The 68,297-nt window shown below is 56.6% G+C and overlaps 3 protein-coding genes across 6 annotated transcripts in view; 1 reads left to right on the forward strand and 2 right to left on the reverse strand.

The window, feature by feature from the left end:
- Window positions 1-1,484, forward strand: part of WDR73 (WD repeat domain 73) — a 5,815-nt gene extending 4,331 nt beyond the window's left edge. For both annotated transcript variants that reach the window (XM_079299324.1, XM_079299325.1), the window contains exons 7-8: window positions 156-524; window positions 1,093-1,484. In XM_079299324.1, the coding sequence (XP_079155450.1) occupies window positions 156-524; window positions 1,093-1,331 (608 nt within the window). In that variant the 3' untranslated portion in view covers window positions 1,332-1,484. The remainder of the gene's footprint in view (window positions 1-155; window positions 525-1,092) is intronic.
- Window positions 1,485-4,933: 3,449 nt separating this feature from the next.
- On the reverse strand, window positions 4,934-17,928 carry ARRB1 (arrestin beta 1). Of its 2 annotated transcripts, XM_079333266.1 has the most exons (16): window positions 17,532-17,928; window positions 12,586-12,616; window positions 11,921-11,981; window positions 11,468-11,512; window positions 11,023-11,219; window positions 10,395-10,454; window positions 10,210-10,277; window positions 9,660-9,795; window positions 9,498-9,582; window positions 9,322-9,394; window positions 8,839-8,976; window positions 8,570-8,653; window positions 8,349-8,372; window positions 7,406-7,476; window positions 6,993-7,044; window positions 4,934-6,360 (listed from the first exon to the last, which is right to left on the reverse strand). In XM_079333266.1, the coding sequence occupies exons 1-16, from the start codon at window positions 17,549-17,551 to the stop codon at window positions 6,249-6,251; spliced, it is 1,257 nt and encodes a 418-aa protein (XP_079189392.1). In that variant the 5' UTR covers window positions 17,552-17,928; the 3' UTR covers window positions 4,934-6,248. The 2 variants fall into 2 exon arrangements, with proteins under 2 accessions (XP_079189392.1, XP_079189393.1); XM_079333267.1 differs by lacking the exon at window positions 8,349-8,372 and having other exon boundaries at window positions 17,532-17,919.
- Window positions 17,929-22,224: 4,296 nt separating this feature from the next.
- Window positions 22,225-58,925, reverse strand: PDE2A (phosphodiesterase 2A). 2 transcript variants are annotated; one of them, XM_079299143.1, is made up of 31 exons: window positions 58,618-58,925; window positions 41,064-41,115; window positions 31,010-31,099; window positions 30,587-30,675; window positions 30,174-30,283; window positions 29,878-29,933; window positions 29,743-29,802; window positions 29,487-29,646; window positions 29,355-29,407; window positions 28,826-28,900; window positions 28,684-28,725; window positions 28,539-28,607; window positions 28,298-28,428; window positions 28,061-28,172; window positions 27,937-27,976; window positions 27,431-27,494; window positions 27,247-27,325; window positions 26,986-27,163; window positions 26,028-26,140; window positions 25,693-25,770; window positions 25,399-25,521; window positions 25,116-25,186; window positions 24,663-24,785; window positions 24,472-24,559; window positions 24,314-24,361; window positions 24,132-24,206; window positions 23,884-23,983; window positions 23,591-23,703; window positions 23,303-23,341; window positions 23,051-23,157; window positions 22,225-22,816 (listed from the first exon to the last, which is right to left on the reverse strand). In XM_079299143.1, the coding sequence occupies exons 1-31, from the start codon at window positions 58,683-58,685 to the stop codon at window positions 22,591-22,593; spliced, it is 2,832 nt and encodes a 943-aa protein (XP_079155269.1). In that variant the 5' UTR covers window positions 58,686-58,925; the 3' UTR covers window positions 22,225-22,590. The 2 variants fall into 2 exon arrangements, with proteins under 2 accessions (XP_079155269.1, XP_079155270.1); XM_079299144.1 differs by lacking the exons at window positions 41,064-41,115; window positions 58,618-58,925 and adding an exon at window positions 40,239-40,421.
- Between the last annotated feature and the right edge of the window lie 9,372 nt (window positions 58,926-68,297).

A 68,297-nucleotide genomic window follows, 5' to 3' on the forward strand; every position in this document is an offset into this window, starting at 1 on the left:
ACTCACTCCAGCAGTTCCACGTCTTTCTGATGCTGGGGACCCTGGAGCTGGACACATTACTTCCGAGCATACATCCTGCTTTTTCTCAGGCAATGCTGCAGAACAGAAATCCTGAAGATGCTCCTAGCTGGACCTGAGACCTGCCTCTTTTCCAGCTTCCAGAGGCAGCGAGGAGCTCAGCACCCTGGCTTTCCTGGACTGCAACACGCTGCTGCTGTGCTGCGCCACAGGCCGGCTGTGCCTGGCCGACACCCGGCAGCCGCAGAGCCTCGAGGAGGCGGCGGCGGTGCCCTCAGCGCCCTGCAGCGAGCAGTGGTGCATGGGCACCAGGCATGCAGCTCAGGGCTTGGAGCCAAGCTCCCAGCCCGTGGCTCGCCTCTCGAGCAGGGGGCTCCTAACCCTGACAGACCTCAGGAAAACCTCGGAGCTCCTGGCCTTGGCAAAGGCCAGAGTCCCCTCTCCTGGCTCAGAGTTCCTGTGCGTCTCCTGGGCTCCTGCTCTGGAAGGCTACCTTGCCATTTCAGGTAGGTGCTTGGGGCAGAGATCTCCTTTTCTGGGTGCTTTTTTGATTTATATTTTTATCAGGGCCCTGTTCACTCCACGCAAAACCCCCCAGTGACACAGGGTGGTTTTCCAGAGCTGCCTCTGGAGCCAGCAGAGATGCCAGCTAATTGTCCTCTGCAGCTGCCACTCTCCGACAGCTCCGGAAGGGGCCTGGGTGGGTTCTGGAAGATGCCTGCTGCCCTTCTGTGAGATCAAAGGCCCCAAGCTGACCACAAGCACTGCCCTGATAGTGCCAGTGACAGCCTGGCTGCAAGCTACAGCATTGATAATGCCAGTGGGCAGCAAGGCTGCCTCTTGACCAGATCCCTGCATGTTCACACTCATGAATCCACAAACTTTGGGGATCTAGTCTGGGCTCTCCACAGCAGCTCTGTCCTTTAGACACTCTCCTTGGAGGCAGAGTTGCTCTCCTCACAGGTTTCTAGTCTGGGCCATTTTTCCTTGTTCCTGCTGGGAGGTGATCCTGAGCCCAGCTGGACTAGAGCAAAACAATTAATTTCTGCACTCTCTAATTCCCTTTTTTCCAAGGTTTTGATGGCACTGTGCATGTGTATGACACTCAGAGCTGGGACAGCTCTGGCAGGGAAGCAGAGCCCATCTTCGTTCACAAAGGCCACGCATTTGGCGAAGCAGGTGGCAGTGGGGACCCTCCCCTGGTCACTGTGCACACATGGCACCTGCAGAAACCCAGAACTTTATTGTCAGCAGCGAGCGATGGTTCCTTGCATGTCTGGGACTGGGTTCAGCCCTGTGGGAAGTGTGGGTAGGTGGTGTTTTGGTGAGATGGGGCATTTCCTGCCTCTGCTCTAGTTTGCGTGGGCTGCAGGGTGTGTGTTTGCCTGCAGATACTGTTTGGAGACTGTTGCAGTGAGCAGAACAACTGTAAAATTTCTATTTTAATAACAGTAAAAATTTTGGCTATGTTACTTGTTCTCCTGTGTACCAGCCTTCAGATGAGAGCTGTGCCTGTGGTTCTGATTGTGGCTGCTGGCAGAGAACATCTGCTGTTTGATCATAGGCTCATGTCATGTCTGCAGAAAGGGGGAGAACATAAAGGAGACACTTGACAAGGGCCTGGAGTGACAGGACAAGGAATGGCTTCACACTGCCACAGGGATGGGCAGATGGGATATTGGGAAAAAACTCTTGGCTGTGAGGGTGGGGAGGCCCAGGCACAGCTTGTTTAGAGAAGGTGCTGCTGCCTCATCTGTGGATGTCCAAGGCCAGGCTGGATGGATATTTCAGCAACATGGTCTAGTGGAAGGTGTCCTTGCCCATGGCAGGGAGTTGGAACTGGATGAGCTTTGAGGTGCCTTCCAAACCAAACCATTCTCTAATTTAATGAAAAAAACCAGGAATTTGAGGAAACAGGCTCTTCTGTGGGATATTTACCCACTGTATTCCAGGCATGGAGCACTAAGGGGAAACTGCACCCCCTGAAGGGTGTTGACATTTATCATGTGAACATATTTCAGAAGCAGTGACCTCCGCTCAGGAAGTTTCAGTGTGACCACTTGTGCTCCTGCTTGCAGTCTTCAAAAGGAACAGGAACAACCTTTCTAGCACCAGCCTACTCCAAACTCTGCCCCCCCCCCTCCTCTAGATCCTCCAGCACATGGTCTGAGACAAGGCATTAGTGTCCTTTGGCTCTTTTCCCACCAACTGCACGTTTAGATTTGATGGAACTGATGTGATTTCCTGGGCTGAGGAAGCAGGTGATGACTCCTGCAACACCCACGCTGTTAGAAAGGTGTTAATTGAGAAGTAACAACCTGCCTGCAAAAGTCTCCCTTCTGCTCTGGGTGTCAGCTGAGGTGAGGTGGGGTGAAGGCCTGTATTTCAAGAGCACCTGGGGAAACCTTACACTGGGAATGTGCTGTACTGACTCTGTGCCATGGCAACAGTTGTCTGCCTGGTGTCTGAGCCTGGAACCTTCTCCATTCTTTTCCCAGGACAAGCCATCTGGGCATATCCACTCATCCCAAAACTCTGTCTGGCAGCATGTAAAGCAAGGGCATCATGTTCTACCCAAGGCTGGGTATGTTGAGGTTTTGTCACTTGCTAAAAGCATGGATCTGTGTCACCACCATCAGCAAAGGGAAAAGCCTTTTTGAATCCTAGAGGAGCTGAGCTCTCCTGCAGGAGTGCCTGAGCATCCTTTCCACTACTGAGGGTCCACAGCAAAACCAATCCAGCTGAGCCAGAACTGAACTGGGGGAAATGGGCTCTGACCAAGAGGCTGGGAGCATTTCTGCCCCAGTGCAGGCAGCAGGGAGGGCTCCTGACTCTCTAGTCTCTCCATCTGCTCTTGAGTCAGTTCCTTCCGGCTGTGGTAGAGCCGAGTGTGCCCTTCACCTGCACCAAGACCTGCAGCATCCTGCATTTAAGAGCTGCCTTTCTGCCCCTGTCGGGGACCCACAGCAGCCCCACAGACATGAAGGGTTCTCAGTGGGTTTTCCTCAAGCACCCCTGGGAGCAGGTGATTTAGCAAACAGAAGGTGCAGACTCAGATTGTGCGGCTCCTCTTTCCTGAGGGAAACACCCACAGAGGGAGGGTCTCACCTTGGAGGAGGTGGGCTCTCAGGTGCAGAGAAGACCATTGGAGCCCTCTCAGTACCCCAGCCACCTCCTCCTCACTGCCTCCTTTGCCAGGACATGTGGTGGAGCTGATCCCCTCCCACATCACAGTGATGCAGATAGTGCAACAAGAACAGGGAACCAAATTTGCTTGGCTTTCAAAATGGGGCTTAAGCAATAGTTCAGTTTGAACCCATCTAAACTTCCTTTTTTTCCTAAAATAACTTAAGCCTTCTTGTCCAGCTTGAACCAGATTTGACAGGGGACTGGAGATGTGAAAAATATTAAGTACTCACAGATGCTGTGGGAAGGGATTATGCACACAGGAGGGATCTGAGAGTTGTGCTGGGCAATTACTCACAGGAATGCACCACATGGAGCCTCTGGCAACGCCCATGTGGGATCAGAGTGTGGTTGTGTGACTGTGGAGACTTTGGCTTTGGTGGAGCCAGGCTGGTCTTTGGTAGGAAACAAATGCTGACACCCATGAAGTGAACCAGCTTAAAGACAGTCTCTCCCTCCCCATAGCATCAGCATACCAAGGGAAGCTCAAGCTGCATGGGACATGAATGTGTCCAACCTCTGCTCTCCCTGGGACCACAGAAAGGTTCTCTAGAAGGCCTGTCTTCACTGAGACCACAGAGTTTTAGCCCCTGGGCAAGGGAACACAGCTGGGGATATTGAATCTTGGAATCATTCATGTTGGAAAAGCTCTTTAAGATCATAGAGTCTGATCTTTACCCACACACAGCTAAGCCCACCACTAAACCATGTATGTCCTCAATTGCCACATCTACACATCTGTTAAATCCCTTCAGGAATGGGGACTCCACCACTGCCCTGGGCAGTCTGTCCCAAGGCTGAACAATCCTTTTAGGGAAGGAATTTTCCCTAATAGCCAATTTAAATGTCCTCTGGCACAACTTGAGGCAGGATTTCTCCTTTTTTGACTGTGAGGGGACAAGTAGCAGCTCTTCCATTAGGGACTGTCTTTGAATTCAGGGCCATAAATGGAGGTACTGCTTGGCTCATTCCCCAGTCCTGGCTCCTGCTGCTCTCAAACAGGACGAGAAGCTCCCTGCAGCATTAACAGATGTTTGGATGTGGCTCTTGGAGACATGGTTTAGTGGCCTTGGCAGGACTAGGGGAACCACTGGACTCTATGATCTTAAGAGAGTTTTTTTCCAAGCTCCATGATTCTGTGATCCTTAAAACAATCAACTCTGAGCAGTTCCTCAGCAGGACACAGAGTAGACATGGCTTGTTTAACAAGCAGCTCATTAGTGCCCTGTGCTCATGAGGTACTGCATGGCCATGCATTTCATTTCCAAAATAATGCCCAGTCCCTGCTGCAGGATACAGAATCCTTCATCTCTTCCTTGGCTCCTCTCTGCATGTCTCTGCACAGCAGAGAGGCTGTCATCAGTGGAGGCATGGGGTGGCATGAGCAGGCCAGGTAGCTGCTGCTCCTGGCCCTTGTGCAGGAGGGAAAACGTTCCCCCGTGATGGTGGTGAGGGCCTGGCACAGGTTGCCCAGAGCAGCTGTGACTGCCCCATCCCTAGAAGTGTTCAAGGCCAGGTTGGATGGATCTTTCAGCAACCTGGTCTAGTGGAAGGTGTCCCTGCCCATGGCAAGGAGGATGGAACTGGATAAGCTTCAAGGCCCCTCCCAGCTCAAAGTATTCCATGGTTGCTGCCAGTTCCCCCATCCTTAGCCAACAGAAGTGTCCAGGCATTGGGACTGTATTTTGCTGTTGTTTCCTTTTTTTTCTTTTTTTTTTTTTTTTCTGAGTTTAATAAACTAGAATAATTTATTTGACAGAACACAGAAACATCACAGACAGGGTGGAGAAACCAAAGCAGCAGGTATCAATGATCAGTACAAAGGAACCACTTTACAAAAAGAAGTACCACGCTGCCCATCAGCTTTACCCAAAAATTACAGGGGATGGAGGGTGGGCTCAGCTCAGCACCCCACAAACCAGGTCAGGGGGATGGAGCTATCCCCACAAAATGCTCTCAGATGACAATGCTAACTGCAACAGCACAATAAATAGTGGGAATTGCCTCTCAGTGAGTGGTGAGACCAGAGACCCTTGGAGGGGGGAGGGGGTCCAGGCACCACCAATCTGGGAGGTACAAGCATCTGCTGAAACACCGATTAGGGTGGCAAACGCCCTGCTTCTCCCCTACCCTCAAATAGGTGCTAGATCCCATGCAGGCAGAGTGAAACATCATCCAGGAGGGTTTGGCAGGACAAATGTATCCCTGGCAACATCCCACTGGGGTCAAGGCTATTCCACCACAACACTGCCATGCCTGTGAAGAGGCATTTGAGGCCTCTCTCAGAGCAAGCAGTGCATGGCTGAGGGCACAGACCCACAGGGTCCCCTCTGCCACCTTCACCTGGGCCTAGCAGCTCCCAGCTCTGAGCTGGTTTGCTCCAGGGAGATTATTCTGGTGTGAAAATGCATGTAGCTGGGAGGACCACTGGGGTTGGCCACTTTGGGGGGACCTGGGGCAAGAGAAGGGCAGGTGCTGCCCACCCCCTTTGTTTGGAGCAGCTGGGGCAGGGGCCAAAGTCAAAGCCAGGCTCGTGCATCCCAGGGAGGGAACACATGCAGCAGGGCTGGACAGAGGGGGACTGGCCATGGGTGAAAGGAGGGGACACCGAGGTGCACAGGTGCCTTTTCCCATGAGAAGGCTGCCTAAAAAAAACCACCACCCCACCCTCCCCCCTCATTCTGCTGCAACCCCCCCTCTCCATAGCAAACTGGTGTTGAGACTGGGCTTATATAAAACTCATAAAAGAGGCAGCTCATAGGAAAGGGCTCTCTTAAATGGCAGGAGGCTGGACGGGGATGGGGTTATAGTGAGTCCCACTGCCTCCAGCACCCCCCTGGCCGTGCCCTGCACGGGAAACAGCAGCTCTGGCAGCTGGATGAAGAGACAACACGGCACAGCTGGACGGTTATAGGTCCTGTGGCCATCAGGCGATTCGTAGGCTCCCAGTACAGGTAGAAAACAAAATTAATTAATTATAGAAAAGAGAAGCAGCCTAATGTAGGGGTGTCCCTGGGGCAGGGTGGCGAGCAGGGGGGGCTCGCTTATCTGTCATTGAGCTGTGGGGAATTTGTCCTCTCCTCCTCATCCTCCTTGTCATCCTTCATGCCTTTCAGTCGCTGGCGGGCGAAGTCTTCAAACACAATGTCATCATCGCTAGGGGGGACACATGGGAGAGGGGTTTAGGTGAGGTGTAAGGTGAAACACCCCCTGCCCTGAAAAGCTGTCCCAGCTGCCCCAGTGAGCTCAACCTGCACCACCATAATCTAACAGCAGTTCAGGGGGCCCCAAAATCCCACATCCATAGCAAAGAGCCTCAGTTTTCAAAGTCTTATTAATACTTGCCCAATGCACCCAAAAAAGACCTCCCATGCTCTCCATGGTGTAGCTTTACCAGGACCATTGCCATTTTCCCCTCTCTGGGGCAACTGCAGACCAGCAGGGATTACGTGGGTGGGTTAAGTACCCTAAAACCTCCCAAACATATCACCAGCCCGGGGAATGCTGTGGCAACAACCTCCCGCACCCCCAACACGATCCCAGCGGCCTCTTACTGCAGTTTCTCCTGTTTTTTGGAAAGCCATGCAGGGAAGGGTGAAGGAAGAGAGAAGAGAGAGGGGAACAGCACGCGTCATGCATTACAGGTGACATGTGGGGTTAATCACACGTGCCAATCCCATGGCACAGCAGGTGTTAGAGGATTGGGGGGGAATGCCATGCAACCACCATATTTGACATTCCCACACGAAATGTGGGAAATGGGGGAGGGGTTTATTTTAGTCTCTTACTTTGTATCGAGCTCTATCAGATTTGTATCTATGGGCGCTTCATTTTCTGGAACTGAACAAAGGGATGACACAGGATTAGTCACAGGGTGGTGACTGCCATCCCACCGAGGTGGGTGACACCTTCCCCAGGATCATCTCTGCCCTCCTACCAGGGTGGGTGAGACCCCCGCTTGCAGTCATCACTGCCATCCCACTGGGGTGGCTGAGATTTCCCTGCAGTCACCACTGTTCCAGTGTGGATGCAACCCCCCCTGGAGTTTGGCTGCACTGGGGTGATGGGAGCACCCCCATGATTTTGATGCTGAGGCCCTGTGAACAGGGTCAACAGGAGCCTCCAGGCAGCCTCACTGGTCCCCTTTGCCCCCAGCCACCCCCAGGGATGCTGTCCCTGTCACCCAGGGACAGACACTCACTGTCCCGGTGTACTGGTTCCTCCCTGGGTTTGGGATGCATCAGCGTGAAGGGCAGCTCCACTGCAACGTCACTGCAAGAGACACCAGGGTAAAGCACAGGCCTGCCTGCACTTTACATGCAGAGCCAGGCAAATTTGCAAAGGGGGAACAGAACAGCACCCCCCATTACAGTTGCTGTATAGGCCACAAAGTTGGTCTATAGTTGACCAAAGTTGGGCAAACCCCTGTGTTATCCTCCATGGATCTCCTCAGCAGCTCTCATGACTCTTGGCTGAGCTTGGACCCCAGGGTAGGGAATCAGCACAGGCCCCCTGGGAAGTAGAGGGGCATGAGGAGGGAGAGCAGCACAGCAAAAATTTGTTTTTAGCAGCTATGGGGGGGGATCCAAATCCCTTGCACTTAGGCTGCAGCCAAGCAGTGCCATGGCAATGGCAGGAGGTGCACCAAGTTTTCCCAGTGCTCAGTGGGCATGGTGACATCAGGGCATGACAGCCTAAACTGCTCCAGGGGCAGGTAGGTCAGAGCTCAGACAGAGAAGTGTCCCAAAACAGGATGAGTAGTCCCATGGTCCCCCTAGGACCCTGTGGGAGGAAGTGATGTGAGGATGAAGATGTGGGAAGCCCCAGAGACTTGCCTCCCCACATCCAGAGATGCTCAGCCCTATGGAGCCACCTCTATGTGCTGCTCACTCTCCCCAGTAGCACCCACAGGTCTCTCACTCTGGTACAAGTAGGAGGATGCAGGATTCAAACCCTGCCAGCATTCCCAGCCTCACCACCTCATCCCCACCTCTACCAGGCTTTTTGCTTTAGGTGAGACAGCATCCCAACACAGTGGAATCCCAAGGACAGGCATGGGATCAGATAGCACCCTGAGGGGCTGGGGAGTGCAACGGGGGGGCTGCAGTGAGGATTGGGGGGCACTGGGGGGAGTGGGGTGTTACCTGGAGGCGAGGTCTCCCAGCAGGCTGGCATGAGTCAAAGGATACAACACATTAGTCACTGTCCCCTCCCAAGGACACATAACCCCCACACACCTTTTGTCCCGCCCTGTGCTGCTTAGTCCCAGGGGAGCTTTAAGGATGATGGGGCCCCACCTGCAGCTCAGACCAGTCCCAAGGTCAGAGAGGAGGTGCAGCACCATGAGGAGTTGCCCAACACTCACCCTCCTCGTGACACCACCAGCTTCACCTTCACCTTGTAGGAGACAATGATGCCCAGGATCTCCTTGTTGGCTCCATCTCTTAACCTGGAGGAAGGGGCAGGTGAGGAAATGGCCATTGGGAGCAGCCCCCTCTCCTCATAACGGTCCCCCCACAGGATGTCCTCCACCCCAAGCATCACCCCTGGAGCAGGGGCCGGATGCCCACCAGGGCCAGGTCCTGCCTCCATCCTGCAGGGGAGACAGGAGCCCTGGGGGGTAGAGGGGCTCACAGCGTGCTGGAGGCCAGGTTGGTGTCCTCGTGCTTGAGCTTCCCGTCCAGCGCCAGCCCCCGCTTCTCCCGGTTGTTGGCAAGGAAGGGGGTCAGGGTGTAGACTTTGCAGAACGTCGAGCTCGGGGCCACCATGTCACTGGAGATGATTGCCACCATCAGGCAGAGCCCCAGCCACCCACAGCTCCAACAGCCCCACAGGTCAGCCCAGACATCTCCATATTAGCCTGGTGAACTTTTACACATATTCCCATCCCTGCCCCAGTCTTATGAACATCTCTTTCCTGGAGGACACAGAGAGTGACATCCCCAGGATGCCGCTAGAAAAAGGGTCCCCATCTCCCTATTCCTCTCACTGGTCCCTGCTTGCCAAGTGCAACATCCCAGTGGGGCTGCACATGGGCAGGAAACCTCCAAGGTTCCTCCAAGACCCCCCTGAGGTCTCCAGGGCTCCTCGTGATGACCCCAAGGAGCCAGAACTCACTCAGCATCCTCCACAGCCACTGGGCACTTGTACTGGGCAGTGTTGAAGAGGCAGATGTCAGCATACTGGCGCACTGGGGTGAGACACAGCGAGATGGGGATCAGGGAAGGCTCCCATGGGGATGGGGACAGGGACAGGGACACTACTGCAGATGGGGACGCAGCCCTACTCCTCACCTGAGATCTTGATTTTCTTCACGGTCTTGTTGGTGTTGTTGGTGACATGCACGTTGACACTGATGGGCTCCCCGTGGTAGTAGATCTGTAGGGGAGCAGAGCAGAGGATGGTGAGATGCCCAGGGTCACCCCACCAGCGCACATTCCTCAGTGCTTGCCCACCTCCTTGTCCAGGGATGCCTCAAGGTGCAGCGGCTTGTCTGACATGAGGAACTGCCGGGTGGTCTCTGCCATGGGCTGGGGGCCGGGTCTCTCTGGTGCATACTGGACCTTACGGATCACCAAGCGCACAGAGTTCCTGGGGGATGACAGCGAGAGGAGAACTCAGGCTGCCCACAGGCTACCCTCTTTCTTGGCCCATTCTGGGTCAAACCCCTCTCCTCTTCTGTCTGCTGGGTCAGAAGGATGCCATGGAAGGTCTTGTCTGGATGCCCACAAGAGCTACTAGGGCAAAGCCCCATGGTCAGGCTAGGTTGCCCACAGCAAGTGTTGGGCTGCTTGCGGAGTGATGGACATCCCAGCTCCAAGATGTTCTCTGACCCATCTCAACCTGGGAAAACATTCCATCCAAGCACCATCCTGGAAGACAACTCCATCCCATCCTGGAAAACATCTCACCCAAGGTGGGGTAACAAGCTGCAGTGCCCCTTTCCTGCTGTCAGCACCAGAAGGATGCTACTCCCACCAGACTGGATGGATCCTCTCTGCTTACCTCTTGTGGATCTTCTCCTCCAGGTTCTCAGCACAGAAAGCTTTGACCTCATAGTCCACCCCACAGGCCTAAAAAAACAGGAAGGGGGGGAGGAGGCAGGGAAACCCCTTTGCAGTTCCCAAAGAGGTGACCCCAGCAGTGGCCACACCACAGCCTAGTGGCATAGGAACATGTGGGGACCTTACCTTCCCCGTGTCCTCTGGGCCTGGCTGCAGTGTGACGGAGCAAGGCAAGTTGGGGGGGATCTGGAAGGGAAAAGGGGGTGAGGAGCTTTTGGGGGGGCTACCAGTACTTCTCTTTCCTGTACAAAATGGAAAGAAAGAAATCCAGGAAGGATTTCCTCATTTTACTACTGCATTTCACAAATCCCAAAGTATTACACAAATACATTATTTTAGAGGGTTTTAATTAATCAGGGGATTTTGAGAAATCAGGGCATCAGGGCCAGTTTTGAGGCCATAGGACTGAGTGCCATAAAATGTCACTCCAGAGGGGGTGGCCATGATTGCCAAAGCTGTGCTGGGGAAATCAGAGGAGCAGGTGCATGAAGCAGGGGGTCTACCCCCACCCCATTCCCTGGCAGAGCTGCCCAGTGCTGGCGTGGATCCCCAGTGGTGGATCCCACAGTGCTGACACGGACTGAAAGGTTCTCTACTGGTGTCTACTTTCTGCTCACGAGTTTGAAGATCCACCACCAAAAGCTGCATCGTGATTACAGATAGCAGCACCTCACCCCCAACCACAACTCCAGAGGGACCCTGATGTCCCCACCACAGGGCTCACTGTCCCTTCAAGCACTTGCTGTAACCCTACCTCAAAGGTGAAGGGGTAGGCGTGCTCGCCCAGCTTCTTGATGAGCCTCTCCTGCAGCCGTGTCAGAGGCTTCTTGTCCTCGGGGACCGGGGGGAAAGCCTGGGAGTTGGCCACAAACAGGTCCTTGCGGAACGTCAGCCCCAGCACATCCAGGTCCTCACGGCCATAGCGGAAGGCGCAGGTCAGTGTCACAAAGACTGGAGAGGGTGACAAGGGCAGGTTGGCAGCAGGGTGTGGGTCATGGAGGAGACCATCAAGGTGTAGGGGCACCAAGGCCAGTCCCACTAGCACTGGGAAGGAGTGGTGGCTTGTGGCCATGGGGACAGGGGGCTGGAAAATATCACCAAAAGATGCCAAAGCCTGGGTAGGAATGCATGGGGATGCATCACTCTGTGGCAGTGCCATTTCTGTGTGTGGCCCCAGGGATCCCAAGGGTAGACATTACCTTTTCTCTCCTTCAGGTATTCAGGATCCACCAGTACTACTCCATCTGCAACAAACAGCCAGGTCAGAAATGTGTCACAGGAACAGAGGGGACACACAGGGGGGCAGGGTCAGGGAACGCAATGGCAGGGTTAGGGGACACACTGTCAGGGTCAGGGAATATGCTGGTAGAGTTAGAGGGGAATGTACAGGCAGGATTTGGGGGACACTAGCACAGTTAAGGGGGGACATGCCCCCCTTTTACACAGAGAGTCATCAGCTCCAAGCTGCCAGCCAGGGCTTGAGGGGAACACACTGCCAGCAGGGACAGTCTGCACCTGCCACACCCAGCAGGACATGAATATTATCCCAAATCAGCTGTTTCCTGCTCCCCCAAATCCTTCCTCCCAGACAGTCCAGCCCACCCTGGCATGCGTCATTCTGCAGCTGAGGTCCCCTTCCTGCCACCACATACCCACGGGGTCCACCACGTCGATGTGGTCCACGAAATCCCTCTTCCCAAGGTAGACAGTGAGCTGCAGGGGGGAACACAGTGTCAGGAATGCACAGAGCAGACCCAGCAGGGTCCCCCCACGTTGTCACCACCCACTGGGGTCCACATTCCTCATCATCCCCAGCGAAATCCTGTCTCTGTGGTACCCAAAAGCCAATCCCACCTCATTCCAGTCAAAGCCTGGAAACTTTCCAGATGTCCCCAAAGCTGCAGGCACTTTGCATCTGGGGACTCTTGGGTGGCATCCCAGGGGTTTGTACTCCTCTGTCAGGCAGGGATGAATCCCCCAGTGTCACCCTCTCACCTTTCTCCTGATGGGGAAACTGAGGCACAGGGCAGGCAGCTTCCAGGCAGAAGGTTTTCTGCATCAGCTCCTGCTGCCAGACTCAAAGCCCCCCCCGCCCCGGGGAAGGGTCACCTGCACCCCAGCACTCCAAAACCTGTCTGCTTGACCCCTGACCTTGGAAAAGCCCCCCTGCCAGCCTCACTGTGCCTCAGTTTCCCCTCCTGCTGCCCTGGAAGGATACTGAGTCAGGCAGCAGTGTGCAGGGTAGAATCCAGGGCTCAAGGACATGCCCAGCCCCCCCTCCCAGACCCCACAGTTCCCCCCGCCATGTCCCCCTTACCTTCCCGTTAGGACTGGCTTTCTTAAACACCCTGCAAAACAGCAAAGGGGGGATGAGTGATGGAGCAGGGGGTACCCTCCACTCCTGAACCCCCCCAGTCTGCTCCTGGCTTCTTCCCCATGGAGCTGTCCAGCTCTCCCCTTCAGGAAGGGTCCCTAGGGGAAGAAGCATCCACTGGCAAAGTCCCATTGGATGCCAGGTACATCCAACCGTCAGCACGCACTGCCAGGACCCAGCTTTGGATAATGGAGGCATCAGGACCTCAGCCCACCCCTTCACCTGAGGATGGTGCCCAGAGACCACTGTGAAGGGCAGCAGTATCCCAGCACCAACCTGGCCCTGGGACCAGAGTGTGGGACCATGAGGTCAAGGTACGCAGGATGGGAGCATCCCACAAGATGAAACCACCTCACCATGACCTCACATGGATGCATCCCAAAGCCACCGCACAAGCAAGGAAAGTCCGGGAGCTCTGTCCCCAGGGCTCTTTATTCCCATCCCAAACCATGGGACAAGCCCCCAGACATTCCTCTCAACTCCCAAAATCCTTCTGGAACACCCCACAGAGACACGGCAGCAAGGCTGTGGGTCCAACATGCCACTGCTGGAAAATGCCGGAGCATTCCCAGCCTGTCTGCTGCAGGCAGGGAGCGGGCACAGACAGGTAGGGTGCCTGGCACTGCCAGATTTTTCGGAGCCTGCCCTGGCACAAAGCCACTCATAATGGGTTCTCCTCAGATAATCCCTCCTCGCCTTTAAATTCCATTAAAACCATCCGGGAAGATTAGTAGCGGTTTTAGGCTGCAAAAAAACCCAACAATTTCCCAGGGCAGCTGCTTGGCTCTGCCAAAATGTCCCAGGCTGCTACTGGATGATGGACCCTCAGCCACCCCAGTGCCTGCAGGTGCCCACACCGAGCCAAGGGCCAGGCAGGGAAGGCAGCAGCTGGTGGGTGCCAGCTTGGGGGTGACTACCTGGTGATGGGGTAGGATGCATCAGGAGATGTGTGGGCACACCCCTCACTCCCATATTTCTGAAATCCTCTGTCCCCACTTCCCTGTGTCCCTGCACTCCTGCATGCCCAAGTCTCCACATCCCACTCTCTTGAGAGCCACAGGGACCAGCCCAGCTTGGCCCAGCTCTGCCCTGGAAGCAGGATCTAGTCTCGATAAGGGAGTGTGGGGGCTGGAGGTCCTCATTCCCTTGCCCCAGACAAGCCAAAGGAACGCTCTGCCAGACACATAAAATATTGGGGACATCCTTCTGGCTGCCCCAAGCCAGTGGGAATGTCAGGAACATCCTGCTGGCTCTTCCTGGATGACTTTTCCCTCTGGGGGTTGGGGGATTGACTTTTCCCAGCCAAAATGGGAAAGTACTTCCACAGTAGGATATTTGTCATGAGGGTTTGCTGGTGAAGGTGTGATCCTGTGCTGGTGCAAGGAAAGTGGAATGAATGGGAATGCCGCTCCAATTAAATAACTTGGAGAGATAAAAGCCTCAACTTGCCATGAAAGGTCATTAGCATCCCACAATTTTTGGGTTTGAAAGCCATGGGGGGATCAGTCTCCAGAGTCAGGGATGGAAAGGCAATGAATGCATCCTCCTGAGAGCCCAGAGCAACTAATAGCAAAATTTTCATGGGTAATTAATGAGGCATTACTTCACAGCAGAGTGAGGAGCACCTCCTGACAGCCTGTCACCCCCTTGTCACCCTGCACCCCACAGAGCAGCTCCCAAGGAAAACCCCAAAGAGGGTCCAGCATGCTGGATCACAACCTGAGGTGTGCTAGGAAGCCCCAGAAAAGGCAGCCAAGGCTGGAGGCTCAGTGGGTGCCACTGTCAGCCCCTGGGACACAGGTGATGCTCCCACCCAGCCCTGGAGACACTGCTGGAGCAGCTAATGAACCCAGTGCAAGCGAGATCGATGGCAGGTGCTGCAGGAAGCCATTCCTCTGCACTCTGCCTGGCACACACTAGTGCTGGCCCCACACAGAGCCTGAGAGCGGCAGCTGCACAGGCCCCACGGTACGGGTGCAGAAGCTGCACAGAACTGGAGACACGCAGCTCCACGCTGTGCGTGCAGCAGCCCAGGCTGGCCCCACACTCTGGGTACACCCCCTCATCCTGGGGGTGCAGCAGCCCTGCCTGGCCCCACACCACGAGTGCAGGAGCTCACAAGTCCCCTGCAGCAGCGCTGGCACAAGGGAAGGGGCACACTGGGACACGGTGGCCTGCTGCTGCCAGCGGGGTGACCCTCGCCCGCCGCCGGATCTAGAGGGAGGAAAGGAGGAAGTGTGAAGCCTTCCCTCCCCCTCCAGCCCTTCCTGGTGTCGAAACACTGGAGACACGAGGCAGGAAGTGGCCTCCCGCCGCTGCCCATCAGGGGCTCAGGGCCTCCCGCCGTGGGCTGGCAGCCCCAGTGCCCCTTGAGCCTGTCATGCTGCCACACAGCCAGATCACATCTTTCCTGCCCTCCCCCTGCCGTGGATCTCATCCCTTAATGAGCCTGTCAGGCACCCAGCCAGGGCTTAGGATGGCTTTATTGGGTGGCCAATAGTTGAGTGGGGTCTGTTGGATCTTGGTTGGGAAGATTTATGAGGATTTGATTCCCCTGGGCATTGGAACAGGATCCAATGGCAACACCATTGATTGCCTTTGAACCCAGGGCGGAGAATCCAGGGGTTTTGCCAGCTCTCATGCTAACAAGGTTGGCTGACAGATCTAATTAGCTAGAGCCACGTTAAAAGGGACCTCTAGGGATAATGGAACCACCAGCAACCACATCATATGCACCGGCACAACCCTGTGGTGGTGGCCAGAAGCTCCCTGCCAGCTGTGCCGGGATGAGCCTGGAGAACCACGCCAGCCAATCCCAAAGCAAGAGCATCCCACAGGCCCCATGCTGCATTTTGCATCCCTACTGCATCCATCCATCTATCCTCTGCCAGGCTCAGCAGCAGCATCCCCCAGCTGGGTCAGAGCTCCACCAACTTCCTTGGTGAGAAATCCTACTGTCATTATCAGAGTTTGCACTCCAAACAACATCCAGGAAGCAGGAATCTCCCGTCCTGCTCCACCTTCTAGGGCTCTTTCTCTTCCCAGTGGAGATCCCTGTCCTGCTCCCAGATCCTATGGCTTCATCCAGGGGGATGAATGGGATGACAGAGCAACTGACAAGCAGGTCTGGTGGCAGGCAAGAGTCACCCCCTGGCAGCAAGATGCTATGATGGAATGTTATGGAGGGGCTGGATGGGACTATGGGCCAGAAGAAAAGTGCAAGGGGTGCATAATGCCAACCATGGTGGGCTCTGGTCTACTAGAACCACTGCAGCACCTCCCAGCCATCAGGAAACCATGCACAAGCCACAGGCTAGTAGCTGGGCATCCTGTGTGGGGCTGCACCTGCCCTGGCTGGGTGCTGAGTAGGAAGAGCAGGAAAAGGTGATCAGTGATGCCAACAGCCACCAAATTAGCTGTTTCCTTCAGCTTTTCCTACTGCAGGGCTTTGTGACTCCCAAGAAGAGTGGGGTGCCACAGCAGGAATCAGTAGAAATGGGCTTTTGGGGAATCAAACAGTAAATCAGCTCCCACAGCTGAACCTCCTGATCACACCCAGTGGATTTGGGTTTGGAGATCCAAACTGGAAAGGAAGAGGGATTTGTCAGCCTAATTCTTGCCCCCCCACCCTTCCCCAGCTCCCTCCATACACGCTGCGTAGGCAGGGAGAAGATCAGCTTATGCCTCTCCTGCCGGCACGCCTGCTGATGGGAATGCCGCTCACCAAGCTCCCCCTGGCACCCGAAAAGCCCTGGAGGCCAAACCAGCTGCATCCTGGGCTTTGCACCCAGACACTGGGGGGAACCCAGAGGGTGCTCCAGACCCCCGATCTGTGGGGCTGTCCGCCTGCTCGAGTGCAACATGAATTCTCAGGAATTCAGGATACTGAGCAGGGAGGAAGCGGATGCTGTCAGCCAGGGCTGGGGCACCAACACCCGGCAGGCTGGCAGCAGCAACAGCCGCTTCCCAAAACGCCGGATGGGTTCAACAGGAACCCACAACTCCTATCCTGCCGCCCCAAAACGCTGCAATGTTTCCGGAAGGTTCCGCCCAGGCAGGGACAGGCTCCCTCATCCTCCTCTCTTGCCGTGGCCATGGCGGTGGCACGGTCTGCACCGAAGCACCCTGATCCTGATGCCAAGGGGACATGGGGACGAGCAAAGGGAGGGTGACGGTGTTGAGGGATGAGCAGGAGCACCCTGAAACCTCTGGTCCTCCATGATTAACGGGGACAGAAAGGGATTGTGGTGAAGAATGGGAGTGTCACCTCCTTGACCAGAGCCAGCCGGTGAGCGGATTTCACAGGAGATCCCCCTGGCCTCCCTGCAAGGGCTGGGTTCATCAGGCTCTCCCTCAAATCCCAACAGCCCCGGTCTGCACCCGGAGTCCTGGGGAGCACAGGGGGTGTCCCCATCCAGCTCTGCACAGGGGCCCCCAAAGGACAGCATCTCCACGGCAGCATTCCCATGGGATGGAGGCGTCGCAAGCCCTCGTGTCCCCGCGCTCCAGGGCTGGCACGTGCTCCCTGACACCCCCGGCTGTGCCGCATGCCGGGAGTGACATCAGGGCCCGGGTCCCCTGGCGTCACCGCGGTGACAACAGCCTCCCGCATCCCAAACCCATCCAGGCTCCAAATCCGATGGGCAGGGAGCAGCGACGCCCCCGATAACTCCACGGACACAAGGCGGGACCCCCCAGACAGCATTTCCCTACCACTCCCAGCCTCGGGGTCCTCGCTACCCCTCGGGGGGGCAGCGCATCCCGGCAGCGGGGCCGCCCCGGGGACCCCCGGCTCCAGCGCAGGGCACCGGCAGCGCCGGTCCCACCCTCCCCCGCCATGCCGGGCCATGCCCCCCGGGATGCTCCGCTCCGTCCCGCTCCGCACTCACCGGGTGCCTTTGTCTCCCATGGCCCCGCCGATCCTGCGGGCTCAGCCGGGAAGCGCCGGCTGGGCTTGGAAAATTACTGGCTGGATGGTGGAGGGAGCGGCGGCGGGGCGGGCGCGGGGCCCGGTGCGGCCCTGCTCGGGCCCGCTCGGAACCGCTCGAAACGCTCGAGCGGGCTCGGAAACACTCGGAACCGCTCGGCTCGGCCCGGGCGGACGCCACGCCGGCCGGTTCGGGGCCGCTCGGAACCGCTCGGGCAGGTTCGGAACCGCTCGGAGTCGCTCGGAACCGCTCGGAGGCACTCGGACAAGCTCGGAGGCGCTCGGCAGGGCTCGGCCCGTCCCGGTTCCGGTGCGGACGCTGCCGCCGCCGCCGCCGCCTCCGCCCGCCCCTGAGCGGCGCGGCCCCGGGGCCGGGGGCGGCGGCCGCGCAAGGCGGGGAGCAGACGCGGGGAGAGGATACGGGGAGCGCGGGGGGGGCCGGGGCTGACAGGAGGTGGGAGGGAAGGCGGCGAGGGGAAGGAGAGTGTGGGGCAGTGCGCGCGCACGCACACACACAGAGACAGGCGGGAGCGCGCGCGGCCCGGGGCGCCCTCCAGCGGCTGCACGGGGACATGGCGGGGCGGGAGAGCGACATGTGTGAGCACACGGGGACACGTGTGTGCACATGGACACGTGTGTAACGGAGACACGTGTGTGCACATGGACACGTGTGTGTGCACAGTGACGTGTGTAATATACACGTGTGTAACAGACGTGTGTGTGCGTAGTGACACGTGTGTGCACATGGACACGTGTGTAACGGAGACACGTGTGTGTGCACAGTGATGTGTGTGTGTAATATACACGTGTGTAACAGAGACGTGTGTGTGCGTAGTGACACGTGTGTGCACAATGACACGTGTGTGTGTGCAATGACACGTGTGTGTACACAGTGACACGTGTGTGTGTAACAGTGACACGTGTGTATGTAAAAGTGACACGTGTGTGCACAGTAACACGTGTGTGTGTAACAGGGACGCGTGTGTGTGAACAAAGACCTGTGTGCCACCGTAGACATGTCTGTGAACACACAGATGCATGCGTGAACACAGACAGGCGAGTTAGAATACAGAGCTCGATGTCTGTGAACACAGACATGACTTGCACATACATGCACACACATCTGCACACAACCGCCGTGCGCACAGGCGTGCACACACACACACATGTGCACACACAAACCATGCACACACACACACGTGCACACACACACACATGTGCACACACAAACCATGTACACACACACACACGTGCACACACACACACATGTGCACACACAAACCATGCACACACACATACGTGCACACACACACACATGTGCACACACAAACCATGCACACACACATACGTGCACACACACGCACGCCCCGGCGCGCACCCCGCCCCCGCGGTGTCCCTCCCCTCCTCCGATGGAATCCTGCAGGATCACGTCCATCCTTCCCTCGCCATTGGCCGCGCCCTCCCGCCCGCCTCCTGTCGCGGAGCATCCCACGGGGAACGGCTTCGGGTGATTCCAGAGGCATATCCATCCCCGGCTGGAGCACCCCCTCCCTATCCCCCCATGGCCACCGTGCTGTCTCCTCTGCCCCACCGTGGGGACACCCGCACCCCGCCCATGGGACAGCTCTCCCCATCCTCGGGGAAACCTGCACCCACCACGGCAGTCAGCCGGGACACAAGGAGGGAAGGCCGTGACTCCCTCAGGCATCCAGGAAGGGATGTCACCCAAGGGCATGGAGCCGTCTGTGGCAGAGGCAGAAGTGGGGCAGCTCCTGGCTGGGGACCATAAACCCTGCTCTGGGACTAATTCGAAGGATTAAAGGATTTAATCCCAGGATTTGAACCGGCGCTTGGAGCAGGATTTCGTAGTTTGGGCAGATTTTCACCCTAATTTTGGCAGCTCACAGAGCTCCAGACCATGCCAGCACCAAAGCTCTGGGAACTTTTCCCCTGGGTATCAAATGCCCAGAATAAAACTGTCAGATTGGTCTGGGATGCAAGTGCTGCATTGATCTTGGATAATAAATTGCTCCTTAGCTGGACGGCAGGAATGAAAACCACAGCCCTGATGCACAGATGATGGGCAGATTGGAGGGTCCCCTCTGGGGGTGTGCAGGGATGGATGCAGCAGCTACACGGTCCAAGCTGAATTCTACCCCTGAGGGTGATTTTGGGGTTCATAAGTCTTTAATTGGAGCTCCCCAGGCCCCAACAAGGCCACCCACCAACCTGTCACGGGGAGGTTGACATATGAAATTTATTTAGGAAAGCCAAAACCCACCAAAAAAAAGAGAAATAATAAAGAAGGAGGAGGAGAAACAGTAGGAAGGAGAGAAGGAAGAGAAAAAGGAGGAAGACAAGAAGGAGAATAAGAAAAGAAGGAGGAGAGGAAGAAAGAGAAGTAATCTCCTCCTTAGGCTCCATTGGAGTCCAGAACAACCAGTGCCGCAAGACAGGACAGAAAAGCTGGAGGAGATCTGCACACCACACACGCCTGTGCACACCCGTGGGTGAGCTGGGCTGGGCTGGGTGCAGGCTGCACTCCCCAGTATCCAGAGGGATATATACAGGGGCAGGAGCTGGGAAAGCATTGACTACCTACACACACCAGCAGCAGAGGCTGGAAAAGTGGGATACAGCTGGGAAACGGGCATCCCTGTGTGCCCCCACCATGGTGTGGTGCCCAGGATGCAGAACCCAAGTGCAGGATACTCCCATATCTACTGGACGGAGAGATCCATGAATCCTCAGGCATCCCTGGATCAGCACTGGGATGCAGGGACTGTCTTTGAATAGTTGTACCTGCTGGCACGTTGGTACCAGGGCTCTGCCAGCATCATGACAGGGATGGAGCTGCTGTCCTCTTGCAGCTTTGGGGTTTGCTGCCTTCTGGGACCATCCCCACCCCTGATGGCAGTGTGGGGAGGGGGAGAAGGGTTTAGGGGGGTTTTGGAGGCAAAGCCATAGGCCAGCAGACAGACTCAGTCACCAGGTGGGTCCCACCAGGGTTTGGGCAAAGCATCTCACTAAAGGCAGCTCCGAGTAGGTAAGGCAAAAGGAGTTCAGGTCACTTCATCCATGTGGAGCAGCTCAGCGTTGGGGTCTCCCACTGCTCCTGCAGACACACTCCAGGTATCCCGAGAACACAGGCAAGTCATCACTGACAGACAAGCCAAGGAGAGAAGCAGCCACTGTGCAGCCCAAATCCAGGAGAGACCTGCTGTGGCACCACTTGGGATGGTGCCATGGGATACTGCAGAGGAGTGGGGAGGGGCAGCAAATGGCCCCATGCCCACTCTTGATCCCAACACAACCAACGCCAATGGCAGCAGTGCCAGAATTTTACCATGCTGCTCCCATCGCCTTTCCCTGGTGTGGTGGTGAACTCATCCAGCTCCCACAAGCTGCATGATGCAGCCTGGGGGCTCAATGCACCCTGATCTCTCAAGGCTGAGCACCCCCTCAGCCCCAGCCCCCTCTCTACATCTGCCCCAGCAGGGCAAGCTCTCACTGCAGTCCCCCTGCTCATGGGTGTTTCAGGTGACTTTGGCTGGGGTGACAGAGCCCTGGGTCACATACAGCTGGTCAGACTTTGGAGGCTGGTGGAGCCCCTGGGACTGAGGGGGTCCATATGGATTGGGTTGTGGGACTGGAGACCACAGGAAGGTGAGCAGGGTCCATGCTCAGTGATCTGCAGGACAGGAGGAACCAGAGGAGAGCACTGGGGTCCATGCAAGGTGGTCTGCAGGACCAGAAAAACCACAGAAGGTTGGTGGGGTGCATGCATGGCAGTCAGGACAAGAGTCATGGGAAAACACCAGGGTAGGGTCCATGCATGACCAGATCAACCATGGTAGACCAAGAGAATCCATGCATGGTGCCAAGTAGGACTGCAGGGACCGCAGGAAAATGGCAGGGTCCATGCATGGTGGTCTGCAGGACCAGAGGGACCACAGGAGACCATTGAGGTTCATGCCCAGTGGTCTGCAAGACCAGAGGGATCCCAAAATGTCAGCAGGATCCGTGCACAGAGGTTGGCATGGCAGGAGTTGTGAAGCCACCGTGAGCTAGGGATGCTCACAGCACTGTCACCAGAGAAGCTGCTGCAGTGAGGAGGCTCCTGGGTGGACACCTCAGAGGAACACCTACGTAGTGGGGACACGGCAAGGACATGGATGGGACCAGATGGACCCCCTGTGGAGCACAGCCTCCCCTGTGCATGCAAACCAGCAGCAGGACCCCCCAGCCTTGGCAGGTGTGTAGCCCTTGTAGGGGACGTGGCTGTGTGGTTGCAGGGCTGTGTGAGAGATGTGAGCCCTTCCACGGGTGAGTGGGTTCAGGGGTCCTACAGGGGTGGGGCTTTCAGCCAACAGATGCTCAGCATCAGCATCAAGGGAGCTGTTAGGAAGAGGCTGGAGCTGGTTCTCTAGTGTGGAACCCAGCAGGGGATGCAGGCACATCCCCATGGCCGTGGCCATCCCACTATGGTGTCTCTTCCCTCCTCCAGCTGGAGCTTCTTCCATGGCCCATGGCAACACCCCCCATACACTCTACAGCCACCCCACAGCTCTCCCACTGCCCTCTGCCATCTCCACACCATCCCCCTCTGTCCTGCTAACCCGTGCACACCCATGTCATGGTGACTGACCCCTCTGTGGGTTCTTCCACCAAGGATATCATTCCTACTGTCATCCCATGGGGACAGGACCTGCAGTCTTAAGGCAGCTTAAAGCACATCCAGCCCCCAGCCCCCAGCCCCACTGTGTCCCTTGGTGCTCCCAGCCACCAAGGCAGTGTCCCAGGGACCACCGGGTGGACAGGACACCTGAACCTGCCCCAGAGGGAGGAGACAGTCACCCAGTGGTGGGGAAGGACTGCTGGTGGGTGCTGGCAGCACACAGCCCTTGCCGTGGTAGTTCAGAGTCACTGATATCCCCCCAAACCTCCTCCCCACAGGCTGGAGGATGAGGCTTGGGGATGCTCCTGGCCCAGCTATGGCTGTGGCCCCCCCAGCGCCAGCCTCACTCGGCCCCAGCCTCGGGGGGCTGCCCCGCCTCAGGTTCCAGGCAGCCGTTGAGCTGGGGGTCAGGGGCCTGGGGGTCATATTCCTCATCCAGGAAGTCCAGAGAGTTGTTACTGGGCAGCCCCCTGATGGTGAATTTGTGGGAGACCTTGGTCCACTGCTCCCGGTTGCTGGCCACCCGCTCGTAGAGCTCCGCTGCCTTGGGGAAGAGATCCTGCAGCAATCTGGGGAGGGGGGATGCACTCCATCAGCACAGGGCTGCACCCCCTTACTTCAGTGCAGCCCCCTTAGCTGAGTGCAACCCCATCCCACTGCTTGGCATGCCCCCCAACACCTGCAAGGCTCCCCACACAGCACCCCATCCCACCCTAGGAGAGGTGGGGGTGGCAGGGGGTCCTCCCCATCCCATATCCCATCCTATATCCCATCCCATATGCCATCCCAGGGCTGGGGCTCACTTGTAGATGGGCATGGCAATGTGCTCCATGAAGCTGATCTGCAGCTCAGGGATGTAGGCTTTCTCCCGGTCCATCATCTCCAGAGGGCTGTTCCCCATGGCTTTCTCCTGAAGGGATGGCAAGGGGGGGTCAGTGCCACTGGCACTTTTTCCCATTTCCAGGCAAGACCTCTCTGCTCACTGCCCACACCCCCATCCCATCGATGCTTTTTAGGAGCACAGGCCAAGCCCAGCTCTTCCAGGTGGTACCTACCAGGTCACCCTGGGAGAAGAACTCCTTGTAGATCAGCTCCTGCAAAAGACAGGTGTCAGCACAGGGGGTGCAGCCTGGGATGATCCCCTATCCCCCTGCCCTCCAGACCCCTCCCCAAGCTCTGAATCAAGCAGGTACACGGTCTTGGAGTGATTTCTGCACAGTCCAGAGTCCTGCATGGAGGAACCCATTTCATGGGGGGCAGGTGTGTGCCTGAGGACATGCAGGTGGCCTGGGTGGGTTGTGAGGTGGCATTCAGGGGATTTAGCTCCATGGTGTGGCACTCACTGCAATCTTCCTGGTGGTCTTCCAGCCCTTGGTCTGGTCAGAGAGGTCGCAGGAGGTCATGAGCAGGCAGAGCAGCAGGCTGCGGTGCTGCTTGTTCTTGGGGTCATATCCCACTGTGGGAAGAGTGTGGGGCAGGGGTTGGGATGGGGGGCTCAGGACAGAGCTCCATAGCCCCCATCACACCACACATGAAGACTTTAGGGACAGCCAGAACCTTCTGGGTCACGTCCCAGCCCTGATAGGACAAGTTCCTACCACCTCTCAAATCCCAATCCCCATCCCAGCAGCTTCACCTTCTGCCATCTTCTGGAGATCCTTGAAGATGCGGAGGTGGTGGGCCAGGTCAGTGGCCAAGATGATGTCCCGCATCAAGTCCAGCATGCGCTGGTAGTCCTGTGGGCAAGGCAGCTGCCATGACCAGCTCTGTGCCCCTGCCAGCTCCCACATCCCCTGGGATCCAGGGATGGGGAGCAGGAGGCCTGGAGAGGACACAGGGCTCAGCATGGGCAGGGGGTGGCCTGGTGTTAAGGTGGGGTCTCACCTTTCGGGAGAAGTGGTCAAAGATGTTGCAGCCTTGGCTATTGAGGATAGCAATGGCTTGGGCAAAGTGATGCCTCTGCGGGAGAAGCCAGGACCATGAAAGCAGGCAGGGAGCAGGCAGGGATGCTGCCACACAGCCAGAACCCAGGAGAGATGGGCAACGAGAGATTTGGGGGCTCTTACCTCCATGACAGAGCCCTCTGAACTGTAGAGCGCAGCCAGGACCGATTTCTGCAAGGTAGAGCAGCTGGAATGATGGAACTGTGGGGGTGAAGACCCCCACAGCTGTCCCCATAGCTCCACCTCCCCCCTTGCCCATCCCAGCTCTGGGCTCGGCTCACCGAGGCCACCTGGAAGGAGTTATTTGTGCCTCTGTGGTCCAGGTCATGGCACATGCAGGAGATGAAGAGGGCAAAGATCTCGATGTCTCTGGGGAGGGGGAGGAGGGAAACTGAGGCAGGCAGGAGAGCAGGGAGCACCCCAGCCAGGCCAGGGGATGGAGAAGAGGGACAGGGATAGCACCTGGCCTTACTCCAGGTAGTTAACGAGCTCCAGGTTCTTGTAGAGCAGGTAGCAGAAGTGGGAGACAGAGAATGCGTGCATCCAGTTATGGTAGGGAGGGTCACGGTACCCCTTCTTCACCATCAGGCAGAACCTGGACAGGGGCAAAGCCAGGGGGGTCTCATCTCAGAGGGACCTCCACCTGGCCAGGTGTCCCCAGGCAGGCACAGGCATGGGGATGAAGATGAGAATGGGATGGGGACAGGGAAGGTAGACAATTATCTCAATGGGAATGGGCATAGGGATAGGGATGAGGATACAGGCAGGGGACAGAGAAGGTAGACAGTGATGGGGATGCGGATGGGGACAGGGACATGGGTGTGGACAGGGATGGGGAAGGAGACAGAGGGGATGGGGAGGAGGAAGGGAATGAGGAAGGAAATGATGATGGAGACAGGGAAAGTGGGCAGGGATGGGGACCCACCTGGTGAGCGTCTGACGGTCCATCTTGTAGGTGTTGATGAAATTCATGTCCTGCAGCATGCTCAGGATGGCCTGCAGAGGGGATAGGGTGGGTGGCACGGAATGGGCCAGGCCAAGCAAAGTCCCCTGCAAGGCACCCCTGCCCCTGCTCAGCAAGATGATGCTCAGGGATGCAGCCACCTCCCTTCACCCCAACACCCCAGCACCCCAGGGTTGGGATATGTGACCTGACCGAGGCCAGGCAGGGGATGGTGGCAGTTGAGAGTTGTCCCCATGGTCCTCACCATGGAGGTGTCATCCTCAGGCAGTGAGCGTGGCGTGTAGGTGAAGCTGGCAAAGTTGGGGTCGATGGTGGACACAGGCTGGATGCCCTCGCTCAGCAGTTTGGTGTACTCATCATCAGACACCTGCAGGAGCCATGGCCAGTGGCCCACACTATGTCCCAAAGGCCACAGTGAGAGCAGAGAGCCCTGGGGTATCACCACCACCCAACTGTGTGACCACCCCGGGGTAAGGTGTGGGGCACCATGCTGGCAGCAGGGGCTCCCATCCCTGTCCCTGTCCTCGTGCTAACTCACCTTCATGTGGTACATCATCATCTCATTGGCCAGGTGGCTTCGGTACTGCGCCTCATTCACCTTCTTGTACAGCAGGGACTGTGGGGCAGGATCAGGGTACAGGAGTGCTGGGGTGGGCAAACACCCTCCAGCACCCCCCAAACCCACCCTGGCACTACAGCACATCTTTGTGCCTAAGAATTCCCTTCCCATTCCATGGCTACCATCACTTGTCTCCAAGGAATGGGGATGCACATACACACATATCCCCCCACCCCCATCCCTCTGAGCTGTGGCAGAGCTGGGACACACCCTGTGTGTGACCCCCTCCAAGTGGAGGACCCCCCAGCACCTACATGGGCAATGCTGATCCCACAGTAGATGGAGAAGGCAGTGGCCAGGTCCTCGTCGAACTTGCTGAACCAAGGGCCATTGATCTTGTTGACCAGCTCTGCCACACCAATGACCTCTGGAGCAGAGGGAGGACAGCAGAGGTGTCAGGCTTGTGCTGGGTACAGGGTCACATCTGTATGCTGGGGACAGCACTGTGTCCATGGGCTTAGGGAAGGGCTGTGCCCAAGTAGCACAGACAGTGCTGTGCCTGTGGGTTGGGGACAGCATGACACCCACATTCTGGGGACAGTGTGGTGCCCAAAGGCTGGCACAGGCTCATGCCCAGTGACTGTGCTCACGTGTTGGCAGACAGGATTGTGCCCACACACAGGGTACATGATCATGCCTATGTGTTCAAGGACAGTGCTATGCCCATGGGCTGGGACATAATCATGGCCATAGGCTGAGGGACAGTGCTGAGTGTCTGTAGGGGACAGGATCATGCCCAGGGACCATGCTGAGCCCATGGACTAGGACAAGATCATGTGCTGGGGTCAGTGCTGTGTTTGTCTGCAGAGGGACAGGATCACACCCAGGAACTTGTGCCAGGAGACTGCAATAAGCCCAAGGGTTGGGACAGGATCATGCTCACATTCATGGGACAGAATTGTGCCCTGATGCTGGGGACAGGACTGTGGCCATGGGATTGGGACAGGGTCATGCCCATGTGCTGGGGCAGTGCTCTACATATGGGCTGGGAACAGCATAGTGCCCATGGGCTGGGGATAGTGCTGAGCCAGGACTGTGCCCCTGTGCTTGAACAGGATTCGTGCCCGCAGGCTAGGGATGATGCTGTGCCTGCATGCTGGGGACAATGTCATGTCCACATGAACGGTGACCAAACCACCACATGCTGACTAAGGCACCTGCTGGGCCAGACCTGTGTCCCCCCCTTCCCAGTGTCCCCCATCCCTCCCTCACCCTGGCTCTCATTCTTGATGGGGAAGCAAAGGATGTTGCGGGTGCGGAAGCCGGTGCTGTCATCCACCCCACGGTAGAAGAGCGGGTGTGAGTAGGCATCCTTAATGTTCAGGATCTTGCCAGTGGTGGCCACGTGGCCAGCAATGCCCTGGTCTGCTGGGATGCGGATCTCATAGCTCTGTAGGCAGGGGAGGAGGATCACCAGCAAGGCCTGGGGGCAGGGACACAACCCCAGGCCCCCCAACTCCATCCTGTGCTCACCTCATCGTCCACCACTCCACCATCGAACACCTTGGCCACCAGCTCATGGCTGAGCCGGTCCAGCAGGAACACAGAGCATCTGCAAGACACACCATCCACACCCAGGGGAGCTCAGTGTCCCCCCGTGTCCCCTCAGTGTCCCGCCCATGTCCCCTGACCCGCGTGCCCTGCCACCACCACTCACATCTCAGCATTGCTGAGGTTCCGCGCCTCCGTAATGATCTCCTGCAGCAGGACAGAGACATCATCTGCAGGGGGAGCAGGGAAGGATCAGGGACCCCCAGCCAGGCAGCGCTGCCCCCTCATTCCCCACTCAGGCAATAAAACAGGGGCAGTGTTTAGCTCAGGGTCCCAGCAGGAAGTTGGGGGGCACAGGAGGATGGGGGCTGTGTGGGACACGTGCACGTGTGAGCAGCACATGCGTATGTGCAGCAGTGCAGACACACAGCTGCACATGTGCATACGTGATCCTGAGAGCATTATGGTCATGCAGCCATGCAGAATCAGTGCATGCCAGGTTCTGTGCCAGCTTATATTACCCTTCTGAAACCATTTCTCAACAAGGGGACAAGGTTCTCCCTGGCTGGGGACAGAAACCCCAGTGCCACCACCCTCCAGGACTGGGCGTGGGGGGTGGTCATCCATTCCCCATTCCACCCCCTCACCGTGGGTGCTCTCCAGTGCACCTACCCAAGTGGGTGAAGAGGTTCTTGGCCACCTGCAGCAGGGCCTGAGGGGACAGAGAGGATACCATCAGTGACTAGTGCAAGATAGGGCACACACACACACGTGGCACTGCCCTGCACACACTCACCTGGCACTCACACTTGAGCTTCTGCTCCTTCTGGAAGGCCAGGGTGCTCGTGAGCACTGTGGAGGTGTAGCAGAAGCAGTGCTGGATCTTGTGCTCATCCGTGTCTGTGTAGCTGGCGGGGGCACACCTCAGTTCTCTGTCCCCACTGTTCCCCCCTCTCCATGGCAGCAATGCTCCAGCACCCCAAAAGTGAGGGGGTGCAGCCCCACAGAGAGTCCCAGCCGAAATGCTGCTCACCTCTCCCCGCTCAGTTTGTTGAAGGCGCAGGCCAGTGCCACCACCTGGGAGGTGGCCCGGCTGATGACAGGGACACAGAGCATGGAGGTGACCTCGCAGCCCAGCATGCTGCTCAGCTGCTTGTGCTCCTCCTGCAGGGAGAGGCGAGATGGGGCTGGAACTAGCACCCTCCAGGAAGCCCCATGGGACATGGGGGTGACACGCTTGTGTCCAGGTGTGGAGGGACACAGCTGGTGCCCACCTCACTGATGTCCTTTAAGGTGATGGGCTTCTTGTCCTCCACCACCTGCCCCAGGCGCCCAAAGGTGAGCTGTGGGGAGAGGGAACCTGTTAGCCCATTGCCCACCCCCATGACCTCCCAACCCTCACCACATCCCCCTGCTCACTGAAAAGCTGATTTCCTCATCCAGGACACGGTCCCCCACCACCTGGAAGAGATGGGAAGAAGGGGGTGTCCATGAGGATGACACCATGTCAGTGGGTGTCATGTAATCCTCAGGGTTGGGGGGCTGGCCCAGTGGCACCCACCTGGCAGAAGAGCTGGTGGTTGTCCTCAGAGACGAGCAGGAGGCAGCAGCACAGAGACTGGGTCTCCTGCTTCAGCTGGGGAGTAAGGGGAGGGTCAGCACCCGAGCCTGCCCTGAGCACTCCCGGGGTGGAATCCAGCCCCTCCTCTAGCCAGGGCACCATGCCACAGAGAACCAGGTGCCCCTCCCCAGAACCTCCTCCCGTGACTGAGCAGGTTCACTCAGGAGACTACTGATGGCAAGGGGAAGGTTGCTCACTCCCTGGGGTACAGAATGGTAGAGAACAGGAGAGGAACCTGTAGGTTCTCTCAAGGAGTTTTTGGGGTGAGGGTGGCACTGTTAACTCTGGAGACTATCGATGGTTGTTACAAGGCTGCTCACTCTGGTCACTGCTGATGACTGCACAGCTGATGCTCGAGGCTTTTCTTGGCTTTGGGGGCTTTTGTTGTTTTGAAATAAAACAGGGCTCCCTGCTGTGTCCTGGGACTGGGGGCAGATGGGGACAGGGGGCTGGTGGATCAGCTACTCACGTAGTTGATGACCTTGAGCTGCAGCGAGGCGGCATCCAGGTCATACAGCTCACCTGCAGGAGGGTCACAGAGGGGCTGAGCGTGGTTTCACCCTGCCCACACACCCCACCCTTCCCAGAGTCCCCCACTCACCACAGAGCTGTAGGATCTTGCAGTCCAGGTCACTGTAGCTGCTGCCAGGCACCTTCTCGGGCTTGGCCAGCGAGGTCTGGGAAGAGCTGGTGGAGAGGCTGACCTGGGGCCAGGGCTGCAGCTTCTGCAGGGCTTGCAGGCGCCGGAACGCCACCAGGGCCTGCAGGGTTGGGCAGAAGGGACAAGGAGCAGCAGGGCTGGGGGAAAGGCTGCTGGGTCCCCAGGTGGCAGGTGCCACAGCTCAGGAGTCACTCACGTGTCTCTCCAGCGCCCGCAGGTTCTGCTCATCTGAGTCACTCAGCTGGCCACAGTGCACCTGGATCAGGAGTGATGTCAGCACCCTCATGGCCATGCCCTGTCCCCAGAGCCCTGCCCATGTTCCTGCACTCACCAGGATGACACAGACCACGGCCCCACTGTTCTTGTCCACCAGCGGGATGATGAGCACTGCAAGCAAGAGAGTGTGGGTCCCAGGGGCAGCGGGAGCTGTGGAGCTCAGCTCTTGGGGTGCACATCCCCATTACATCCTGGTGTGTCATGACCCATCCATCCATCCATCCATCCATCCATCCATCCATCCATCCATCCATCCACCCACCCCTCTCCATTGTCCCTCCATCTACCTACCTACCACCCAGCCCTATCCCCATACATGTCCACCAAGAGCACCCTTTCCCCAGCTCCCACCTTGTGTGCCAGGGGCCAGGGGGGCTGCCAGGGGTCCCAGGTGCCGGCCAGGGAGCTCAGCAGGGAGCAGCCCCGCACATTCCAGCCGCTTCTGCTTCTGCACAGCGTCCCTGGGGGGACAGGGATACTTTGAGCACTGCCTGGGAAGGTAAGCCCCCAGGAAGGGGGACAGAGACACCCATGGGATAGAGACAAGCTCAAGGACTGTGCCACACACGTGCATAGGTGTGTCCCTGCACATACACACAGCCCCTGTGCACATGTGTGCACATCCAGGATGAAGAAGAGGATGGAAGGCAAAGGGGATGGGCACGAGGACAGAGCTGGAATGAGGATAGAGATGGGGACAGAGATGGGAACCCTCCTGCCTTCCATGCAGATCAGCCCAGGGCTGGGGAGGCAGCTGAGCTCACCTGAGCTTCCCGTTGGGTGGCAGCTCGTGGGGGGGGTCATCGCAGAGCAGCCGTGCATCCCCATCCAGCAGGTAGATATAGACATGCTCCTGGGGCAGAGAGAGGCAGCACAGGCATGTGTGCATGTGTGTGCACAGCCACACGTGTGCATGGACACAGCTGTGCATGTGTGTGCACAGCCACACGTGTGCATGGACACAGCTGCACAGGCACACGTGCACAAATGTACCCCTGCACACACAGAGCCGTGCTCGGCAGTGGGCTGGAGATAAAGAGACCCCACCCAGGCTGAACCCCAGAATCAACCAGCAGATAACCCACTCTCTACTCCCTCCAGCGCTCCCCCTAGTCCAGGGGGTCTCAGCAATCCCCATCCAAGGAGGATGCTCTGCTCAGTCCCCCAGGGGATGCACCCCCACTTACCACAGCAGGCAGCAGGGTGACGAGGGCGTGGCGGAGGGCATCCCGCAGGGTGGTGGCATCAAGAGCAGCGCCCAGGCTCAGCAGAGCATCCTGCAGAGGGACCAGAGCAGAGCAGGGGTCACTGGCGGTTGATACCAGGGGGAAGGGCACTGCAGCACCCACCCCCTCTCAACCCTGCCATGACATGGGTCCTTCTGCCCCCAGACTCCCTGCAGTGGCCTCCAGTCTGCCTGGTGCCTTTTTTGGAGCCAAACCCTCCTGTGTTGCTCGATGTCCATCATGTGGGGAGGTGGGAGGTCCCCAAAAAGGGAGAGGAGGTTTTGGCACTGAGCCACACTGCCCTCAGTGCTAGCCATGCCATAAAGCACCAGTGGGAAGAGAAATGGGACAAGGAGATGGATTAAAGCTCATCTGGGGATTACAACCCCATAGAGGGACAGAGGTGTTGGGACCGACACATGGAAAAGCTGGGGGACACAGGGGGCTTGCGTTGTGACCCTCCCAGCTCTGCTCCTGCCTCCAGCCCTCGTCTGGGACACTGGGATAGGGATGATGTTATGATGGAAACAGCAGATGCTTCAAATCAGACACTGATAATGGTGCTGGGATTTGCTCTTCCTCTAGTCCCAGCTTTGCCAGGTGGCTCCAGGCTCCATTCCTTATCAGCAGACCTCAGGACTGTCATGCAGCCCATGACCCCATCCAGGCCAGCAGCCCCTTGCAGGGCCATGCCACCCACCCACCCAGGGAGCACACTCTGCCCTGGGGCCAGACCCAAGGGCACTGGGAGGTGGTGAGGGTGCTTCCAGCTGAAGACAGCGGCGCTGGATGTTATTCCAACAGGGCCGCATCTCCAGTCACTTACTCACACTGGAGACACATGCACTGTAGAATACAGCCAGGCCTCAGCAGGTGGCTGTCCTGCCATCCCTCTGTCCCACCTGATCCTCCACAGTGGCCCCCTGGGGCAGGGGAAGATGGGGCAGAGCCTGAGCGGGTCCCTTGGGTCTGCTTGGGGCATCAAATGCGGGTGGCATTCTTGGTGTGGGGATGGGCAGGTAGCAGCTGGACATGGGTAGTGGCTTTATTAGGGCTGGGAATACAGGTCCATCCCTGAAACAGTGAGGGGAAAGCTGCAGGAGCTAAAAGAAGATAATCCCAGGACAAGGAGACAGCAGCAGAGGCTGGCAGGAGGGTGTGCAGCCTGGCAAGAAGGTAGGGAGAGTGAGGGTGGGCAGGGAAGGACATCACACTCATTCCACTTATCCTACTCATCCTGCTAAACTGCTTCTCCCACTCATCCTGCTCTTTCCACTAAGCTTATTCACTATATTAATCCAGTTCATCAAACTCATCCCATTTGATGGCTCATCCCACTCAACTGCTTGTCCCACTCGTCCTGCCCATCCCACTCACCCCACTCACCCTGCTGTTCCATTCATCCAGCTCAACCCACTCATCCCACTCAATGGCTCATCCCACTCAATGGCTCATCCCATTCCTTCCACTTGTCCCACTCAGCCTGCATATCCCACTTGCTCATCCCACTAATTCAATTTGTCCCACTCAACCTACTCCCAGTCCACATCCTACAGCCCAGATTAATGCTTACCCAGATTGGTAATGCTTCCCAAGTGGGCACAGGGGGTTAATTAACTTCACTAAAACAGGAGAAAACACAGATGGATTGCAATTCCTAGTTGCTGGAGCAGTGTCCAACACCCTCATCCCAGGTGCTGCACACCCAGCAGCTCTGGAGGGAAACTGTCTGGAAATGGGCATGGAGAGATCCAAGGGGATCTTTGTGGGGACAGATCCAAGGACAAGGTGTGGGCAAGGGAGACAGCACAGCATCACTGACAGCCCCAGGAGCTGAGGATGCTGCTCCTGCAGAGCAGTGAGCAGCATCCTGTTCCTGTCCTGTCCCCATGGTGCACACATGTGGCCCTGTGGGGCCCCCACCCAGAGACTGCCATCACCTTTTCTCTGGCCTGAGGGGACAAGGATACTGGTCTCACCCTGCCAGACTGCTGAGCTGACAGGGTGACCCATGGCAGGAATTTTGCCAGCTCTCCTTGGCCAGCATCCCATGGCGTGGTGCAACACCAGAGCCGTATCTGCCTCAATATTCCCACTGGAGCTGGTGGAAGATTAATGACACCATTCATCTCCTTAGAGTAAGGATTTGTCTCTGCTCCAACATGGACGCCCCTGATCCAGCAAAGCCAAATCCTGCCACAGACCAGCCTCCAGAGAACTGCCTGCTCTCTTCCTCATGGAAAATAGCCATTCTTCCCCCTCTTTATCCCTTTGGATAGCTGCAGCAGCATCTTGTCCTCATGCATGTGTTGATGGGGACCCCCATTCCAGGCTCCCCAGCCCTCATCCACAGATCCTGCTGGGATTTAAGAGCAGCTTTTTTCAGGACAGGTAATTCACCAGCAGTGAAAACATGACTTTTTTTTCTAAAGGATCAGCCACATCTGTCCCCTTCCCCACCCCCACCAGCTGTGGAAGCTTGGTTTGTCCCCCCTGGCACACCCAGCTTCTCTGGATCTTTATGAAATAGAGAAATTCCAGGCTGGTCAGCTTCCTCTGCAGAAAGGTCCATTTCACACCTGCTGTGGAGGAGGAGGTTGGTGACCTCACAGGCTCTCAAGTCCCTGAGATGCACCCCTTCTCCTGGCCCTGCTCCTGGGAGGTGAATGGAGGCCCCCCAAGGGTGAGGGGGAGCAGGCAGAGGCTGGATCCAGTGCACTGAGGCACCACTGGGATGTTCAGCCCTGCTGAGGGTGCCTGGAATTTGGGGTCTCTCTCTGAGGGGGAGACACCTGAGCTCTCAGTGAGTACACTTTGCATGAGGCAGAGCTCAAAACCAGGACCTGCCACCCACTGGATTCCTCTTTAGCCATGGGAAAGCAGGCACAGTGAGCCAGGCAGCAATACTAGAACATCCTGCTGGTGGAGGAGTGCTGAGCAGGGCTGCAGTTCTGCCTTACTGTGCATCTCAAGGGATGCTGGGCTGGGGAGGCCCCAGATGGATCTGCCAGAGCACCCATGGGTGCTGATTCTACAGAGGGATGCTGGCAGCAGCCCAGGCTTCTGTGGCAGACTCCTGCCACAACCCTCCCCAAGGAACCTCGAGGAAATGAATCATCTCCCTGCCGAGCTTCCAGCCCAGCTTTGCTGTAAAAATTCCAAGTAAATGATCTGCCAGAGGTGACTGCTTGAGCTTGAGGCATCCATGACACCGTGAGCCCCCAGAGCTCACTCGGCTCCTGCCCTCCAATGGGACTTTATCCATCTGTGAACGCAAGGAAAATGAGCCCAATTAATTTCAGCAGTGGATTAGTCTATTAGCCCTTGCCTGAGCAATCACCTTGGGGATGGAGCTGGACATCGCTCTGTCTGGACAACTTCACCCCCAATTGTGGGCCCCAAATCAAATTAGAGCATCCAAGATGCTGAGTGTGCAGCTCTCAGTGCCTGTGGGCAGCACATCCCAGCACCCACATCCCATGCAGATGCCTCCCAATGGATTTTACAGGCTCAGGTTGCAAGGGATTGGGATGCTTGGGAGTGCAGAACACAGCAAGGAGAAGTCTGGGGCAGACCAAAGGGGGGCCCTGCAGCCTGTCTCACCAGCCCCAATGTCTCTCACAAGGGGTTTGCAGACTGCAAGGACAGAGGAGCTGCTCCCCAGGGAATTCCCTTCCCAGCAGAGCCCTGGATGAGGAGCATGACCATGTGGCCACCTCATTGCAAGGCTGAGAGCCACGGCTGGGGGCTTAGGGCTTCCTCCCACTGCAGTCTCTTCGGATAGGATGCATTTTTAGCCATCAGCCTCTGGATCTTGTTACATTTGACAGGTGAAAAGCAAAATCCCGTTTGGATTCCTGGGAGGCAGCCTGCCCTCCACTCGCACAGCCTCTCACCACTCCCTGTGTCCCACCCACGGGGTCCCTGTCCAAGGGTTCCCCACCCTCAACCCTTCAGGCACAGACACCCACCCTCTCTCCCATGCCCCAGCTCCAGGGAAAGCGATGGGGAAACTTTCTCCCCTCCTGCCTCCCCTTCAAGGAGGAAGCTGCTGCTCCAGGACCCCATTTTTACCCCCACCCATCACACCCAGAGCTGTTTCCAAGTGCAGGGGGGCAGATGTCGCTGCCTTTGTCACCTCCCCAATGCCTGGCTGCAGGATGACAGCACCACAGGGAGCAGCTGATCCCCCCTGGCCCCCCAAGCTGAGCCACAGCTGCCAGCAAACACCCAGCCCTGCCCAAGCATTCGCCGAGAAATCTGGCGGCATTAAAAACATCCCAAAATATCCCTGAGCCGTGATTCATCCTCCTCTCCCACCTCCAGCAATGCTGAGCTGCCCCAGCCCCACTCCAGTCCTGGGGGGCTGCCTTCCCCTGGCTGCTCAGCCTCGTGCCCTGGCCACAGTGGTTAAATATAGCCAAGCTCTGTCTGTGTGCTGGCAACGCTGGGCTGGCAACAGGCAGGGCAGGAGAACACCAGCTTCTGATATTGGGCTGTGACTGGGGAAACTGAGCTGAGGAGCAGGGAAGCAGCTCCTGAAGGCAGCAGTGCTGTCACCAGCTGTACTGTGGGCAGAGTGACACTGCTAAAACCCTGTCACCCTGCTCCTGTGCCCCGCACTCTCCTTCACCCAGCCCAAAGGCACCATTGCCCAGGGAACCCTCCCCACAGAGCTGGGGAAATAGAGGCAGCATCCCTGTTCCCACCTCCCCAGGAGCATCCCTGATACCCTTCAGCTCTGCCACAGGCTGAGTGTCACCCTGTCATCCACCACACTGTCAGCTTCCTTCCCTCTGCCCCACAGCCACAACTCCCCAGGAAATCCTCTCCGTATGGGTGAGAAAACAGAGGAAAAATCCCTAGTCTCCTAAAGCAGCACCCTGATAACCCTCCACCAGTGTCCCTGCATCAGAGGATGGAGGGATGGATGGAGGTAGAGCTGGCAGCTCTGCCCAACTCCAGCTGGGAAGCCATCCATCCATTTCCTCCCAGCACCGCTCTTAGTCCCAAATTACATTGCTTTAATCTAATCAGGCAGCAACAACCTGTAACACGGTAGCTCCTTAATTACCTCATCTTTTCCAGGGGGATAATGAGGGCAAACAGGAAGGAAACACTTCTGGGATATCTCTTGTCTCCTCATGGTCATTTGCCTGGGGTCCTGTTGCAATGTGTGGATGGGAAGCAAGGGCTGAGGTGCAGGACCCTGTCAGGGAGCCACCCTGGCACCCAGTGATCCAGGATAAGGCTGGAGGATGCAAATCTGTGGAATCAGCCATCCCAAAAAATCAAGCAAGTAGCCCTGCATGCCTGTGCCTACCTCAGTTTCCCTACCTGCAAAGGTCTTGGCCATGCAACAGCTGCTTAGGATGGCACTAGAGTTTGGTCCAGGTGGAATGAGCCATTCTGAGCCCAGTGTCTCCCCAGAGCCCAGGGCATCCCTCACCCCATCCTCCTCCTCCTCCTCCCCCACACATCAGCCTGGCTGGAGCCTGGCATGCTCACACTGCACAGGACATTTGCACAGATCGGAGTTTCTACAGCCTGGAACCAGGCAGACGCCATTCCCTGAGGGACCCAGCACGTTCCGACTGGGATGTTTGCTGAACCAAGCACATTTCCTAACCTCTGGCAGCTCACAAGCCCTTGGGGTGCTCCTAGTCAGTCCCCCCACATCCTGGCCTGGCCTCCCGGGGCCAAGAGAACAGGGCTGGAGTCAAGGTTGCTTCCTGTTGATGTCCCTTTGTCGGGCAGGACAAATCGGGACAGCAGCCACACTCCTCAAGGATTTCCGTCCCCAGAACATCGTGGCCTTCTTGGAACAGCCAGCTCGGCCACCAGCCTAATGATCTGTCACTCGTTTGTCACTAATTAGCTCACTGCTCTAAGAAAGAAGGTGGGGAGGGCTGGGGGTCTCTCTGTGACTTGTCAGAGCCCCGTGTCACTTATCCCTAACCCTCTCAGGGAGGGGCACATGGACCCTCCTACAGCAGCTGCAGGGACACTGCTCCACAGTCAGGAGAATCCCTGGTTTGTGGGTGCCCTCACCCCAAAGGACACAGACATCCATTCTGGCACCCAGCTGGCACCAAGCTTGGGGTGCTGGCAGTGGCAGTGCTGGGACAGAGCCGGCATGATGTGCATTTGTGGGACATGGTTGCTGGAAAAATTTCCCTGGCACACCCTTCCCATCCACACTGGATGGGTTTCCAGGACTTTCCTAGATCTTTCCTGGTGGATTAGCCATGCAGGGGTCTCCATGCTTGGCTCTACTTGGGACCATCACAGCAAAGCCCAGAGAGGGCTTGGGGAACATGTAGGTCCCTTGGGGGGACAGGAATCAGTGGGATGGGAAGGGGGATGCAGCATTCCCACATCCATCCATGCAGCCCCTGGCACGGCTGGCACTAATGGGATCCTGCACAGTGATTAGGGACCTCATTTATCAGCCTCTGATGGGATCTGGGAAAATTGAATTCCTGGCCATCTGCAGCTGGGGAGGAATTCGATTTGGGCAGTGCTCCGGAGCAGGGTGTGGGGGGCTGGGGGCTGGCAGAGCTGCCCCCCCCAGGGGGTTCTACTCCCTTGCAGGGACTGCTCTTATTTTCCATGCCTGAGAGGGTTGGTGGTGGGATGCAGCTCTTAATTGCTGTGAAGGGGTCTAGGTTTAGGGGGGCGGGGGTTCGGGGGGCGGAGGGGGTGTCTTGCTACTCAGATGGTGAAATTGAGGCACGGCCAGGAGAAGAGCAAAGCCCATGACATGGCAGAAAGGATCTCAGTGCTGGTGTTTAATGGGTCAGCACCCAGCCAGGGTCTATGGGGGGTGGGGGGAATGGTTCCAAAGCTGTGTCCAGGGCATCCAAAGGTGCCAGGCACCCTACACAGGAGCAGTGATCCCTCCTGCAGCAAGAGCAGGGAGACTCGGGAGCTAGCTCTACTCCCTGGCATTTTCCACCCCATGGCTCCCTCGGGCAGGTCCCCACCGTCCTCTCCCCACATCCATGGAGTGGCCAGGGTGGGTATGTAATGGAATTCAGCTGCAAAGGTCCCAGGCCAGTCCCCAAATCCATGGACTCTGCTCCCAGAGGGCCACCCTCCAAACCCAGACTTGCAGGGAATCCCAGCCCATCACCTCCCTGCCAAATGCCACAGCTCAACTCCAAAAAGCCAAGGACCCCCATGGGGCCTATCTCGTTCAGGGGGAAGATGACATAGTGGCATGTCATCCTGCAACAGGAACATCCTGATCCCAGCTTCTCACTGCCCAGGGTGCAGCAGGACTAATCCCCTCCAACTCCTTCTGCCTGGGGTGCAGCAGAACACCCCCATCCCAGCTCCCCTGCCTGGGGTGCAGTAGGGCACTCCCACCTCAGAACTCCCTTCTTAATGCCATGGGGCATGAGAGCACTGGAACCTGTATCCCAAACCCCACTGCCCCTCCAAAACCAGCACCAGGTCACTGCAGTGCCAGCACAGGCTGACTCCACACTTCCGAGCAGCCACTCCTTGAGACCCCCACACCTCTGGGTGTAGGGACCACCTGGCTGGGGAACACTGGGGTGCACCCACCCATCCCAGCTTGGGGATCTAGCTCTGCCCCCCAGCCCTGCTGAGTGTGGAGGAAGCCAGCCCTGCTGCATGTAATGGAAAGAAGCTGCCACGGCCCTTTCCTCCCCTTTATTGCCCTGCTGATGTGTTTGTGTCTGCCAGAGGAAACGCAAGGACAAACGCCCGCACACGCATGTCCCCTCACTGCCCTCAGCAGCACCTCAGCCCACTGAACTGGTCCCACACGGGGGGAAACTGAGGCAGGAGGAGCCCCACGATGCTGGCTGAGGCCACCCAATCCCTGGCAGGTCGGTAAAGGTGCCTGAGTGCAATCCCCCACTGCCCCCTCCCAATGCCTGGAAACAGCGGGGGGGGCCTAGCCCATCCTGCTTCTCCAGGCTGTGAACATGTATCAATTAGGGTTTGATTCATGCTGCAGTCTGCAGGTAATTGCATTGGAGCTGGTGGCGGGGAAGCAGAGGAGGAACAGACATTCTCAGCCTCACCCTACTGCAGGGTGTTGGGGGGCAATAATGCCCTAAACCCTCTGTAGCCCCTATAGATCCCCCAGGGTTGGGGATGGGATGCAGCCAGTACCCAGGACATCAATGGGGACAGGGGTCCTGCAGTGTTTTCTGGGGGATGAGCTGTTCCTCACCCACCCTGAGCTGGGATATGCCGGGGAAGGAGCAGGATCAATCTCCACCACTCACTCCTCATACATCCTGGGTCACACACCATTGCTACTGTGGCCCCACACACCAGGGACAGCTGGGGCCCCAGATCCCCTGGGGGGGCTGTGGGGTTCAGCGCCTGTCCAGCTGCCAGCACCCTCCCAGGTCAGGCCCAGGTGTGTTCTGGAGGGCTGGGATCACAGGGATCACAGGGACCCCATGTCACTGCACTGGCAGTGAGGAGTGTCACATCCCACCCCCCCGTGACAGCTCCGATGTCCTGAAGCCGCCACCTTCCCATCCGGAGGGGGAGGGGGGCTCATTTCCCCCCCGCCCGGGGCACACTGTCCCTGCTCAGCTTCTTTCTCTCCGTCAGCAGCTTTCGGCAATTTCCCAGAGAGCGTTTCCTTCCCTTCGTTTCCCAGCTCGAATCTCCGGGTCCTCGCTCCTGTCTTGAACCCCTCTGGAGCCCCCCAAGTAGCTGCACCCCCAGGGGGACCAAGGCCATGGTTCTCACACCCAAAACCATGGGCACACGGGTCAGGGATCCATCCAGCCGCAAGAGGGGAAGAATCCGTCTCAAGTTACCCCTCCCCAAATTTGGGTGTGCTCGAAGGAACGGGAGCAGGCAAGACCAAGTGTTTTCCCACCCACACACTGGGATGCAGCCTTCATCTCCCCAAAATGTGCAGCTGGTGCAAGGACGGTGGGGGACTCGGTCCTGCCGAGGGTGCAGAAATGGGGGTGCAGAAGGGGCTCCCTCCTTCCAAGCGCACCCACCCCGAGGTCCGGCCGCAGCATGGAACACGCAGCGGGGCCAGGGGACACAGGGAAGGGGCGACTCCAACCCCCCCAGACACCCCCAAGCACAGCGCACCCCCAAACGCCCCAGGACAGAATCGACCCCCAGCCCTGCCACAGACCCCCCGGGACCCCCGGGTGACCCTCTCCCCAGGGTTGCTCACAGTGTCCTGCAGAGTCCCCATGGTGCGGCCCGGCTCCTGGCGTGGCTGCGGGAGGGCGTGGGGGTCCCCCCGGGACCGAGCCGCCCCCCCCTCCCCTCCCAGTCCAGCCCATTTCCTCCCGGGATCCCGCCGGGATCCGCACCCCCCCAACCCGCTGCCTCCTTCCTACGCGAAGCCCAGCGTGTCCCCAAGCCTCGGGTGGGGGGGGTGGACACAAAATGGGGGGCACCCACTCGTGCCTCAGTTTCCCTGTCGAGCTCTCTCAGTGGGGTTTAGAGCTCCCCACCGAAAAGGGGGGGGGGAGACAAGCGAGTGCGAACGTGCTCGGGAAGGGATGGGTGGCCCAGCAAACCCCGCTCCCATCGCCCCCTACCCCTCAGGGCGAGTGGGGAGCCCCGCCCCACAGCATCAACACGGGGACCCCCACCAACCCCGGGACCGAGCGGGAGGGGAGGGAATGAAGTGGGAATGGGGGTCCCGGCTGGGAGAGGTGGGTCGCGTATCGTGGTTTGGGAGGGGAGGAGGGTCGAGGGTCCCGGGTGGGAGAAGAGGTGCTTGGGGTGGGGGTCCCCAGTAGAAGGGCAGGTGAATGGGGTGTCCCAGGTGTCAGGGGACGTGGGTCCGGGTCCCGGGTGGTTGCGGAGGCGAGTCTGAGTTCCCGGTTTGGGGAGGGGGGGCGGGTTTGAGGGTCCCAGGTGGAACGGGAGATAGTTGGGATTGGGGTCCCGAATGGGAGGGGATGGAAACGCGGGTTTAGAAGAGAAGGGTCCCGAATGGGAGGGAGGTGCGGGGGACCCCTGGGGGTGCAGGTCCCCACGTCCCTACCTGTAGCGCCTCGGGGCCGGGAGCGGCGTCCCCCGCCCGCAGGAACCCGCGGCTGAAAAAGCGAAGGAGCGCGATGAGGAGCCGCGGCACCATCCCGGCACCATCCCGGCACCATCCCGATCCCCCCGCACCGCCCGCGGGCTGCGGGCACGCCCCCGCCGCGACACGCCTCGTCACGACACGTCCTATCGCGACACGCCCCGCACCTGCGGCGCGGGGCTCTGAGCAGCGAGGGTGGGCGGGGGGCTCGGACATCACTCTGCAATGCGTGGTGGGGGTCCCCGGTGTGGGGCGGGGGGCCAGAAGGTGGCACCGATGTGGACAGTGGGTCCCCGGTATTGGGAGGGGGTCAGCGGTGGGAGTCAGTGTGGGGTGGTGAAAGGGGGAACCCATGTGGGGAGTGATTAGGGCATATCGCTCCCCAGTTTGGGTGGCTCCGCTCTAGAGCTGGGGCTGGCAGTGCTTTTTTGTGGGGCAGGTACCTGAGAGGGTACCTGAGAGGGCAACAATCCCCCTCCTTGTTAAACCCTCCTCTGGGGATCGGGCCAGGATTTTCTCCCTTGCCCCTTCCCCTTTCTGGGGCATGTTTCACCTCCCAGTAACGCGATCCCTGTTCCCTTAAAGGATGTGCCTTGCTTTTGGGTTGGGGCCGTCTTCCCCTCATCGTCTCTGATGGAGGGACCGAAATCTCATCCCATCCCTTTCCCTGGCGTAACTCTGATGCAGGGCTCAGTACTGCATCAGAAAGCCTTCCCTGCCCCGCATCCCATGGGACACTGAAGGGGTCCTACCCAGCATCCCTCCCTTGGATAGGGAGGGACCCTCATCTTGGGGACTCCTCATAAGGTCTGTTCGCCCCCACCCTCCTACAGAACCCCCCATTCCTTCAGCGACGAGTGACACCTCCTCTGTGACACCTCTCCCTTCCCACCCGCCCCCGAGACAAGTACCAGGATTTCGGGATGCTGCCCCTACCCCAGTGACCCCAGGGAATCTGCAGGGAGGGTCGACTGCTCAGCCGTCACACGGCGGCCACACGCCACACGGTGAGAGGGGCACGGGCAGCGCGACAATCTCCATCCCTCCCTCTCATCCTTCTCCTCCAGGGCAGGATGCCCTCCTCTTCTCCGCACCCCGGGAGTCCCCTCCTCAGTCCCCTCCGTGTCCCTGCACCCCTGTATCCTTGCCCTCCACGTCCCTGTGTCCCCGCAGTCCCGTGTTCCTGCACCTGTGTCCCCGTCCCCAGGGTGCTCTCCAGGGACAGGGTGGTTTCGCTGCTGGCTCCTAAAGGACTCGACCTTCTCGCTTCGTCTGTCACCCCTCGTTAGGACAGGTGACAAGGAAATGCCACCTCGAGGCACGGGCCAGGCAGGGGAGGGTTTAGGGACACCGGGGGTCCCGGAGGAGGCTCGGGGTGGCCAGTGGAGCCGCGGGGCCATCTAGTGGCCAGCGCCACCGGGAGCTGCCGGGCTGATCAGCCTCCCGCAGCACACCCGGCCTCCAGGCGTCCTGCCCCTGCGGGTGACACAGGGCGACTGGTGTGTCTCCCCGGGGGTGGCACAGGATCATGAATACCTAAACCCGAACCAGCCCCCAGAGCAGAGTCTCACAGTGCCCATCCTTCTGTCTAGGACATCAGCAGAGCCGGCAGATCCCCAAGATCAGGGTGTGGAATCCCTGCTATGGGTTCACCCTGTGCAGGTACCAAGCATCACTCCAGCCTCACATGTCCTGCTGGCACGGATGCAGGACTGAGAATCTATGAATAAAGCAGACTCCCGGTGGGAATAGCAGATTCCTTGTGGGGCCAGTAGTGGGAACACCCCAAGGAGCTGGAGCTGGCAGGATCTATGCCAAACCTGGCACAACCGTGTCACCAGAGCCAGCCACGGAGCAGCTCACAGCCAGCACAGCTGCCCAAGGAGCACAAAGCCAGTGCTGGGAACAAGGACACAGCACAGAGCTGTCCCCAGGGCTCACCCAGAGGTGCCTGGGGGCAGAGGATGGGACACTGGGGTGCAGGGACACAGGAGCTGCAGGGACATGGGCGAGGACTGGGGGGCAGGTGATGGGACACAGGGATATAGACACCAAGACCTGGGGACAGAGAGTGAGCCACAGGTACAGGAACACAGGGAAATGGGACACAGGAGCAGGGACACAGGGACATGGCAGTGTAGGGACACAGGGGCACCTGGGGACAGGGGTATGGGACACAGATTCAGGGATGCAAGGGCGCAGGGACTTGTGCTGCAGTACCACCGTTGCATCCATCATCATTGTTCACCTCCCAGTGAGTCCCAGGCTAATTATGAGCTTCTCCCTGGCTCTTCTGTGTGCCCCAGGAATGGCATCCCTTGGATGGGAACATCAGAGCAGTCAGATGGGCACACACAGCCTCAGAACCCAGCCCTGGAGCTGCTGGGTAGTAACTGTGGGTGCTGAGGAGAGGCAGCAGTGCGGGCTTCCCATATTTCCATCCATCCTGTAGTTTTCCCTTGTTCCCAGCCTAAAGTGGATCAATCAGCGCTGTGCCTCCTGACTCTTCCTGGGAACTTGGGGAGCAGTCACCCCGCATCCCATCTGGAGGGTGTCTGATGGCATCAGTGGGAATAAAGTTCATGCAGGCAAGTAAATATTAACCTTTATTCCATGACAATGGAATATTCCACACCAAAGACACTGAAATAAACCCAGCACCAGCTTTTCCCTGGGAGGTGCTGGCAGCAAGAAGTTAAAGATTTGGGGGTTAATACACCAAGATAAGTCTTCACACCCTGTGTAACCCTGAAATCCCATTTGTCCCCATCCCTAGCAAATGAAGCAGCCTGCCCTCAGAGAAGTATCTGTGGGCATGCTGGATATACTGGGAGCACTGGGATGGGAGGAGAGCAGGAGGGCAGCATGGCTGGCTGTTCCCAGCTGGGCCAGGACTGCTGTGAGTCATGTAGGACCAGCAGTGCTCCACTAAACTGTGGCACTGGCAGCCAGATGCTGGCTCTGGGGAGGCACAGGACTGTGCAGCCCTCTGGAGCATCCCTGTCCTCTGGGAAAGGAGGGGACACAGTGGCCAATGCAGATGGCACGTAGGGCTGGGGTCCTGCCCACAGAACAGAGAGGACTGAGACTCAGCTGAGCTTGGGGGATCTGCTGAATCCATGAATGAATTGGGGTGGTTTTGCTCTGGAGCTGCTAATGCAAGGTACACTGACAGCCCTAAATCCCATCAGAAATCAATCCATCTGCTCTTCCGCTCTGCACTAATCCCCACAGTGGCACCTGATCGATATCCCATTTACTGCTCTGTGGTTTCCCCGTGGATAAATCCCACCCAGTGCCCTGGATGCAGCTGCAGTGCCTGAATGAGGCAGGCAATGCTGTGGGGCAGGGAATGCTGTGGGGCAGGGAATGCTGTGGCATCCCTCCCCTGAGCCATGCCAGGCAGAGTGCTGGGCCTACCAGGAGGCTCCATGGCACCAGGGTCACAGAACGGACCTGCTGGGAGCAGCAGGAGAGTTGGGAATGTGTGGAAGCAAGTAAGAGCTGTGCCTGCAGCTGTTGTGCATGTGTGAGTGTGTGTGTGCACCACTGTCACCACCAGAAACACCAGAACACCAGCAGGGTGGGATTCAGGATCCAGGTGAATCCCTTGATCCACCACAGGAGCCACAGCCCAGAATGGGCAGGGATGGGGTATCCTGGCACCAGCCCCTCCGTGGGAATGGCTCCCAGAGGTGCCAGCTGCATCTGGTTGCATCAGGTCTGGGGCTTGGGCTGTCATTGGATTCAAAGCAGGATAACAAAGGGATGAGGAAGTCCTGTGCTCTGCGACATCTTTATAAATTGCTTGGACACAGCACTGGAAGTTCAGACTAAGCAAGTTCACAGACAATAAAAACCTGGGAGGGGCTGCTGACAAATTGGAGAGTTGGACAATCACCAAGTGTGTTAAGTTCAACAAGGATTCTGCACCTGGGATGGGGCAACCTCAGTGTATGTACAGACTGGGAAATGATTTCCTGGAAAGCAGTGTCGTTAAAAAGGACCTGGGGGTGCTGGTCAACAGTGAGCTGAGCATGAGTCACATCCATGTCCTGGGGGGGCATCAGGCCCAGCATCACCAGCTGAGGGAGGGAGGGAGGGGATTGTCCCACTCTGCTCTGCACTGGGGCAGCGTCACCTCCAGTGCTGGGGGCAGTTTTGGGCATCACAAAATAAAAAAGACATTAGGCCACTAGAGAGAGTCTAAAGGAGGGCAACCAGGATGGTGAAGGGCCTTGAGATGAAGCTGTATAAGGAGGGGCTGAGGTCGCTTGATCTGTTCAGCCTGGAGGAGAGGAGACTGAGGGGACACTTCATTGCAGGTACAATTTCCTTGTGAGGGGAAGGGCAGGGGCAGACACTGGTCTCTGCTCTCTGCTGACCAGTGACACTCCTGAGGAAATGGGCTGAAGTTATATCAGGGGAATATCAGGGTGGATATCAGGAAGAGATTCCTTTCAAACCAGGACATTCACCCAGAGGGTGCCTGGACACTGGAACAGGTTCCCCAGGGCAGCACCAAGCCTGACAGAGTTCAAGCAGCATTTGGACAGTACTTTTGGGCACGTGATGTGACTCTTGGGGATGGTGCTGTGCAGGGCCAGGAGTTGGACTTGATGCTCCTTGTGGGCTCCTTCCAAGTGAGCAGATTCTGTGGAGGGATGACAAAGGGATAAAGAAGGGCCCAGCTGATGAGGTGATACCACTGATGAGTAAGTGATGGAGTCCTCAGAGGGTCTCTATGGAGACAGCTCAGAGCACAGCAGGGACTGGGGGGCCACCAGCAGCCCACACACACAACACAGCTAATGAGGGGGACAAATGGCACAGCAGAGCCCTGCTGGTCCCTCTGTGGTGGTCAGGTCCCTGTGGGGCTGAGATGGCTCTGGGCTCTGTTCCCATACCTCTCCCCATTCTTTGGCTGCTTTCCCAGCAGGCACAAACAGTCCTCATGGTGGCCACCAGCATTTCCAGCCTGGCTAGTGGGGTTTCATCTCCTGAGTCACACACAGCCTGTCCCATGAGATTCTCTTCTATGGGCAGGGACAGAGCACACCCCTACTGTCCCCCCAGAGGGACGAGGGAGAAGGGATATCCATGGGGACAGCCTGCATCCAGGAGGTTAGCATATACCATGGTGAGAGCATGCATCCAGGGGGACAGTGTGTATCCAGGGGGACAGCAGGTGTCCTTGGGGACAAACTGAACACAGAGGCACTGCATGTGTCCATGGGAACAAACTGAATACAGGCAGACAGCATGTGTCCATGGGGACAGCGTGTGTCCATGGGGACAAACTGAATCCAGGGGGACAGCATGTGTCCATGGGGACAGGGTGTGTCCAAAGGGACAGCATGTATCCATCAGGACAGCATGTTTCCATGGGGACAAACTGGATCCAGGGGGACAGCATGTGTCCATCAGGACAGTATGTGTCCATGGGGAGAAACTGGATCCAGGGGGACAGCATGTGTCCATGGGGACAGCGTGTGTCCAAAGGGACAGCATGTATCCATCAGGACAGCGTGTATCCATGGGGACAGCACGCATCCACAGGGACAAGCGTGTCCATGGAAACAGCCCGAATCCCAGAGGACAGCGTGTGTCCGTGGGTGACAGCCTGCACCCAGAGGCACAGCCTGTGTCCAGAGGGACAACCTGCATCCGGGGTGACAGCATGTATCCATGGGGACAGCCTGCATTCGTGGGACCTGCACATGTCCAGAGGTACAGGTGACAGCCACGAGGACAGCACGCATCTTGGGGACACTGTGTCTGGAAGGACGCTGCACACCTGGGGACAGCATGTGTCTTGAGGGCAGAGGGACACGTTTGCAGAGGGACAGCGTGTCTGACAAGGGACAGCACGTGTCCAAAAGGACAGGGGTTGCCTGGAGGGACAGGATGTCTCTGGAGGGACACATGGATTTTGGAGAAAGCATGTGCCAGAATGGGAGCAGGAGAAGGGACAGCAGGTGCCTGTGGGACAGCCTGTGCTGGGGATCCAGCAGCCCCTGGACATGCTGTGCCACGCCACTGTTCCAGGTGGCCCAGCAGCAATAAGGAAGATCTCAGCCCAAGCAGATGGAGGACAGGAATTTACTGCCAGATCAAATAAAAGACGAGGAGATGACGTTCATTGGCACTGGCTGTGTCACTGCAAGCTGACCCCACTCCAGCTGCAGGACACAAGGACTTGGCCACCAGCTCTCACTCATCCCTGCCACTCTCCTTGGCCCTTATTTTGGGGTGGGGTTGCTGCCAGGTGACAATGGAGTGTGGTGCCACCATGGCCACCAGGGATCTGTTCAGAGACAGAGAAGCAAGCCTGGTTCCCACCAGCCTGGAGAGCCCATAGAAATGTGGCACACAAGGAATAGGGTCCCTGTCCCTGCACTGGTACCTGATCCCACAGGATTCTCAAAAGCAGGAATGAATGACAGTCACTTAAGAAAGGGATGCTCTAAGCCCAGATCCCAGGGGTGCTCCATGAATGTTCTGAGCCCTCTTCCTAGGGGTGTTCCAAGCTCTGGGTCCCCAGGGAAGGTCTGAGTGGTGATCCTGGGCCCTGACCCCAGGATGCTCCAAGCCTCTCTTCCAGATTCCCACTGGTGTCCCCAGGATTTTCCTCTCCACTACAGTACAGCTCTCCATGGGCATCCCTTGGCATCTGGATGCTTGCTGCCATTGTCTCACCTGGCACCTGCCTGCTCCAATTCTTCCTCATCATCTCTCCTGTTAGCAAAGCAATCACTTCCCAATTTAACCTGGATTAAAGCAGTATTGCTCACTTGCTCCCTCGCTAGTTCTCTTCCAATTAATTTGTTCCTCGCTTTTATTTCCTAATTAATTCTTCAGGCTCTTTGGCAAGGAAACAACAGTGGTGCCCAGGGTCTCAGGAAGGGATCAGGATTAATTATCCCAATGGGAATGAGCAGAGGGGAAGCAAAGCAGGGGCTTAGCCCAGGATGGGGATGGGGATCTGGGGTGAGCAGTATTCCCTGGACCACCCATAAACATCCCATACAAAGGAGAACCATGGGATGAGTGGCCCACAGCTTACATCATTTCCATCTTCCCTTGGGAATGCCACAGGAAAAAAATCTTCACAGAAACCAACAGGATGCCTCCGGGGGAATAACTCTAGGGGCAGATTGAAGTGGGGGGCCAAGACCTGCAAGGGTTAATGCACAGTACAGCACAGGGTGCTGGAGCTAAAAATACTGTGCCTTTCTTGGGATTTGCTCCAATGACTCATTCCTTTCTGTAATTTATTGCTCGTTACATAATCACTTTCATTTTCAGCTGGAGAAAAATGGAATATGTTTTTTCCCTTTTTCTTCTGTTTTTTTTAAATGAAAAGGGCATTTTAGCACATGAGCACCAGCCATTTTCCCAGTTCTTCCTGGCAAAGGGCTGGCATGCTGCCTGTGGCTCCAGCCTCCATCCAAAGAGTGTGGCGAGCTCTGGGGTCTGCTTAAGACAGAATGGGGAGTGAGGGGCCTCTGGGTGCTGGGAGGGCAGAGCATCCTGGGGGCAGCTCAGGGGGAGGTTTGGGATGGGATGGGATGGGATGGGATGGGATGGGATGGGATGGGATGGGATGGGATGGGATGGGATGGGATGGGATGGGATGGGATGGGATAGGATGGGATGGGAGGGCCGGATCCACCCACTGTGCCCATTGTGCAGCCAGGGTGAACACCCCATGGCTCAGCTGCTGCTGTGTCCCAGCAAACCCAGGGCTGCACCCCAGCAAGCCCAACATGGCCCAGTGCTAGGTCTTAGCAATCCTGGGGCTGCATCCCACAAATCCAGTTCTGTTTCCCAGTAAACCACTGAGCATGGACCCTGGCTGGGACTGGGACAATCTCATGGCAGGGAGGTGAGAACCCCACTCTCTGCCAGCCCCCCTGCCACCTCCACAGGGGGGCAGGAAGCCTTGTGTTTGGAGCTGCAGCCTCGGAATTAACTGTGCCAAATGTTTTATTTGTGTAGAAACGCAATTATGTTAATTAAAGCATATCTGTAATTACAGCACTTAGTGGCCTGTAAGAGCACAAGTGACTCTGGTGACTCCAGAGGAGCTGGAAGGCTGGCGGGTGGCTTGGCTGGGAGCACTGTGGCAGGGCAAGCAGCAGTGTCCCCTTGGGGTGACAGGGGTGACCCCAGTGCCTGTCCACTCTGCCAGGGATGGTGCAGCACGATGGGATGTTCAGTACTCACAGCCACATCCTGACCAAGCCACAGCCCTGCTGCTCTGGGAGTGAAGGCAAAAGGAAGAATGTGCATCTAGCACCTCAGGGATGAGGGAACAGGAAGAAAATGGATACCTGAGGTGGACAACAATGCCTGGGCAAAGGGAGTTTTTCTGGTTCTGCATGTGGCAGGGGCTAAAGAGTGTATCTGTGAGGGGAAAATAAATGGGAAACAGAGAAAGATGACAGCTGGAGCAGCACCCAGACAGTCCATGAAATGGCTGGGATCACATCCCACAGTCTCCAAGAAAAGGGAAGAGGGGAGGTGGCATCTGTCCCCACCTGAACAGTTCCCTCGTTGTGGGCATTGTGTTCTGGGGGGACAAGGAGCTCAGAGGGAACATGGTCTGGGGCAGAGGAGGGACACAGGAGAGCCTGGGGCAAGGGAAGCAGCAATGGCAAGGCATGGTGCTCCAGGATCCCACACACCTTTCCTCCATCACCAGAGCAGCCAGCCTCCCAGGCCAACACCTGCAACGCAGTTTCCACCTTCCCCAGCCTCCAGCAATGACAGAAAATTCCTGCACTTGCTCAGTCCAGAGCAAAGACACTTCACTGGAGCCGAAGGATTTCACCCTGAGCATCCACAGGATAGATCTACAGGCAAGAAAGGCAGGGATGGCTGCTGAGCTGCCATGGTTAGTTTGAAGCCATCACGAGCCCGGCACAATTCCAGAGCTGCACGGCAATGGGCAGGTGCTGCAGGATGCTGGGCAGGGGCAGAGCAGCTGGCAGGAGCACGGTGGCACCAAAGCCTGGCCGGGTGGGATCTATTTGCTGAGCAAACGTGGGGAGGCTGCTGATCCGGCTGCAGGAGGCTGAGCCCTGTTTGCTCGGCAAACACTCTGCTCCGGGTGCTCCGCCCTGGAGCATCAGGCGAGCAGCTGCCCCCACTGCCAGGCTGGGAGAGCAGCTCCCGGGGCTGCCAGGAGCCACAGGAACACAGCTGGTCCCGGGGACAGGGCTGCAAACCCTGCCCCTACTGCAATGGGATATCTTCATCCCTGTTGCATGGCATCCTTGCAAACCCCACCACCACGGGGACCTCCAGGCGAAGCCACCAGCACCCCAAGGGAGCCAAACCAGGCAGGAGCACAGCAAGATGAGAGAGAAAACAGGGTTACTCTGAATCCCTGGGGAATTATTCTTGGATATGTGCAACACTACAGATGCTGCCAACTCATCTTTCAATTAGTCCATTTAGTTGATAACTAGAGGCGGGGGGAAAGCTGCTGTTGAGGGTGGTTCAGCATGCGTTCATCACCTACCCTTTACTTCTTCTTTTTTTTTTTTTTTTTTTTTTTTTTTCCAGCTCCTTTTTCCCCTTAAAAATAGTGGAAATAGAGCAGGAGCCAGGATCCTGCCTGTGCTTTCCATGCCCCATGCTTTCCACAAACCACAGCTCCCAGGGGCAGGGATTGTCTCCTAAGCAACATCCCAGATTTCTAACCGGATTCTCCATCTGTGAACAGGGCACAAGTGGGAGACACTCTCTGGGCCAGGACTTCTTCCCAAATAAATATTCCCATGAGCCAGAGTTAGTGCAGGGAGTGGGGACCATCTGTGGAGGGACAAGAGAGGACACAGCTCAAAGCCACTCATGCCTTGCAGGCTCATCAGAGCGAGAGTGGCTCTGTCTGACACTTTCGACCCATTTCCCAGAGCTGAGTTTTTAACTTCCAAAGCCTCAGCTTTCCCTGAGAGGAGGGGAGGGGGCAACTGAGGGTGGAAACTGGCTCTGCAGACTTCCAGAGGTGAGGTTGGTGTGGGTACTAGGGGAGAGATGGAACTGGCAGAGAGATGCTGCTCAGCCCTGGGACGGGCACGGAGATGCCATATGGAATATGGAAAGAGAATTGTTGAGGTTGGAAAAACTCTGAGACCATCAAATCCAACCATTCCACCAGCACTGCCAAGCCCACCATGTCCCCAAGTGCCACAAAACTTTTAAATCCCTCCAGGGATGGGGACTCCACCACTGCCCTGTGCTGCACCCTTTCAGGAAAGAAATTTTCCCTGATATCCAAACTAAATCTCCCTTGGTGCATCCTGCTGGGCTGGTCCCTGGCACAGCCAAGATCCCACTGGTACTGGGACCAACGCCGGAGCACGTCAGGCTTTTTATCCTCCATCATGCTTTCTATTAATTAATGGCTTTTCTGTGGTTGAACTGCTGGCTCCAGCTTCCCTGCCACACTGTTCCTGGACAGAGCACTGTCCAGCAGGACAGCTGGCAGCCAGGTGCCACCGGAGAAGAGTGGCCTTGTCCTCTTCCCTGTGTCACAGTCCCCGTGACAGGGCTGGTTCAGGAGCTGGGATGCACAGGTAAGGATGGAAGCAGGGTTCTCAGAGTGTCAGCACGGTCCCTTCTCCTGGGAGCACAGTGGTTCTCTGCAGAGAGAACCTGCAGATTGGGGATTGCAGGGGGGAGGGGACTGAGGGACATAACTGGGGTCCCCCTGCCCACACCACAGCTCTCCTCACTCCCAGCTGGCACACGGAGCTCCCTGCAGGCTCTGAGCACACCGTGCCTGACTCTGCACTTCTCACCAGCCCACGGACCTGCTGTCCCTGTCCCTGTGCCTGCCCCCGCAGAGGGGGAGAGGGGCTTCTCCAGCAGCGCCAAGTCCCCACCTCCACAGAGCCTCCATCTTCACCACAACAGCCCACACGCCCCAGGAGCCAGCTCCCACACTATGCCTTTCTTCTCTTCCCATCCCTGCATTCCCACAGGAGCAGCACAGTGGGACAGGTCTCCTTGGAGTGGGGGAGATGGTCACAACTGGATATGGGGTCCCCAAGGACATTACCCTGAGCTCTGGTTTCCAATCATGCAGAGCTACTGGCACTGGTGGTCCTTCAGCCTAGCACGGCACAGCTCAGCAGGAATCCTACCCCAGCCAGTTCCAGGTGTGTCCTGCTGATCTTGTAGGTGCAGGATCAGCAGCAGGAGCCGAATTTTCCTCACTGGCTTCATTACACCCAGCTCCCATTGTGAGTAACTCATTTCCTGTGGCACCCTCTGGAGTGAGAGCTCACCCAGCTCTGCTGCTGCATCCACCTGCATCTCAGGTCTGGCCAAAGGAAACCAGCACCCAAAAGGCACCTCAGTGCCCTTGGGCTGGTTTGGGGGAATGCTTGGCCCTCAGCAGTTTGGCTAGCATGTCCACATGCCTCAAGACCTGCTTTGTCCACAGCCAGCACTGTTTTTCCTCACCTGAGCTTTAGCAGAACACTCCAGTTTTGGGGGTTCCAGCCAGCAGTGTTGCTGACTCAGCACCTGTCCCACTCCCCAGCGAGCCCAGAGCAGGTGCAAAACAAAACCAAACCACAGGACAGGTCCCAGAGAGCCTCTGTCTCAGCCAAATGGGGGAAAACATGGATGGGAAGGCCACAGTGCTTTGCTGATGAGGCAAATTGAGCATATTCTGCTGTGGGAGAATAAAGCACTGCACACCTTTGTCCTGGCACACCCAACACCAAGTCTAGCCTAGCACTAACCCTAATGCTAGTCATAGACCTAACCATAAACCTACTCCTAGCCATAGCTCTAACCCTAAACTTAGACACAACCTAGCTCTAAATCTAAACCTGACTATAACCCTAATACTAAACTAAGCCTTAAACCTAGCTCTAGCATGGATGACAACACTAACATGCAGCATAGTTCTAACCATAGCCCTAAATCTAGTCGTAGGCTAACAATGACCCTAAACCCAAGATTAAATCTAAAACCAAGCATAAACCTAAAATTAGTACACCTCCTCCTAATACCCTGAGCCATAACTAATACCTTAGCCATAACTTAGCCATAGATCTAACACCAGCCCTAGACTTAACCCAAGCTCTAACACTACTCTTAGATCTAACCTGATCCTAAATCTTTTATCTTAGCCCCAGACCTAACCTTAAAGCTAAGCTTAGCTTTAGCCTTAACCTTAAACCTATCCCTAAACCAAACAGTAGCCCTAAACTTTATCATAGCCCTAAGCCCAGATCTAAATTTAGTCCAACTTTAGCACCAACTCTAACCCTAACCTTAGATCTACCCCTAACCTTAGCCCTGACCCTAATCCTAACCTCAGGCCCAGCTTCATCCCCTCAGCAGCAAAGGGAGGTCAAGCTCTACCCCTGAGGTGCTGCAGGAGGACCAAGGGGGTCCCTCCATCCTGCAGCTCCCGAGGATGCTCATGCTCAGGATCCAAGACCCTCCTCCCAGCAGCTGCAGAGTTCCATCCCATTGCAGGAGCTCCTGGCTTGAGCAGCTGACAGCCAAATTCTAGAAAATTGCCATCACCCTGTTTGAGCCAGGAGAGTAGGGACTCTGGCACTGCTCCCCATCACTGGCACCATCTTCCTTGATCTCAATTTCTTACTTAAGAAATTTCTTTCCACCTGCTTTTTCCATGCAGGAAGGATGCTGCCATCCACCTGTCTGTGATCACCCTAGTAAAAAACAGGGGGAAAGACCCCATTTTGGGGAGAGCAAGGGAAAGCACAGCAACACTCACAGCTTGTGTCCCTCCAGCCAAGTTTTGGCTTGAGGATAGGGCTGTGGAGACATCCTTGCTGCAGGAGTAAGTACACAAGGCAGCTCTGGTGTGAGGATAAACCCCAAACCACCAAGAAGCTGCACAGACATCCCAGAGCATCACCACAGCAGCAAAATCCTCACCAGGCTGATCGATGCCACCACTGGGCAGGGCTCCACACCTCAGAGCCAGGCTGGGGACCAGCAGGGGCTGCACATCCCTGTGTTCCTAAATTCTGGCTGCCCTGCCTGCTTTGCCCTCACAGGGCTCTGCTGCAACGGGGTGAGATTAAGTGTGCCTGTCAACAATGAGGGGTTTGCATGGAGGTTTTCACCAGAGCATCGGCATCCTTGTAACAAGAAGACATTGAACTTCAGGGGACATGGAACTTCTGGCATGGACAGGTCACCCTCCAGACCCCACTCCACAGTCCAGCAAAGCACAGCCACGCTCAGCTGGCACCAGCTCAAGAGAAGAGAAGGGGGGAGAAAACCCTCCACCAGTCTCTGCCTTTTAAATGCTCCTTATAAATATCTTCTCACTGTCTTCTGAGTCACCCAGCTGAAACGTGCAAGTTACTAACAGCCTGGGAAGGGGCTGGGAAGCAACCAGGAGCCAGGGGAGGCTTCTGGCTAAGTCAGCACTTTGTCCCAGAGCTGCACTGGCAGCTGCTGCGTGCTATTCCCTCCCTGGGAGGAGAGCAGAGAGCTTGGGGGATGCTGAAACACATAGCAAGGCTGTCCTCGATGGCCACAATGCTCAGGCTAAGCCCTAACCCAGCCCCAGCCCCAGCCCCAGCTCCAGCCAAAAAGGTCAGGGATTAATGTTTTCAGTGGGAAATGCAATCCATCCCACTTCCAAATCCCTCTCTTTGTTCTATTTGATTTATCACAGAAAATACAAACTGACAAAGGCTTGAACCCACCCAAGATTCTCCCACATCCTTCTTCCCCTCTGACTCCTCATACCAGTGATGCAGGCAGGGCTCAGAACTTGGATCCAGGAGCAGAATTTGGTACTGGGAGCAGGATTTGGGGACAGGAGAGGGCTGCTACTGCCAAGTAACCTCAGAGACACTCTTGAGCTGACACTCAGCAGGTCCCATAGGCTGCCACACTGCTCTATTCCCTGAGGACGCTGTGCGCATGACAAGGTTTGGGGACAGCTTCCTACAAGGTGTTTCCAAACACCTTCTGTCACCTTTGTAGACCTTCCTTCAAGGCCAGATTGGATGAGGAACAACCTGGTGCAGTGGAAGGTGTCCCTACCCATGGCAGAGACATAGGAACTGGATGGGCTTTTAGGTTCTTTCAAACCCAAACCAACCATCCTGCAATTCAGGCTCCAACTCCTCAAACATCAAATCTTGCTATCATCACCCACTGCTGCAAGGCAGGTGAGACCCCCACCCACCCCTGACACCTTGTTGGGGGGATCTGAGTTTCAGGCTGCCTGCTGCCCACACCCAGCACCCTCCCCACTGCCTGACCCATGCTGCTGCTGCTTCTGTGCAGATGGAGCCATGGTAGCAAACAAAGCATCTCCCAACACTCACTATCCAAATCACACCCCCCTCCAGGCAGGCTGATCCTTTAAGGACAGCAGGAGAAAGCTGGACAGGCAGAAAGTCCCAGGCAGCTCCAGGCTCTCCTGGCATTTCTGTCTGCAGCCCAGCACAGCTCCTGCTGAGCCACGTGGGAGCTGGGAATGAGACAAAAGCAAAAGCAAGGACCAGGGTCAGAGGGAAGCAGGAGGAAAGAGAGATTCTCAGAAATTGCAGATGCATCCAGCGTAGCCCCTGGGGAATCCTGCATTCAGCCCTAGATGGATGCTCAGCCTCCCAGAGCCCCCAAAGCACAACCCACAGGGGATGTGCAGGGCTCTGCTGTAGATGATGGCCAGGGCACACTTGGTCAGGGTCCTCACAAACAGAGCCAGAATCCAGCCCAATTCCCAACACTTCAAACAACTGGCCATTCTGAAGCTGCTCAGGGAGATGTCCCTGGGTGACAGAGGAGAAATTCCTCGCTCACCCTGGACACCTCCCATGGACAGGTGCAGGGTGCTGGGAAGCTCCTGGCATATGAAGAATGCAGGAAGCTTGCAACCAGGAGTTTCCCCTCTATTTTCCCTGCCAGATACCTCCAGGCTCCAGGGCTGGGTGGGTGATCCTGAAGAGCCCCAGGCAAAGCCTGAGGCTTTGAAAAACCCAGAGAACATCACCTAAGAACCCCAACAATGGGGGACCAGGTTAACCTCATTCCACTGAACCCAATTCCCTGGCAGGTGAGTGGCTGGTGGGGAGCAGAGCCATCCCAACCAGACAGAATGGAGTGATGGAGTGGATATTTTCCATGGCACTTTACACATGCAGCCCAGGAATTAGCAATAACCACAAAGGGTCTGGGGGTTCTCCAGGGGGTTTGACAGTTTACCTTCACCTTTGCAGGAGCTCCAAGGCTTCCAAAGGGTGGCTGAGCCCTGCTCATGCCCCCTGCATCCCAGACAGTGCTGTGCCCTGAAGGAAGCCCTGACCCCTCCCAGCCTCGGCTGAGCTGGATCCTTCCCGCAGAGATGCTCAGAGCTGCATCTCCCTCTCTGTGTTTTCCACCCGCAGAGCCCAGCAGCTTCTTCCCAGCCCTGGCTGCTGTCAGATGCTGTGACAGCAGCAGCTCCAAGCACCCCGACACCCCACCCACCTCTAAGCAGGTCAGCGTCCACCCACCCGGGAACACAGGGAGGAAATGGGTTAAAACGTGACCTGGATAACGCTGCACCTGCATCCCCTGGCAAAAAATGCACCGTGCACACGGGAGAGCAGGGCCACCAGTGGATCCCAGCCTCACGCAGCACTGTCAGGCAGCCCCGAGCACCGCAGGGCTGGAGTGGAGGCAGCACAGCGCTAACCTCGGCACTGCAACCCCTCCAGGGAGCACTGCAGGGCCAGGGCATCGCCCTCTGACAGCTCCTGGGAAGCTTTTCCACCTCTGCATACCCCTTGGGGTTCATAGGAAAGGGGACAAGTATCTGGGAAGGACATGTCCTGGGTAAAAGGGGAAAGCCGCTGGACTCACCATTCCCACCTCACCCACCCGGGGCAGCTTGAGGGGCACAGCCAACCCAGCTACACCAAGCCTTTTTGACATCTACTTCTCAAAAAAGCCTTTAAACAGCAGCAGAGGCAGGAGGGAACACGGGGATAGCATGGCATTTCAAGACCTTTGTGTGTTTTGCTTAAAGAAAAGGACGTGTGCACATGTTCAGGCAGCAGCAGGGAAGGATCTCTGCAGGGAACAAAGCACACACAGCACCACGGAGTGAGCCAGGAGAGCTGAGGGAAGGATGCTGCTTGCAGAGACAGACCCAGCACCCATGGAAGCGGGGGAGGATCAGCACCTACTGGGGCCTTGAGAAGACAGATCCAAGCCACACATCGCATGTAGGCAAGAGAGATGCTGGAGGGTATTTTCTATGGAGAGGGACAAAGTTCTCACCCGAAGGTCAACTCACTAAGATGCGAAAACCTGGTGAGGGAAATGTGTAACACTGGGGCAGGAATGGATGGAAGCTTCCCTGCACCCCAATAGTCCTGCCATCACCTAAAGCACCTGCTCTAGGAGACCCAAAATTGCTCCTGTGCAGCAAATTGCCAGTGCAGCAATGTGCCTCCTGGTTCTGGTCCTGGTGTGGGCTGCTGAGCCACGCAGTTCAGTCAGAGCCTGAGCATGTGGAGCTGGCACTGCCAGACAAAGGAATCCAAGCACTGAGAAGCCTTCCTCCTTTCTGCCCTAGACCTCTGTCTCTTTCCTGGGGTTCAGCTCACCATCTGACAATGTGGGATCTGCTCCCACTGGAGTGGGGGGACAAGGGAGCACCCCAGATCTCTTGGTACCCAGAACCAGAGCACCCATGTACTGCAAACTGTCCGTGCAGAGCTGCTCCCCAGCAGCTGTGGAGCCTCATGAGCGCTGCACATGCGTGTGCATAGACATGGGGGTCTCCACCAGCCCCAACCAAGCCTGTGGGCAGTGGAAATTGAGGCACTGCAAGCGTCCCCTTAGCCAGCTCAGCCCCTCTTCCCACGTGGGCTCTTCAGAGCATCACCCTTCCCTACTTCCAGGGAGCGCTGTCATCCCTCAGCAAGGTCACCCACACTCTCACACAAAGCCCCTCGTGTCTGCTGCAGCATGAGACCACCATGATCCCTGGCGCCCCATTCCCACCTCACCATAGGCAGAGAGGCACTGTGACACCAGGACCCCCAAATCAGTTTGGTGAGCGAGTGGATGTGCAGGGGGTGGCTTCTCTTGCCATGTGTGAAGCTGCCGAAATCACAATTCAGAGGCCTGACCTGAATTTCACAAAGTCACCCAGACCCCACTGCAGCCCACCACTGGGCCAGGAGCCGTCCACTCCTGCAGGAAATCATCATGGGATGATGGTGATAAGGAAACGGGAGATTCTGTTCACATCAGCCCTCTGGCACAGAAACACCAGAGATGACCTGCCCCCAGGGTTAACATAGGTGGCAAGCGGGGAACAGGGAGGGGTCGCAGCCTCTTGTCATTTCCCTGCCACCCCCTCCTTGACAGCTGTCAGGCAGGAGGAACTTTTCCCTGCGTCCCTGACGTCTCCTTCGCTCCTTCGCCCAGCATCACTCCCAGAGCATCCCTCCCTCTCGGCGTGGTCCCCCATCCCCGGTGCCGGCGGGAGGGAACTCACATGTCAGATGCGGCCGCCTGGTACGGCTGGCTCCGGCAGAGGATGGAGTGTCCGCAGCCCTGGCCCATGGCTCCGCATGCTTCGGCAGCCCTGCCAGCCCCACCGCCGCCGCGCCCGACTCTCGGTGCCGGCAGGGAGCGGAGCCTCCCGCCGCGCTCAGCTCGCTGCTGTCACCGAGCCCGATGCAGCGCGCCAAGGCGTGCGGGAGGGGAGGACGGAGCGGGGGCGACGCTGATTGACGGCGCTGCTGCGGCTCCGCGGGGCTGGGCGGGGGCCGAGCCGCCCGCCGGAGGGGCCGAAGGGGCCGCACCTGCCGCCCGCCGCCGCCCGCCCCGCGCCGCGCCCCGGCCTCGCCCGTGCGCCGCGCCGCGCCGGGGAGCGCCCGCCTTTGTCTGGAGATCGGCCGCGGGCCCTGCCCTCCGCACTCTCCCCGCGGGGGCAGCCGTCCCGCACGGCCCTGCTGGGACCGCCAGCCCCGTCCACCGTGTGCTGCTGCTGCTGCCCCGGTGGCATCGGCAGCACTGGTCCCACAGGTTCCCTGGGGTGTTGAGCTGCACTAGGCAACACCCGATGCACAAGCAGGTTGCTTTCCTAAGGGCACTGAGCAGCACTGAGTAATATATTTCCTCTTCTGTGAGAGGAAATGGCCTCAAGTTTTTCAGAAGATTGGTATATTTGGATTTGGTATAAGGGACAATTTCTTCCCCAATATGTTGTCAAGCACTGCAAGCGCCATGCATTGGGGGGATTTAAAAGGCACATAAATGTGGCACTCGGGGACATGGTTTAGTGGTGGGCTCGGCAGTCCTGGGAAATGGTTGGACTCAGTGGTGTCAGAGAGCTTTTCCAAATCAGGGTTCTGTGATTCTATAATACTGGACAGCACTGGCCTGCAAACAGGTCCTTGCCAAGACAGCGAACACCCTGCAAACAGTCACAGCCACATGGGTGGTCCTCAGCTTGGACCTGCTGATCTCCAGTCCTGGGCCCCAGGGGCTGGGGTCTGGCAGTGTGAGCTGTCAGCAGGGTGGGACAGTGTCAGAGAGTGGCTGGAGAAGTGTAAAAGTTGCTGCAGTGCCAGCACTGCCCCGTGTTCTCCAGCCAAAGACCCAATTCATGGGAGCTACACTCCCAAGAGGGACCCTGGAGGACACCCATCCTACACTGAATTCGGGTCAGAGGTTTCTATGAAACCACACACCTCCTGGCACAAGGAGAGGGAATAAAGAAGGAGCAGCAGCAGCAGCCTGAGATTTCAAAGATATTTAAGCATTTCCACTTCTTCCAGTGTAAGCACTAGAGTCAAAACGTGAAGCTCCTAGGGACCAGATCCTGGACAAGGACTGCAAGGAGATCATCCAGTGGATAAAGGCCTTGACTCAGGATTGTAGAACCATGGCATATTTTGGGTTGGAAGGGACATTGGAGCTCCTCCAGTTCCACTCTGCTGCCATGGGCAGGGACATTTTCTGCAAGACCAGGATTCTCCAAGCCCCATCCAGTCTGGCCTCGATTGCTTCCAGAGATGGGGCAGCCACCACTTTTTTGAGCAACCTGTGCCAGGGCCTCATCACCCTCATAGCCAAAAATTTCTTCCCAATATCCCATCTAACCCTACTGTCTGTCAGACCAAAGCCATTCCCTGTTGTCCTGTCACTCCAGGCCATTGTCCAGTGTCTCTCTCCAGCTCTCTTGGAGCTCCTTTAGGCAATGGAAGGGGCTCTAATGCACCAAAAAGAGCTATTTTGGTTGTTCTTCATTAGCCTTGCAGACCTTAATCTCTTCAGCGTCATTTGCCTGTGGGGAGAAGGGAGGAATGTGCTTAAAGTCACTGAGGATGGGCTGCTGCTTCCCTGCTCCATTGTGAATCCACCAGCAGCAATGGATATTAAGGGATTAGCACTCAAATCACATCAGTTCCTGTCAAATTCATCAGGATTAATATCCCTGTGGTCTAGAGATATAGGCAGTGGATTGTATCAGTTACACAAGATCCTCTGCCTTCGTTATCTGCAGGGGAAACTGAGGCCCAGACCTGCAATTGGTTCCCCAAATTTTCCCCCCAAGAGATGAGAATACAGCCAGGACTAATTTGAGATTATTTTAAGGACCATGACTTTAATCTAATCCCTATTTCCACCCTGAGTCTCTGGTTGAATGACTTAGGTTTTCATCACATGGCTGAGATCATATCCTATACTCATTTGGGGAGAGAATGATGGGATGTCCTGAGGACTGGGAGTCATCCCAGCATCCATTCCTCTTCTCCCACCAAGGTGTCTGGTCCAAGTTGGTGCCTGTACTCTGCAGTGGCAGTGGTGGATGGTGGGACGAGGGTGGCTGCCATGTGGGGCCATCCCACACCCAGTGAGCTGCTAACCCCCCTCATTTTGGCAGGAAGAACATCCACAAGGAGTCCCCTCCTTCCCAGAAAGCCTGGTCCTCATGCTTGTTTCCAGTCTCTCTCATTCCCAAGAGATGTTTTTGTCTCAGACAGAACCAGCTGAGAAGATCAGAGCAGATTTGGGTGCAAGGACTGCCAGAAGGAACCATCCCTCTCCAGATGCCAGGCAAGGACCATCATGTCTGCATATTACCACAGAATCATGGAATTTGTGTGGGAAAAGCCCTCTGATACCATCAATCCAACCAGTCCCCTACCACTGCCAAGCCCTCTGCTACAGTATGGACCCCAGTGCCACATCCACATGTATCATCACCATCCCACCTGCTCCAAACCCCCTGGGACTCCTTCCATGTGGCCAGTGCCATGCCCAGCTCTCTCCATTCCTATTCCCCTCTCCAAATGACATTCCTGGTGTTAAAGAGACATGTTTTTCTCAGCTCCACATCTCTCTGTACTATTTTCTCCCCAAGAGAAAACTCTGCCCCGTATCCAAGAAGAACCTTAGACTCTTTCTGCAAATAGCAACACAGTGTGTGAAGCCCCAGGAGAGTGGGGCTGGGAATTGGAAAAAGCCTGATTGAAGGCTTCTACTGATCCTGGAATGTTTTGGTGTGTTTCATTAAAAATGCTCAGTTTGAGGTTGAGTTTGCTATTGTTTTGTTTTGTTTTTTAAATAAATGCTTGCTAATTCTTGCTTGGAAGCACACAAGGCATTTCTGGGGGGCAGTGCTGAGTGGATATTGCTGGGTGGGCATCTCTGGGTGGGCATCTCTGGGTTGCCCCCTCCACCCTGTGGGCAGTAGAAGCAGTGTCCCTGCTGGAGGGTGTGCTGGCTGCAGTCCCCTCCCTGTAACTTTGCTGTCTAGCAGGATTGCTGTAGAGCATGGACTTTCCTGGTCCAATCTCCTGCTACAAAGCTGCTCAAACCAGGGCTTCACTGATCCATTTCATGGGAGCACAGCCCCAGTGATGGCCAGTGTGATCCACCAAGAAACTTCCCTGAGGTGCATCTGGTGGGGGCACCTCAGCCTGGCTTCCTGGCTGGAGGGAGACATGACAACAGCCAGAAGTCCTGACACAATGCCTCCTAAAAACCACTCTCATTTCTCTGTGCTGGAGCTGCTGGGAATCCTGCACTGGGCGCCAGCATGGGCTGCATGTCTTTATTTACTGCTGGGAGAGGGAAGTGATGCCAGTGTTCCGTAGGCAGTGTTCCATCTCCCTGGTCTCATACCAATATTTGTGGCATGAATACGAAACGAGCCTTGCTTTGCTTTCTGCTGATACTCCTCAGCAACAGGATTGCATTCTGTGAGCTCTGAATAGCCAGGCTTTGTCCTGGAGCACGCATTGTGCAGGATACCAATTCCAGCACTAATGGAGATGTATTTGCTGATACAAAGCAATTTGCTCCTTGAATACCTTCCCTACAAATGGGCTCTACATCACACTCTGAGCTGTGAGCTGTCTTGCTGTGCATGCAAGGAGATGCTTTCCATTCTCTGAAGACACCCAGTCTACCTTCCTGGGAGCCATGGGACTCTTTCCTGCTTTGAATCATGGAATCACAGAATCATTAGGGTTGGAAAATCCCTCAAAGACCACCAAGCCAAACAGTTCCCCACCACTGCCAAGCCCCAACTAAAATGCATCCACAAGTGCCACATCTACATATCTGTTTAACCCCTCCTGGTCCTGCCATGTACATAGATATATCCATGAGAAAGTTCAGTTTCAGAAACTTTTGGGGATTTTTTTTTCCCCTTTCTGATTTTTCTCTCAAAAACCTGAGGAGTCTTTAGGGAGGGAAGAAAACAGCAAAACAGAAAAAAGCTTTTCCATTCCCATTGACATTTATCCTGGGAACAGATAAAGAACAGAAAAAAACCACACAGAGGAACCTGGAGCCTTGTTTTTATTGCAACGTCGGTACAAGATGTTCTCAATGAAGAAAAAAAAAGTAAATAAATTCACAGTGAACCAGAAAATTATTCCCTGTGTCCACAGGTTCAGCAGCTCACCCATGATGGGGGCAGAACAGGGAGAAACACCCCATGTGTATTTAAGGGAGCTGTTTGGAGCCTGTTGGGCTGCAACATATACACTACATCCCATACCCACAGTGGGGAAATGCTGTCACCAGTGCCAGCCCATCCCATGCTGGAGCCATCCAGGTTTGGTGCTGCTGGTTAGGAAGGTGCTGGAGCTGGGATGGAGCTTCTGAACATCACAGGAAGGGGCTTGAGTAGCCTGAGGAGGCAAGGGCTTTCCTTGGCTTTGGAAATGGGATTTTGAGAGGGACGGGAAAAGAAGAGGAAATAAAAGGATGGTGAAAGGAAAAAAAGGGAAAGGGGAAGAAAAAAAGGAAAAGGGGAAGGGAAAAGGGAAAAAAAAAGAGCAAAGCAGGTGAAGGGGAGAGGGGAAAAACAATAGGGAAAAGGAAAAATAAAAGAGGAAGAGGAAGGGAAAAGGGGAGGGGAAAGGGAGGAGGAAGAGATCTGAGCCAGCCACCGGCTCCAGGGTTGTTTCACACCATCATAAGCTGGTCTCAGCAGCCCCCCCACCCACAGCTCCCTCAGCCTGCAGGCCCCTGGGATTGACAGGGCTGGTGCCAGCTCCTGCAGCCCCATCCAGCACTTGGCACTGAACCTGCCCTCCAGGCTCTGCCAGCGTCCCCTGCCTGGTCACATCTGTCAGCTGGGTGCAGGAGGGGACAGCGACCCGCCGGCTCTGTCGCACTCAGGACATCACGTGGGTGACCTTCCCCAGTGCTGAGCCAGGAGAATGAGGTGCTCATGGACACTGAGGGGCGTGGGGGGACACTCTGCCCCCACTTTCCAACCTCACTTTTCATTGCCCCTCAAATTTTTCTGTCCTCCCATGGTATGTTGTGTCCTGAGCCCAAAGTATGGGAAAATATCCCTGTGGTGCCATTCTCCAGGTGGCAGCTTCTGTACCTGGGCTCTACTGGGGGAGACACTCACTCTCCTGCACACAGGCAGTGGGAAACAGGGATTTAAGCAGAGCTGAAGGATCAGACCCTGATACTGAGAACTGTCAGGAGTCATAAGGATGCTCCCAGGGCTCTACCAGGTACCACAGCCCACAGACCATCCCCCTACCCAAACCTGACCCCCTCCACTGATTCCTCATTCCAAAGATGCTCAGGGTGTTGGAGATCCTTGTTGTCACTTCTGAGCCCTTCCCTGCTCTCACATTGCTGTCTGTGGAAGAGAGCATGGGGGCACCAGGGCATCCAGTGCCAGGGTGGCACTGGGGTCCTGACTGAGCCCAGAAATCCCAAATCCTCTCTTCCCCCTTCCCAGAGGTAGGGGTCCACCCCTGTTTTGGAGATGACAGAAGGGGTGAAGGGATTTTTCCTCCCCAACACTCCCATGCCCCCAGGGTGGGTGGCAGATGAGGTGGGGGACAGGGGACAGGGCAGGGACCAGGCAGCCTTGGTGACACAGGAAGAGCAGGATCGAGCACCGTGTTCCTGGGAAGAGGTGTCTCAGTGTTCTGCCTTCCAGCAGTTCTGGGGCAGGTGAGAAGTTTCCCTGACCCTTCAGTAGTAGTCAGGGTCAATCAGTGTCCCCTTGTCATGGCCCATGGATGCACCCAGAAGGGGAAATGGGGGTCCCATGGAGACAGGATGCCTTTGAGATGGTCCTTTGGGGTCATGGAAGGGATCCATGTGAGCACTGACCTGGGAACTCTCTAGCTCCTGCACGTTATCCCTCCAAACCCAGCAGCAGCATCCCCAAGGGACAGCACAGGGCTTCAAAAGACTCTTCCCAAAGGTTTCCCAACCATCTGCCTCAAACCACTGCTGGTGAGGGGGAAGGAGAAAGCTCAGCTCCTCCACGGTGGTGATAGCATGTCCTCTGGATGACATCCCCGCTCCCTGCCACATTCCAGGTCTTCTTAGGGCGGGGAGAAGCAGCAATGAGGTTTCCAGGGGTAAATGGGGAACTCGGTGTTCCTCTGGGCAGCAGAAGTGCCTTGAGGCATCCCTCCCTCCCAGATGGGGGCTCAGCTCTGCTCCCGACCTGCACAGGGGGCTCAACAAGGACCCTGCCTCCCGCACCAGTCCTTTGGGCATCCCCCAGGTGGGTTCCAATCCTCAGGACCAAGGGCAGCCGCTCCCGGTGCTCGCTGCACAGCCGCAGCACAGAGGTTGGTGGCCGCGGGGACACGCGGCGAGGCACATGGGGCTGGCACGCTGCCGCCCCGGCTGCTGGCTGCCAGGTAGCCATGGAAACCTCCCAGCGGGATGCTGCACCGATAAATAGCCAATTTGAAGTGATTCTCCTCAAAGAGCTTTTTTTTTTCCCCTGTATTTTTTATATATGAAGTCTCAGGGATTTGTTAGGTTTACCTTTGGTTGTTTTGTTGTTTCCCTTTATTTTATTATTTTTTCTTTATTTTGTAATTTCTTTTTTTTTTTTTTTGGTTTTTTGTTTTTTTCTTTTATTCAAGGCCTGGCCTCCATGAACGCTCAAGACAGAGGTTTGCCATCTCCCTTGTCTTCAATTAGCCAAAGCTCATTGCTGTTTCAGTGGCAGCTCACATGGAAGTGGGGTGACATCGTTCAGGGTGTTCAGGGCCACATGTCCATGGAGCTGCTGCTCACCTGAGTATGTATTTAGGTGGGATAAATACATGTGTGTGCACCTGAGCGTATGAGTGTGTGTTTGGATGCATGGTTGTGTGTGGAATCAGAGATCCAGGTGTGCCATATCAGTGAAAGCATACAGAGTGCTCATACACACTTCTGGGATTCACAGCCCAACATGGAATCTCCCAGCAGGTGGAACAAGGGCAAACAGAGATTTTGGAGTCCTGGTGAAGCAGACAGATGTCATCCATGAGTGGATGGGCAGAGCTGTGCCTGCTCTTCTGCAGCTGCACCCATGTCTAGTGCATCTGGGTGCAGGGCTAGGTAGGGGATGGGTGCCCAGCCTGCAGGACATGTGGCACATCCATGTCACTGCTTGGAGCATTGTGGTCATTCAGCCACGGGGCTCCAAAAGATTGATTCCATAGGGATTTCACTGCTTTAACCTGCAGAACCTGCTGGGGTCTTGTCTGTAGCTCAGGGAGCAGCTCTGAGCCTCCACCTGGGAAAGAATGCTCCAGGGATGCTTCAGATCCCTTCTGTGACCCTTCTACAGTCCACAGGGACACTGAGTCCCCTCACCATCCCTGAAAAACTCCCCCCTGTTTCTCCCCACCCCTAGAAGTCTTGGAGCACAGAGGGGAGCAGTGCTGTCACCCAGGGGACATGCAGCAGCCAGGATGCTGACAAGTCAGCAATTACATGTATCTGCCTGTCCCACATTGCACACAGCTCCCTGGGGATCCTAGCCCCAGGGATCCTAGCTGGGCTCCGTGCCCAGCCCTGGACAGGGACACATCAGGGATATCTCTGGGCTGACAACCCAGAAGCACTGCTGCTTGGATGTTAACAAAGAGATTGAAAGCTCTGTTATTTTTAAATAAATGCAAATTAATGTCTGCTTAATGGAGAAAGACAAACCCAGCTCCTCCTCAGAGCCAGTGCTGTGACAGTGATGGATAAAAAGCCATCAGCCAGAGCATCTTTTTCGGGTGCCAGACCCACATGCTCTGGGATGCAATGACACCATTGGACTCTGCTGGGAAGAGGGCTGGCAGTTCTGCCCACTGGTCCCTGTGCCCACTGGGAAGGTCCCACTGACAGGGAAAATCCCAGTCTGGCTCTCACCTCTGCCACCCATCACCATCTTGCTTCAGTCATGTCTCCTTGACCAGCTCTGGCCATGCACAGCCAAGGGCAAAAATCCCTTCCTAAACAGTTTCTCCATTCTCCAAAGACACTGAGCTCCCAACATCTATTACCTGCAACGTGGCATTGAGTCCCTGGCACTGCCAGCACCCCGTTGGAGTTGGGAGAGGCAGATCCCCCATCCCATGGGACCCTTCTAGGCACAACCCACCTCTGCAGCCTTTTCTCCCCCCCACACCTACCCAACATTTATCTAGCTATTTAAATTACTTCATTTTTCTTATTAAGCCTATTGGTGAGTGGGTGGCTGCCAGGGAGGAAGTTGGGAGTGGACAGAGGAGGGGGAGTGGGGGAGAGTACTGTAAAGGATAAAATGCTTCAAGCAGCTGGGACTTTCCTCTGCCCCTTCACTTTCTGCTTTTAAAACCCTCCCAGGGACTCTTCTTCTCTCACTTCCCCAACATCCAGAGCCCCTTTCCATCACTGGGCCAGGCTGAAAGTGGAATGGAGCAGGGGTAGGGGGGTTCCTATGTCAGTTTGGGGAGTGGTAGATTTCCTCAAATCCTTCACCAGCCTGATCCCATTTTCTGGGTGGGTAAACTGGTAACTGAGGGATGTGGTGAACCCCTTGGGAGCATCCTGAGTGTGTTGGCAGCCACATGCTCTGATAAAAAAAGCATAGATGAAGAAAAGGCAGGAGGCAAGGAAAAAAAGGAAAAATAATGGGGAAAAGGCTGGAAAAAGCCAGTGACAGTTTAATGGGGCTGTTGATGAAATAATGACTAGTTTAAAGTCTGCTGGAGTGTGGCTGCTCTATAATAACCCAGGACCTGATAATCTGCTGAGTTCATTACTGAGGGGGGAGGGGAAGTGCAGGGGTAGAAGCCACTCAGTGGGATGCAGAGCAGTGGGCTGAGCTGCTGGGGGTGCAGGATGAAGAGGAGAGCCCCTGGAGACAATCCATACTGGTGCCATGGGGTGAGTGGGGCATCGTGCCTGGCTGTGCAGCCACCACCTGGCTCCTCCTCAAGGTACCCGAGGTGAGGACAGTGAATGTGGGGTGTCCCCACCACAAGACACAACACCCACGAATGGCAGCACTCAGGGCAGGCAGCACCCCAAGAATGGCAGCACTCAGGAAGGGCAGCATTGTCCTTGGTGGCACTATGACTCAAGCCTGGCATTCAACTAATCTCAATGTCTGACACACAAGGTCACTGGTGCTCCCACCACCACCAGACCATGGGCAAGGACAGGGACAGTGCCAAGGGTTCTGGCACTCCAGGAAGAGGCTGTGGGTCTCAGCCAGGTCCCAGCTGAGTCCCAGCCTGTGGAGGAGCCAGAAGGCACCCTCACATGCACAGCCCCCTCGGTGTCAGTTTATTAAGTTGTTTGTAAATGTCTCTGCAATTAATCACTTGCCGATGCGGGGTGTCACATGGCACTCGCCTCCGCAGCACTATGAATAGTGAGAGCTGGAGAGGGGCCCCATCCATCCCGCTCCTG

This window comes from Erithacus rubecula, assembly GCF_903797595.1.
Source record: "Erithacus rubecula genome assembly, chromosome: 1".
In the NCBI taxonomy this organism is placed as follows: domain Eukaryota; kingdom Metazoa; phylum Chordata; class Aves; order Passeriformes; family Muscicapidae; genus Erithacus; species Erithacus rubecula.

Coding starts and splice junctions, on each gene's coding strand:
- ARRB1 (XM_079333266.1), bottom strand. CDS start 17,551: ATGGGAGACAAAGGCACCCG. Junction 8,977..9,321: donor GTGGCTGTGGAGGATGCTGA/GTGAGTTCTGGC, acceptor AATCATCTCCAG/TGACATGGTGGCCCCGAGCT. Junction 6,361..6,992: donor CTGATAGAGCTCGATACAAA/GTAAGAGACTAA, acceptor TGTCCCCCCTAG/CGATGATGACATTGTGTTTG.
- PDE2A (XM_079299143.1), bottom strand. CDS start 58,685: ATGGGCCAGGGCTGCGGACACTCCATCCTCTGCCGGAGCCAGCCGTAC. Junction 28,901..29,354: donor AGCTCAAGGTCATCAACTAC/GTGAGTAGCTGA, acceptor CTTACTCCCCAG/CTGAAGCAGGAGACCCAGTC. Junction 23,984..24,131: donor TTGACCACTTCTCCCGAAAG/GTGAGACCCCAC, acceptor CCTTGCCCACAG/GACTACCAGCGCATGCTGGA.